A 72,089-nucleotide genomic window follows, 5' to 3' on the forward strand; every position below is an offset into this window, starting at 1 on the left:
ACCATACACAAAAATAAACTCAAAATGGATTAGAGACCTAAATGTAAGACCGGACGCTATCAAACTCTTAGAGGAAAACATAGGAAGAACACTCTTTGACATAAATCACAGCAAGATCTTTTTTGATCCACCTCCTAGAGTAATGGAAATAAAAACAAAAATAAACACATGGGACCTAATGAAACTTCAAAGGTTTTGCACGGCAAAGGAAACCATAAACAAGACGAAAAGACAACCCTCAGAATGGGAGAAAATATTTGTAAATGAATCAACGGACAAAGGATTAATCTCCAAAATATATAAACAGCTCATGCAGCTCAATATTAAAAAAACAAACAACCCAATCCAAAAATGGGCAGAAGACCTAAATAGACATTTCTCCAAAGAAGACATACAGATGGCCAAGAAGCACATGGAAAGCTACTCAACATCACTAATTATTAGAGAAATACAAATCAAAACTACAATGAGGTATCACCTCACCCCAGTTAGAATGGGCATCATCAGAAAATCTACAAACAACAAATGCTGGAGAGGGTGTGGAGAAAAGGGAACTCTCTTGCACTGTTGGTGGGAATGTAAATTAATACAGCCACTATGGAGAACAGTATGGAGGTTCCTTAAAGAACTAAAAATAGAATTACCATATGACCCAGCAATCCCACTACTGGGCACATACTCAGAGAAAACCATAATTCAAAAAGACACATGCACCCCAATGTTCATAGCAGCACTGTTTACAATAGCCAGGTCATGGAAGCAACCTAAATGCCCATCGACAGATGAATGGATAAAGAAGCTATGGTACATATATACAATGGAATATTACTCAGCCATAAAAAGGAACGAAATTGGGTCATTTGTTGAGACGTGGATGGATCTAGAGACTGTCATACAGAGTGAAGTAAGTCAGAAAGAGAAAAACAAATATCGTATATTAATGCATGTATGTGGAACCTAGAAAAATGGTACAGATGAACTGGTTTTCAGGGCAGAAATTGAGACACAGATGTAGAAAACAAACGTATCGACTCCAAGGGGGGAAAGCAGCGGGGGGGTGGAGAGGTGATGAATTGGGCGATTGGGATTGACATGTATACACTGATGTGTATTAAACTGATTAAAAAACAAACAAACAAACAACAAGTGTTGGAAAGGATGTAGAGAAACTGGAAGACTTGTGCACTGTTGGTGGGAATGTATAATGGTAGAGTCATTGTAGAAAAGAACATGGCAGTTCCTCAAAAAATTAAAAATAGAATTACTATATAATCCAGCAATTCCACTACTGGCTAAATACTCAAAAGAATTTAAAACTGGGTCTCGAAGGGATATTTGTACACCCATTTTCATGGCAGCACTATTCACATTAGCTTAAACATGGAAGCAACTCAAGTGTCCGTCACTGATGAATGGATAAGCAAAATATAGTATATACAGCCTTAAAAAAAAGGAAATTCTGCAGTATGCTACAAGATGGATGAACCTTGAGGACATTATGCTAAGTGAAATAAGCCAGTCACAAAAAAGGCAAATACTATATGATTCCACTTATTTGAGGTACTCAGAGTAGCCCAAATCTTAAAGACATAAATTGCAATGGTGGTTGCCAGGGGCTGAGGGGAGGGCAGGCTGGGGAGTTGTTTATATAAGAAAAAGGGTTTAAGTTTCACAGGATGAAAAGAGTTTTGGGGATGGATGATGGCAATGGTTGTACAACAGTGTGACTGTATTTTAATACCACTGAACTGTACACTTAAAAATGGTTAAGATGGTAAATTTTATGATGTGTATTTTACCACAAGAAAAAAAAATACATCCACGCAAAATCTTAAAAAAAAAAACACTTCAGCAATTTCCCCACTCAAGACATGCATAATGGAAGCATCGTTGTCAATGTGGAATGTTTCATTGATGTCAACTTAATTTATACTTTTAGCTGATAAACTTTTAGCAAAAGGTGGTCTTCTCATTAGTGATATGAAATCCTTCAAAGTATTCATCTGTGGATTTAGCTTCAAACACCACTGTAAACCAAAGTCCAAGCACAGACTTTTAATTTTGAAATAATCTTAGATTTTCAGAAAAGTTGCAAAGATACTACAGAGTTCCCATATACTCTGCGCCCATCTTCCACTAATGTTAAGTAACCATGGCACATTTGCCAAAACTAAGACATTAACAATGGTATCATACTATTCCTTAACGCCCACACTTCATCAGATTTCGCCAGTTTTTCCCATTAATGACCTTTTTTCTGTTCTAGGATCCAATCCAGGTTACCGCGTTGCATTTAGTCATCATGTCTCCTTGGTCTCCTTGAGTCTGTGGCAGTTTCTCAGTCTTTCCTTGAAACTGTTGTGGTGTGCTGGTCAGGTATTTTGTAAAATGTCCCTCGATTTGAGTTTGTCTGATTTTTCTCATGATTAGTGTGTGGTTTTGCATCATATCAATGACAAGCACTTTTGATATTGATTTGATATTGATTTATCACCGTAATTCCAAGCCTTAGCACCTGTATTAATGGCATCCTGAAGACTGAACTTTTCCAGGAAGTCTTTGATTCTGAGGCCCTCGTTAACTGCTGCAAGCAAGCACCTAGGGCAATTTTTGTCTTATTTCTTAAGTGATTTTACTTGTTCTTCCCGGAGGGTAAAATTTCACATTGGCATCACAAGAAGTTCAGGATGGGCATGTGGAGCACTTCTCTAGGAAGAGTAAAACCTCACAGTCCTTCCTGAGCAGCCTGCCTGCAGTGAACGCCCACTGCCATGGTAAAATCCTTCTTGACCCGTTACAGTACAGTAAGTCCTCTACTTACGAAGTCTCCGTTCAGAGAGCACCATTCGTAATACCAATTTGTGAGTCCAGCAAAGTTAGCCTAGGTACCCAACTAACACAATTGGCTATATACTACTGTACTGTAATAGGTTTATAACATTTTTCACACAAATAATACATAAAAAACAAACAGAAAAAATAAAACCTTTTTAATCTTACAGTATGGTACCTTGAAAAGTACAGTAGTAAAGTACAACAGCTGGTATACAGGGGCTGACATATCAAGTGAACAGGCAAGAAGAGTTACTGACTGGAGGAGGGAGAGGAGGTGGGAGATGGTAGAGCTGAAGGATCGTCAGCAATAGGAGACGGAGGGCAAGTTGCACTTTCACTCACGCCTGACGTTATGGCACAGGTTCTGGTTCCTTGCTGGATTCAATTCTATCTACCCTCTTCAAAAAACGATACAGTGATGTCTGGGTAGTAGCTCTTTTTTTCTCATCACAAATGACACAGTAGCACTGGATTGCATACTGAATGGCTCCTGCAACCTTTGTGTACCATTCTACGTTTGGGTCCTGTGCCTCAGAACCTAACAGTACCTTCCTCAAGGAAAATCCCCTTGCCATTTCCTGTGCTGTGAATCTCCTCGGTTCTTCAGTTACTTCTTCTTCCTCTTGTCTGTCTTCGTCCTTCCTCTGGGCCTCCAATTGCATCAGGTCTTCATTAGTAAGCTCCTCGTTTTGCACAGCAGGGCGTTCAGTGAAGTTGTCCTCTTGCAGATCTAGCTCCAGCTTCTTGCTGAGGGTCACTCAGTCGCTTAAGACCTCTTTGGACTCCTCATCCACCTTCTCAAATCTACAAAAATAGTGAACAAACTTCAGGCAAAGTTTCTTCCAAACCTCATTCATGGTGACAGCTGTAAACTCACGCCAAGCAAAGTCAATGTTTTTTATGGCCTTGTAGATGTTATAGTCCTTCCAAAATTGTCACAAGGTTGTTCCTGATTCATCACTTGCCTTTACTGCCTGATGAAAAGTGTGATGTGAATAATATTTCTTGAAAGTCTCTATAACTCCTTGGTCCATAGGTTGGATGAGCGACGTAGTATTCGGTGGTAGATGCATTACTTTGACATTGGGATGAAAGTCATCCATGAATGGGGGGTGTCCCAGAGCATTGTCGAGCAGCAAAAGAATTTTGAATAGGACGTCCTTCTTCAAGCAATATTTCTCTACCTCCGGGATAAAGTGGTGGAAAAACCAGTCCGGGAAAATGGCCTGTGTAACCCAGGCTTTGGGGTTACTCTTCCACACAACAGGAAGTGAGCCCTTGGCTATGTTTTTAAGGGCTCTTGGGTCCTCTGAATGATAAACTAAAAGAGGCTTCAGCTTCATGTCGCCGGAAGCATTGCCACCAAACAACAGAGTTAGCCTATCCTTTGCTGAGTTATAGCCTGGCATCAACATTTCCTCCTTCCTGATGTAACTTCGGTCTGGCATCCTCTTCCAGTACAGTCCTGTCTCATCCACATTAAAAACCTGCTTGGGTAAATACATGCCTTCATCAAGAATTTCTTGATGCCACATCAAGAAGTGTTGCAGGAGATTCCCGGGCAGCTACCATATCTGCACTCACTGCCTCGCCACTTACTTTTACATTGTGAAGGTTGGTTCTAGCCTTGAACAGATGAAACCAGCCATGGTTGGCATTAAAAGATGCGCCCTTTGATACTTCACTGTGTTTCTTCTTCAAGTCTTCATAAAGGCTTTTAGCTTTCTCTTGAATCAGCATTAAGCTGAGCGGGACTCGACCATGGATGTTGATCCTGCGTCCACACACTGAGTAGTTTCTCCATCTCCTCCATCACTTTTCCATGCTTCGATATTATTGTCGACATCATTGGCACAGCAGACTTCACATGTTCCATGATCTTGTCCGTGTTCTTTAGAATCGTGCCAATGGTTGAACGATTCATGTTATAAGAATGAGCGACATCTACCATCTTTTCGTCTCGCTCCACTCTCTCAATTATTTTCACTTTTGTTTCCATCGTTATCACTTGGCACTTCTTAGCAGTACCAGCTACATCACCGCTGATTTTATGCTTGCTTCCGGACATCCTGGGCTTGAAATAAAGATACTGTACTACTATACTCTATACAGTAAAGTACACAAAAGCACAGCCACGTGTAGAGGATGCACACACGTGACAATGTACGCCAGACACATGAACTAACAACGTGGTTTGAAAGTTCGAAACTTGAAGGTTCACATGTAGGGTACTTACTGTATTTCTCTGGTTACCTATGTTTTGTTTGCATAGTGCAGCCCAGGTAAGGCATGTACACCTTTTGCACATCTTGGAGGCTGCTCTTTCCAGTCACTGCCAGTTTTGTCTAACGTGGGCAGCAGCTGTGGCACACCCAAGACCTGTGCATCTCACTCTTCAGAGTTGTTGATGTCTTTCCAGGAATGTATCTCCAGGAAAGAGCTGTTTCATCAGCATTGTCAATTTGCTCAAGAACAAGGTTTTTACCAGATATGATTTTATCAAATTTACCCACATCATTTTCTGATGTTTTCTGATCATTAGAAGCTTTTTCCACTTGATTTTCAGCTTATTTTACACAATGATGCTTCTTTAATATCTGTAGCCAATTCTAATAAATGTTCACACATACCTTCAGGTTCCATTCTTCATGGCACAGTCTAGCTATATTCTAGATATATGTTCCCTTCTTGTGGAATCCACTCAACCAAAACATGGTCAAGATCTTACATTTTTGTCCTATGCAGCGTTTTCTTGTTTTTATTAATTTTTGTTAATTATCACTATATACCTTAAACAACTTCTGTTTCTTTAAGTCATATTTAACAATTATTCTACTCCATAATCTTCAGTAAAATGCCTCACAGACACCAGGATCAAGCTTCTGTAATAACTTCACTGTCTGTGCTGTTGTTAATGAGAGACGCTTCTTTTCTTCTGTTTATCTTCTCACTGTTACAACAGGGGTATCTTTGACTCTGTTTGACGTTTTCATGGTTACAAAGAACAAAAAAAAGCAACAAAACACCAGCACTCAGCAGATATTTTGGGAGGAATGTTATGACACAACTGAGTCTTAGGTCAGTTCAAGCCAGGTTTTGCTGCAAAATAAGTTTTGTGCCAAACTTATGGAACAACTTTTGGTTTTAAGAGCTTTCAGACTTCAGAATTGCCAATAAGGAAGATGGGCCTAATTTTTTGAAAGAAATTTTTTATGTAGTGAAAGAAATAACAGTTTCCTCATACATTCATTAAAACATGTTTCCTGAGCACCTAGGACAGTGACTCCCAGTTTTTTTGTTTTTAACCAGAGACCCCGTTAGCCTTGGAGCTCTATCTATACAACTGCCAAACACAGGTTCTGATCAGTATGGATAACCAGCTTAACCAAACTGAAATGTCATTTATAGAAACAAATATTTTGACTTGTATAATAATTCAGGCTATGCATAAAATTTATTAGCTTAATATATATTGTAGTTTAAATATATGTTGAAAATAGCATAGATTCGAAGTCCAAGGGTCTCAGGCTGCTAACTGCCACATATGTCCCAGGTTCTGCACACAAAAGTAAACGTACAGTTCTTAGAAGTACAAAGTGAGTAACATGGAGCCCCCCATATGAAGCTGAGCCGTAGGTGTCCATGGCTCAGGACTTACAATTTAGAATGAGCTCTGAGAAGTTTCACACATTTTGTACTCAAGGCGAAAAAGCAAGCAGAAGTAGAAGTGGGACTTCAGAGGAATGAGTGACTAGGACTCCGCCTAGGGAGGTTAGGGAAGAAATAGGAAGACCTAACAGAGTTAAGTGTTGCCTGTCCTTGACTTTGTAGAATGAGTGGATTTTAGTGGATGAGTGGGAGAGATTTCTAGACATCGCCCACCCTGATATCTGTGCCCTCCCTCTTCATCAGTAGTAGATCTTCTTATTTGGCTGAAAGAAAGGCTAAACTTCCCATTCTCCCTTGCAGCTAGAAGAGGCCACTGACTGAATTTTAGCCAGTGGCACATAAGCAGAAATGGTGTATACAGCTTAGGGAGTGAGACATGAACGTGTGGTGAGTTTGAAGGTCATTAAGTAGCTGGGGAAGTAGCAAGATGGCATAGAAAAGAGAAGAAATAAAGCCTTGTACAAGTTCTTAGAGGCTGATGCAATACTTTTCCCTCTGTTGTTTCTCAATAGCAGTTCAACACGGAATCAACACAGCAAATAACACAGAGACCAGCCAGATCCTTGTCCCATGGGATCAGTGCCACCCAACAGCAAGAAACTTCCTTGGTAGAGACATTGTCTACCGGTCCATCCATCTGAGGGGGAAAGGCCAGTGCCCTGCCTTTAACACCTCATCAATGACCTGGCTCCTTTTACATCCCAGCCGTCATGTCATCTTGTCAGCCACTTAAGTGTATTTAGTATTTACATTTAAAGGAATTACTACAGAGTAGGCCCAATTTTAGCTTACTTTACTTATTCAAAACAAAAGAAAACAAACAGCCACAAAAGATAGACTTAGAAGACAAACCACTAAAAAGGGTGGTATCAGTGTACAAGTTCTTATAATAAAAATACTACAATCAGGACTTCCCTGGTGGTCCAGTCGTTTGGACTCAGCGCTTCCACTGCAGGGGGCATGGGTTCATCCCTGGTTGGGGAACTAAGATCCTGTGAGATGCGAAGCGCAGCCAAAAAAAAATTTTTTTAAAACAAACAAAAAACTACAATAACCTAAGGATTGCAGTCCTCTGGTTTCTACCTGTTCCCAAGGATCCTCATGTGACAGCTATGGAGGCACTTACTAACATCTTCAAATTAGCCTTACATCCTTGTGGTAGTTTCACATACTTACTGGAATTTCAACTACAACACAGGTGTTGCTGTGCGATACAATCAGAACCCACGTTTCCCAGTGTCTGACTAGGATATTTCCTCCCAATATAACAATTGGAAAATAGAAGTGAAAGTAAGTTCTGCCAAAATTGACAGTAAAACTTTGGGTCTGAAATGGGTTATTTTTATGTAATAACCAGGTATTTGAATTACCCATAAGTGTATGGCAATGGCACCCCCCAAAACTGGTTGTAAAACTACAACACTACAGAGATTTTAGAAGATGTCAATAAATGTACAGACTCTATTAAAAAAAAGGGGGGGGGCAAAAATTTTAGTTGGAACCTAAAACTAATGTCATCTCACTTTGTCAAGTCCTCCCCTAAATGTTATGGCCTCATGCATTAATGTTTTACCAATCCAATTTTATGACAGGGTATACAAGGAAGAATTCTTAAGTTTATTCACGTTGCTTTAAGAATATAAAATATGTCAATTTCTCCATGTTTGCTTTTATTTTATTTTATTTATTTATTTTATTTTTTTTGGCTGTGTTGGGTTTTTGTTGCTGTGCGCAGGCTTTCTCTAGTTGCAGCGAGCGGGGTCTACTCTTCGTTGCAGTGTGCGGGCTTCTCATTGAGGTGGCTTCTCCTTGTTGAAGCTTCTCTTTGTTGTGGAGCAGGGGCTCTAGGCGCAGGCTCTGTAGTTGTGGCTCATGGGCTCTAGAGCACAGGCTCAGTAGTTGTGGCACACAGGCTTAGTTGCTCCGCGGCATGTGGGATCTTCCCGGACCAGGGCTTGAACCTGTGTCCCTTGCACTGGCAGGCGGATTATTAACCACTGCGCCACCAGGGAAGTCTCATCACGTTTGCTTTTTAAGAGCAGGAGTATTAACGGAAGTTTTGTTATGCTAATAGTCCCTCAGGTACTTCTGCAGAACTCTGGGGCTGCAAATTCATTCTCCAGCACGTGTTGCCAAATGCAACATATTTTTGGATCAGCAAAACTGTTTTTTGTAAGTTGTTCCTTAGTTCCAAGACTTTCTAACTTGCTCTGGATTTCTGGATAGATATTTGTAATTTTTTTTTTCCCAGAAAAACTACTGCCTACTTGTAAAACTCAGGAACTTCTAAGTGCAACGTACTAACCAGTTTGACTCCCTTCCTGAGCAGTGCCACTGACACAGTCTGGGCTCATCAGGGAGACAAAGCCAGGTGCTCTTCATGTTTCCTTCGGCCCAGGCTTGGTTTGAAGGAGGGGACCTTGGCTGGAACCTCCCAGGGTTTCAGAGGTAATAGTGATAGGGTGGGTCCTGGGAGGCTGATTGAGAAAAAAGCTGTCCAGGGAAGCCACCACTTCAGACTCTGTTGCTGTTACTTTAGAGGCTTCGTTTATCACAGACAAAGCCTGGTCAGATCTTTAACTACTAATCCATTTTTCAGCTTTACAAACTTCTCTAAGGTGAGCTTGTTAGAAATGCAGAATCTCTGGCCTCACCCTAGACCTACTGGATCAGAATCTGCATTCTTAATAAGGTCTCCCAAGTGATTCGCTTGCACATTAAAGTTTGATAGCACTGGGTGAGGGGTCTTGAGGAGAGTAGAGAAGGGGAATTGTATAGAGTTGACGAGGGGCACACAACAGGACGGCCCAACAGTGGCACTTGAGCTTGTACTCCTGAGTGTCTCATGGCCCCGATCCCCACAGTTGGGTGATTTCCTCCAGTAGCTCTTAGGCAGCTCAGGCATAGAAACAAAGTCCTGCATTCGGATTGACAGGAGGTTGGAGATTAGCAGAGCAGGCATGTCTGAAAGAGAAAAGATTCAGAGTTGAGCATGTGATCATGAGAATGGCCCAAATGGTGCAGAATGGCGTCAAGGCTGGATAGGAAGGAGGGTTGTCATGAAGAAAGAGGATGACAGCCTGTATATTTCTAATAACTCGAAGCAGGTAAAGTGGAGGGGAAAGCTGCATGGCAGAGTAGTGGTCTGAGATTGCTACGTAGGAGCTGTGGAACTGTTGATAGGTCTAGAGAACACTGCCCAGTGGAACTTTATGGATGATGGAAATGTTCTATATCTGAGCTGTCTAATACAGTGTCCCCTGGCCACATGTGGCTGTTGAGCAGTTGAAATGTGACTAGTGTGACTGAGGAACTGAATTTTAAATTTTGTTTGATTTTAATTAAAATAGCCACATGTGGCTAGGGGCTACCATACTAGACAGGCCAGGTCTAGATTTGCAGTATTATGGGATCCTAAATTGTAAATTCAGGCAGAAGTTTTTGTTTGAAGTTTGAATTTGTATGCTAAAGAAGGATACGTTAGTATTTTATTTTATTTTATCTTTTTTTTTTTTTTTTTTGGCCCCGTGGCATGTGGGATCTTACTTCCCCAACCAGGGATCAAACCCACGCCCCCTGCAGTGGAAGGGCAGTCTTAACCACTGGACCGCCAGGGAAGGCCCCGATACCATAGTATTTTAAACCTAAAATTAACCCAAAGACACAGGACTCAAGTCATACTACTTCTCAATTGCATATAATCCATGATCTAATGAGCCAGATGACTGAGGCAGTACCACTAAAGGAAGAAACGAGATCAAGAAAGAAGGATGTGACAGAAAACAGCACAGGGAGCAGTCACACTCTTTTCTGGCTGGCCCCCTGAGACCAAGAAGGAACTTTACGGTGGGGGGGCCGGTGCCTCCCTATGTCCAGAGCAGCAACGTGAACAAGCAGCCTTCAAGAGCCGGACCCCGTGGCTTCCTCCACTCAGCCAACTCGTGTCTGGGATTTCCTCTCCCAAGGAGAGGGTTAGGGCTCTCGACTTCCGGGGAAGGAGGAGGACTGGATTCTAGCCCATGGAATTCCTGACAGCACAGTCTGCTGACTTCCCTCTACTGACACCAGGGATTCTCAACCTCAGCTGCGTAAAAATCACACAAGGAGCTGGAAGAACCCAGATTCCCAGGCATCCTCCAAGATTCCGATTCAGTAGGTCTGGAATAGAACAAAAAAACTGAAAAAAAATTTATTTAGTTTTACTTAAGTAGTGTTAAATACAAAAGGATGTACACAGTGAAAAGTATATCTCTCTCCAACCCTAGCTCCTAGACCCCAGTTCTCTCTCTAGGAAGTTTCATGTCTAGCCTTTGGGAGGTATTAAATAAGTATGTGCGTATATATCTTTTAAGAATTGTGAGGGGACTTCCCTGGTGGCGCAGTGGTTAAGAATCCGCCTGCCAATGCAGGGGACTCGGGTTCGAGCCCTGGTCCGGGAAGATCCCACATGCCGTGGGGCAACTAAGCCCGTGCGCCACAACTACTGAGCCTGCGCTCTAGAGCCCGCGAGCCACAACTACTGAAGCCCGCGTGCCACAACTACTGAGCCTGCGTGCCACAACTACTGAAGCCTGTGTGCCTAGAGCCCATGCTCCGCAACAAGAGAAGCCACCACAACGAGAAGCCTGCGCACCGCAACGAAGAGTAGCCCCCGCTCGCCACAACTAGAGAAAGCCCGCGCGCAGCAACGAAGACCCAACACAGCCAAAAAAAAAAAAAAAAGAATTGTGAGATATTCATCCATTCATGTATAATGATGTATAACACATAACTACAGTCTTATACCTAGACGAAGATATAGGACAGGGCCAGGGTTTTGGGAGCCCATCTTATACTGGGCCCTGTCAAACACACCTCCTCTGCCCTGCCTGCTAACCACCATCCTAATCTGGGTAGTAATCATTCACTTGCTCTTCATATTTGTGCAACTATGAATGCTCTCCCAAATGATGTATTGTTAGCTCAGCCTAACTCTTGAATTTTATATTGTTGAAATCATATTGCAAACATTCTTCTGTGATTTTCTTTTTTCACACATTTTAAGAATCATCCATACTGATGTGTATGGCTACAGGTTGTTTACTTTCACTGTTATATAGTAGTCTATTGCACGAGTGCACCACAATTTATCCAGTCTGCCATTGGTGGACATTTGGGTTGTTTCAAGCTTCTGGCTGTTGGAAAAAAAATGCTGAAATTAAAGTTCTGGTACATGAGTCCTGATGCACAGAAGCACACATTTCTGTATGGTCTACACCTGGAATGGAATTGCCAGGATACAGGGCATGCATATCAACAGTAGACCATCTACACTTGGTATTGTCAGTGTTGAATTTTTGCCAATCAAAAGAATATATAATGGTATTTCATTATGCTTTTAGTTTGCATTCCCATCATAATTAATTAGCGTCTTTTCAAATATTAGTTGGCCATTTGAATTTCCTCTATTTTGAAGTGCCTGTTCAAGGCTTTAACCATTTTTCTATTACATTTTTTTAAACTAAGTTTTATACCTAGTACACTCCAAGAAGAAATTACTTTTATTTATTTATTTATTTTGGCTGCTCCGGGTCTTAGTTGCAGCACACGGCATCTTTGCTGCGGCATGCGGGCTCTTAGTTGTGGCATACAGGATCCAGTTCCCCCACCAGGGATCAAACATGGGCCCCCTGCATTGGGAGCGTGGAGTCTTACCCACTGGACCACCAGGGAAGTCTTCTATTACATTTTTGAACTTTTTTTTTTTTAACTGTTTTGTCAGATTTCTTTACGTATTCTTTATGTATTTCTTTGTTGATTATGTATTGTGAAAATCTTCTCCCACTTTGTGGCTTTTCTCTTCACTCATTGGAGCATTTCTTATTTTGAAGTAATTTTAGACTTACAGAAAAGTTGCAAAAATAATACGCTTCATCTAACTTCCCCTAATGTTAAAAACATATAATCACAGTACAATTATCATGATCAGGACATAAACGCTAATATCATATTAAATAAGATTACAACTTTATTTGAATTTCACTTAATGTCCTTTTTCTATTCCAGGACCCCACATTGCATTTAGTTGTTGGGTCTACTTAATCCTCTGACAATCTGTGACAGTTCCTCATTCTTTCCTTATTTTTCATGTCCTTGACACTTGAGATGAGTACTGGTCAGGCGTTTTGTAGAATGTCTCTCAATTTGGGTTTGTCTGATGTTTTCTCATGGATCAAGATTAGGTCTTTTTGACAAGACTGCCACAGAAGTGATGTGTCCTTCTCAGTGTATCACATTAAGGGGGTACCTGATGTTAATATGTCCTATTACTGGTGATGTTAACCTTGATCACTTGGCTAAGTGTTGTCTACTGGGTATCTCCACTATTGAGTTACTATTTTTACCTTTGTACAATGATTGATAAATATAATGGGGGAGATACTTTGAGACTATGATGCCACATTTCAAATCTTCAAATCTCTGCCCACAATAATTTGCCTGTGACAGTTATTACTGTGGTGTTTGCCTAAAGATGATTTTGTATTTTGCTTACTCTATTTATGAACTGGAATTCTTCCATATAGAAGAGCTCACTCTTCTCCCCCATTTATTTATTTTTATCAATATAGAGTCATGGATACTTATTTCATTCTATGAGTAATAATTAAATATTTAAAAATTTTTGTTCAAATTATTCCAGCTTTTCACCATTAGGAGCTGCCTCAGTTGGCTCCTCCATCTTCTTTACATACCCTCATCCTTTTTCAAGGATTTATTTTCTGGCTCCCCAAGATCATCTTTAATATTCCTTGTGCAGCCCTGGAATGAATCACTTCTTCAAGGAGCTCTGATTTCTCTTATTGGAGAAAGAGTATAGGAACCAAGGTCTGGGTGCTAGGTGTTAACATAGCTACTCTCAGGGGCCCTCTCAAGGAAGTGTTTGTGTGTGTGTGTGTGTGTGTGTGTGTGTGTACATTAGCACACATACACATCTGTATTTATTTCTATATTTATCTGTACATCTATTAAAAATTAGTTCACCCTGACACCTTCCATTCCATTTTAACACCATTAAAGCCCATTCTAGTCGTCCCCACTTCCTTAGTTGTAACTTCTTTCTCCAACAGTTTAATGCATTTTCTATGCTTCATAATAAGTTACCACAAATTTAGTGGCTAAGAACAACACCCATTTATTATTTCAGTTTCTGTAGGTCAGAAGTCTGGCACAGCGTACTAGGTTCTCTGCTGCCTTCTCATCTGGAGGTTTGACTGAGGAGGGATCTGTCTCCATGCTCCCTTGGGTTGTTGGCAGATTCATTTCTTTGTGGCTGTAGAATTCCTAGCAGCTTGCTTTTTCAAACCCAGCAATGGAAAGAGAGCTTCAAGTCCATGACCTCTAGACTTTCTTTCAAAGGGCTTGCCTGATTGGTCAGTCCCATCCAGGAGGCTATTTTCATCTTAAAATCAGCTGATTAGGGACTGTAATTACATCTGCAAAGTCCCTTCACCTTTGCCATATTCTACTGGTTAGAAGCAACCACTGCACTGGTTCAGCCTTCACTGAAGGAAAAGGGATTACAGAAGCTGTGACTCACTAAGGGTCACTTTAGGGTATGTCTGCCTCATGGGGTGTGTTCAGTCCTAATATACACAATGACATTATACAAAATGACAGAATTATTAACTCATACCTCTGTGAACAACAGATTACTACTAGCTTATTTGTGCACAGTTCTTTTCATCTTAGGCTTATAGTACCCAGTCAAAATACTAATTTCCAGTTAATTCTTTTCGTCCCAATTCCCTTCAGTGTGGTTGTGTTATCATTTGTAATAGGTCCAGTTGTAATTGGTTCCTATTTGGGGTTCCTCCTTCACCCACACACACCCTGGTTGATTTTCATTTTTTATTTTGGGAGGTGTTGGAAGCATTACTATGGTTCTAAAAGCCAAAGCTATACAAAAAGGATACTCAGAAATATTCCTCCTTCCTCACCCCCATGAACCTGTTCCAATTCTTCTCTTCAGTTTTTTTACCTGCCCTCTGAAGATTTCGTTTCTGGTTTATTCTTCCTATGTTTTGTACAAATGAGCAGATACATGCGTGTTTTCTTACATCTTCTTCTTTGTTGCATGGAGGGTATCTTACTCTAGATACTCATTTGCACTTTGCTTTTTTACACTTAAGAGCCTCAGAAATCACTCCAAATCAGTTCACAGATCTTATTTATTTATTTATTTATTTATCTATTTATGGTCTTCGTTTCTGTGCGAGGGCTTTCTCTAGTTGCGGCAAGTGGGGGCCACTCTTCATCACGGTGCGCAGGCCTCTCATTATCGCGGCCTCTCTTGTTGCGGAGCACAGGCTCCAGACGCGCAGGCTCAGTAATTGTGGCTCATGGGCCTAGTTGCTCCGCGGCATGTGGGATCTTCCCAGACCAGGGCTCGAACCCGTGTCCCCTGCATTAGCAGGCAGATTCTCAACTACTGCGCCACCAGGGAAGCCCCCTTTTTTTTTTTATTATTACTGATGTGCGTTGACCTCCATTGTGCAATGAACCACAGTATTTTCAACTATTCTCCTGTGTGTAAACATTTGGTGGTTCCTAATATTTTACATTTTACAGACAGTGAATATTCTTCTGGTCAGTACAGGTTCAAACAAAGGAGCAGATAATCTTAGGCCATATGTCAAACTGTGAAACCCCGACAAACCCATCCCCACAAGCCACCGTTGCTTCTGACTCACCTACGTTAGACTCCATGCAGTCATTGCCCTTGAGATGTGATGGCACTAATAGATTCCTGTGACATTCCAGCCACCTTGTAAGTGGACCTTTTTAAACACTCTTCTCAGAAACAACCATTCACCTGCCACTCCAGGTTAGGCTCTTTCATTTCAAGCTGCTCCATCCCACGACAACTTTCATGACCTTATTTTCATCTTTGGAGTGACCCCCTCTTCTTCACCCCTGCCCCCAATCTTTTCATCTCAGCTTAGAGTCTCAAGAGATGATAAAAATGTCTTGAAATAATAAGCTATAGTTCTAGAATGCTTATCTTCCCCAAGGATCCATTAATATAGGAGTTACTCTTTGTGCTTCCTATTCAAGTATTCTGAATGTTTACTGGCCTATTTAAACTACAGTGCCACAGGAATTCCCTGGCTGTCCAGTGGTTAGGACTCGGTGCTTTCACTGTCCTGGCCCAGGCTCAATCCCTAGTCGAGGAACTAAGATCCCACAAGCCGAGTGGTGTGTCAAAAACAATCAAAACACAAAAACCAAAAAACACTACAGTGCCACAATAGGGGGTATCAGGGATACCCGATGGACCTCAGGGATGTCCATATTGTCCTGAAATGTTTATGTAAGATTGTGTCTGCATTTATCTGGAAGAGGAGCTATTAAGAATTCACCAAGCTTGCTTTAAAAAGGCTAAGAACCAGTGTATTAAATTCTATATTTGTTTTTTAATACAGATTGGCTGGAGGGAAAAGGTTCTGGCTGCGGGTCATCCTCAAATTCATGTTCACATAAATGATTATTCATTTTAGATGAAAAATGTTAATATGCTAATTTATGCAAGTTTAAAAAAAATATTTAAAGTGCTGTACAGCAGGAACACAACATTGTAAATCAAATATACTCTAATAAAAATTAGTTTAAAAAAAGTATTTAAAGTGCATATTAAATATATCTTTTGTATTATGAACTTTCATCAAATCTTTAACTGTGGTCATTTTTAAGTCTTTTGTCATTTACAGACAGTTCTGGGTGTACTCTGATGCTTTTGCAAATATGTTCCTATAAAACGGTTTCATCTTCAAGAAATTCATGGAAAAGACTCTGACAAGTACAGTTTTCTGGTAACTGACTGTACTGCTGAACTGAATGAATAAGCATTTTCAGAACTCTAATGAAAAACTGATGAACTCATAAAAGTGCTAACAAAAGATCAAGATGAAAAAAAAAATTAATTACATGGGACTGAGTGAACTGATGAGGATGAGTATAATTTTTGTGACTTTCTGTCTGAATTAAAAAAAAAAAAATCCCACAAGGACTCAGAGGCAAAGAATATACAAATCAATTTTCACTGCAAAGTAAAGGAGCTGTTACAGTGGAGGATTACTGGACTGAATGTCAATATTATGACATAGTATGAGTGTGTTTCATGTTTGGTAATTGCAATCATTGTTGTTTTTCTTGTGGTCATCCATCTACAATGCTTGGCGTCAGTCTATTTATCTCTTGTAAAAATAAAATACAGTGTGTGTGTGTGAAAAAAAAAAAAATAAATAAATAAATATATCTTTTGGACAAGTAAAACTAAAAAGCAAGTATTTTAAGTAAGTTGTACGTAGTTTTAAGACTAATGACCATAAAGACAAAAATAAGAGAATCTGACAAATGTGAAGTTAAAGGACATTTTATTTACTGACAGATTAAAAACCATAACTCCAGGTAGTGCAAAATACACCACTGAACCCAATTACAAAGAACTGGTGTTAATACACAATGTTTAAGCAATGCTACACTTATTTTTGGCAAAGTGCTGTATTGTTTAGTCTGTGTATAAAACTGACCATCTATGAACTAATCAGTATAAAAACCTTCTATAAAAACAGAAAAAAATATTTTAGACAGTGGCTCAAGAAAACAAGCTGCCATTTGTGCATAGATTGATGTACAGTATATAACCTAATCAAATGTCCCTTTTGAGTTTTCAAGTTGTCGAACAAAAATTGTGTCCAGAAACACATCAAGAAGGCGCATAGTACAACCTACAATACTCTTCAGTCTCTAGAACTGATGCCCTGCCCTTGAAAAGCAAATGTGTTCACAATTTTACTTGAGAAAAAAACAAACAAACAAAAACAAAAAACCAAAGCCACTTAAAAAACACACACACAATTACTGATTAAGGTTCCAAACCTCTGGAGGAAAACACAACCAAAAAGCAAGCAAAACCACTCATACACAGCAAGCCTGGAAACACACACATCCAACCTCCCCAAGTACTGGTTTGGTTTTTAGAAGCCCTCCTAGAAAACAAATACTAAAACTTCATGCAAATACTGAGCAAAATTGGGCATTTAACAATGACACAATTTAAAAAAATGTTTTAAGGAAAATTCTCTATGACACACAAAAGAATATCCACTTAAGCTGCCTTCCTTGGAATAGTAACTTCTCCTCCCACATAAAGGATACTGTTGCGAATAGGAAAAGATATTCTTATCTGTATGCTTTCCAGGACCTCTTTCTCCACCCCCAAACCACTGTAATTGGTGTCACATTTCAAGTGAAATTGGTACATGGCAAGGCTGACACCACTATATTATATGTTTTCTAAATAAAGCATTTTATATAAAACTTTAAGCATTAAGTAGATAAGGATGCCATTTATAATAATCAACAGGGCCGATGGCAGTGAACCTATCCATGATAGTAGCCCAACGTTTTAAAGAATTTAACCAGTATGTATGGGACTTATAAAATAAAAAGATAATTTTAAGGTAACATTACAAACATATGCTAGTATCTCCAGTACAAGGAGCAGTCTCTTAACTGATTCTAAAAACAAAAACTAATACTTGGAAACTCTTAAACTTTCTCCACTAAGCTATTTAAATTTAAATGTCTATCTTCTAGTTGGAGTCCTTCATTTTTTTTGTTTGTTTGTTTCCAACTCAAAGAAAATGAGAATAAGAAAGATACCCTTCTTTGCTCTCTTTTCTTAAAGAGTATATAAGGCAATATATTTCCTTGAGGAGGAAGAGAAATAGCAAAGATACTCAGATTCAAGGAAGACATAGAGATTACAAACCAGTGTACTACACAGATTTGAGAAGTAAAAACATTAGGCAATGCTGAATGGCCCTCTCAAGTTTTAAGTAAACTGTCATCTCACTAGAATCAAAGTACTGATACAACATGGAAGGTATGTAAACAGGAACAGTTTGCATGGGAACTGAAAACATGCACAGGAAATGAATGTTAAAAAAGCTCCCTGGAACAGTAAGTAAAAAATCCAATCACTTTGCACCTTCTGCAAAAAATTCCCCACCCACCCAAACATATATTATAAATTGCCACAGAAGATAAATAACGGGTGGTTAATCTTCAACTTACGGTGCAGTACATAATCAAACTAAGTGAAGAAGAAAAAGTAATAAACATAGGATATACATTATAAAATGTTTTATTAACAAAAAACACAAACTTTGAGAAACATGGTGCATTATAAAAACTAAGAAACTCATTCATGAAACACTGCTGTGTGCACCACATATTCCAGACTTTTTCCAAGTAACATTCTATATTATCAGTTTAGAAACAGAGTGCTAAATTCAAAGGGGTCTTATTTCTCACTGCTTGAATTTTTAAGGAATATGCACTAAAGCACATTGTAAACCACTAATATTTACAATAGCAAAAATAATAAACTTATAATAAGCTGCATGTCAGCCATGTTTCAAAGAATACTTAACAGGTCAACATCACTCTCTGTTATTATTGGTCTTATGTCTCGCACATAGTAGATCCCTAACAAACATCTAATGACCAAGAACTTCAACTGCATTATATAACCACTTTCTTTAATGCTTACATGTGCCAATTTTAGACAGAAACCTTAGATACTGATACAGAAACGACAGTATGATATCACGGATGGTGTGTGGTAACCCTTACACTGAAAAAACATCGCAAAGACTGAAATCATTTGTTTTCCAGGTACAAAGCATAAAAAACTTGGCCCAAATAAGGCAAACAAAAAGTCAATAACTGATAGAGATGTAAATGTATTTAAGGTATTAGGAAATCTGAAAAAATAATAGTAAAAAAAGACCATTGCAGTTTTATATACAAATCTGTTCATGCTGCCCAACAAATTCTCATGGCTGAACTTCTTTAACTCGTGAGGTACTAACAACTTGCATTTAATATATGAAAAAAGAGACCCCCATGTATTCAGAGGCTTACATCTATGCTCAAGTTAGCAACATACAGCCCTTTAACAGTCATGGTAGAAAACATACACACCTTCATGAAAACTCTACCTTATCTCCCAACTCTGGTAAACACAAATAGTAACAAAATAACTTCTAGCTCAGTTTGACAAAAGTTTACAGACTTGGCCTCTTATTAGAAAACAAATAAATAAAGGGGTAGCTGAAATGGAAGGGGACTAAGGAGAGAAGGGGGATCTAGACTCTTGTTCTAAAGAGACATTCCTGGCCCTTCGGCACAGCCAGTGGACGAACAACGTACCACCACCATCTAACTAAGCTATCTGAACCTCTTCTGACTCCACATACCCCAGACTAGTCAGAAAAGAGCCCAGCTCTTCGCTTAAAAAAAGTCTCCCATGGTTCCCTGCATCCAACTGCTACAGGGTTACTGAAGTATATACTAATACTTCATATAACTATATGCTGCTTTTTCCCTTGACAACACTGTATAGCCGTGTACTTATTTAATTAGGGTTGCAGAGGAGATGGAAAAATAAGCTATTTGATTATGAAGGTGATAGTACTGCTCTGTCTATGCAGAATGTGCTTTGGATTGTAAATACGTTTAACTTAATTTCAGAGGAAGCTGGTCAGAGTGCAGATGGCTCAGCAAAACCCATTACAGCTGCTAAAAAATAGAGTGGCTAGAGGTAAGGAAATCGATTTCCTCTGTGCTGAGTTAACTGGACTCTGTGTGAACAGAGCCCTGCCCTGGCCTCATCAGCATCGCCTCTGAGGAGCAGCTGTGGCAGAGGAGTTGCCACAGCCCCACTCCCACCACCAGACTCGGCAGAGAGGCCCCTGGAATTTCACGCAAGGATCAGTTCTCGGCAGCCCCACTTCAAATCAGTATACAGTCCTCCCAACAACTGTGAGGGTGGTACGTACCACTGCTCCCCCACTGGTGGAGGAAACAGAGGCCAAAGCGGTTAAAGATTTTGCCCGAAGCCCGAGTTAAAACAAAAATATGAAAACTCAAGGAAGCCAACCTGTCACCCTTCATTTAGATGCTATGAAGAGATGTCACCAGGGATCCCCGTCACCCTTGCTTGCCACTCGGCAGGACAGTCTCCGTGGCAGAGGATCTATCACTGCATCAGAAATATAAAGCCTCTCTCTTCCCTTGGGCACATATAAATAGGAAGTCACTCAAGTGCCACGACAAGTACTTCTGAATTTACAGGTGATGTGAGGTGGCGAGTAGGCAGAGCTGGCAGGAAAGAATCCAAACAACTTCAACAGTAGACCAATGGGTTAGTTATGGACACACATTTTTCCAAATATAATTTCACAGGTCGAATTTAATCCCTCTGCATGTGAGACGAGTGCTGTTGTCCCACGATGCCTGTAATGTCTGTACCATGTCACACAGTCACGTCGGAGTTACTGAATGTACTGTTCACGAACACTTAATGTACCTGAATTCCGAAATGAACTGTACGGCTAATCTGGGAAATAAAAAACCCACACACACAGAAATATATCAAGTTTTCTTCCAAAAGAAAGTTCAGCCATAATTCCATTATATCTGTGGCAACCACATCACTTGTTAATGCTCATGTTAGTGTATAAAAATGTATTCGCCATATACAGAAAAGAATATCAAGTACTGGTCAATAAAGTGTATGGCTGACCCTGAGAATAAATTTCTGCTTACTCAAAAGATTGATTAATACCAAATAAAATGAAATTGAAAGATGCCTATTCTCGTACTTGGGAAGAAATGTCTTTAAATTGCTAACTTGTGTACACCTCAATAGATTTAAAGACATCCCCAAACACTAAACACTGTAATTGTATTGATATGTTTCCAAAAATATTCTGAAAAAATTTACAACAAAGTAAATGTTAAGAGCAAGGCATTACGGGATACACAGCATGTAAATCTGGTCTTCAAGATAGTGTCTAAACATACCGATAAAACTGTGATTGGTCATCAGTTGTCTGTAAAGAGACAGCATATTCATCATCCATACACACACATGCACACACATATGCACAAACCAAGAGAAACCAACCAAACACACTTGAAATTCTTAGTAATTGTACTGACGTGGGCAGGGCTGATGGACAGCCCAGCCATTGTGCTTGATTTGCCGAGAGTGGCAATCCCTGGTAAGATTTTGGCGACGAAGGCTATTTCTGTTCAGAGACTGTCTTTCACTGTGTTCTTTTATCCACTGGGAAGGGCGAAAGCTCTTGGGTTGCTCCAGAAAAGCTGTATGAGCAGCGAGAGCTGCAACATAGCAATGAATGTGCTGCCCCATTTCATTCTGAGCTTCCACTCTGAAACAGAAAAAAATGGGGATGTATTAAGTAACAGAGTACGTTATTAATGAGACTGAAAAAGCTACCTGGCGATTCAATTTGTGACACTAATTTGTTTATGGTTGAATGAGAGCTTAGTGTCTCATGGCTGACAGACAAGTTTATATTTTGTGACCACACTGACTGACAATGGTAGAAAGGAGAAGCCAACTTTCAATCGAAATATGCCATAGAATCCACAGGTGGTTAATTAAGTGGGCTGTATTTTTTTTAAATGCTTTACACTTTGAGTGAATTTCAGTTATACACCAAACCCATTTATATAAGCTTCCTAGGAGGGGAACTAACATGTGTTTTAATTCTCACTATAACCTTAAAAGGAAACTATTTTAATTCCCAGATTTTACTGATCAGAAAACTCAGGCTCAGAGAGGTTAAGGTCACAATTATTAACTGACTCAACCAAGATTCTAACATAGGTCACACTCCGAAGACCATGGTTATGAGGCAGGGTTGATACTGATGCACTGCGCCAACAGCACCTTCACAGATGTTTTCTGTCTATAAGTAAAATGTTCTAGGAAACAAGCTTTAAATCTGTATTTACTAGAAACATGCATAAGGAAATTCTACTCATTTAAAATTCTCAGTAAGAAGCTACCTGCTTATTACAGAAAACAATTCTAAGTTTTAAATTTATATCACAACAGGGCACATTTTGTAATGGCATTTGCATAGCAATGTTATAAAAACCCTTAGGGAGAACACAATCTTAAAATATGGCTACAAACCATGTAATTATTATATGTTTTCTATATTAAAAGCTAATCAATAGATCTAAACTATATTAACACGTAATGAAGAACTTCAAGATTTTTAAGGGTTATTTTACACAGGAAAGGCAGTTATATATTCTGCCTATAACCACTAGAGGAAAACACAATGATCTTTTTTAATATATTGTTTTTATTAAATGGCAGAATTAAAGCAGGTCACATTAAGAAACTAACAGAGAGCAGTTAAAATAAAGACAGTGGTTTTTAAAAGGTGGGTGCCTTGAGTCCTTCGCCTCCCTGCTCAGACTGATACACATATCACACAGTCTCAAAGGGAATATACTTACTCTGTGCCAGTGAGTCTTAAAAGCAGCTTTTCCTGGGCCTACAAATGTTAAATGGTGAACTATTAAATCACTAGTAAGGTTTAAAATGCTATTTAATTTTACTATTAGTATGTGGTCAACTTTTCTTTATTATAACTGGTTTACTATGGGTCATTAAAGGCACATGTATTACTTAATTCAAGATTATGATAGCACATAAACCTTCACAAACAATATATATAAAGGCTAAAATGCAATAAAGTACATACTCTGAAGCCCATCTTTAATTATGAAGCACCTTACTTTTATGTGCTTTATGGTAATCTCTTCAAGGATAGACAGGATGGAAACAATCTAACTTTTAAAAGATATATGATTTATTTCTTGCTCAGAAAATACAAATATTTACTACAGAGCCATCCTCCTAATTTTGGTGACATCTTATTTCTATCTTGATTTAGTGGGCCTTTCTTATAAGAATTTCAAATCCAAATATAAAGATGTTAAAAAAATTTTAATTATTATAAAACTATAATAATTGGCAGTACTTTCTTATGTTCAAAAAGAATTCATATAAAATTGTGTTCGCTTGATCCTTTATGTTTAACTACCCTATGTGTTATATCAAAACATATAACAAGATACAGTAACAAACAAGATATAAAAAAATGAACATTCTCACTGCATCAAAACTGCAAACACATAACCAAATGCAGTGCAAGGTCCTGAACTGGATGCTGGTTTGGACAAACTAGATGAAATATTCTGGACTCTAGCGAGCAAATCTGAGAATGGTTTGTGTAGTTGATGAAGGAAAATTTTACTGGAAAAAAAAAGGTAGAGATCATTGCCTAAGGAAGCAGATTGTAAAATAGTACATACAGCTTGATACCATTTAGGTTAAAATGGTGTATGTACCTGTGCATGGGCACATTCAGAAAAAACAATCTGGAAGGATATGACCTAGAGTCTTAACAGTATTCATCTCTTGGTAGTGAGAACGTCATTTAAAATTTTTTTGCATTTTCTAATTTTCTGTAGTGCATATGTACTGCTTCTATAATAAGTTGTCTACAAAGCTGCTGAATACATATACATATACACACACACAATTAAAAAAAATACTGAAACGTAAATATACAAATGCTACTAATTTAAAGGGGCTATTAATCACGCTAAATTCTCAAGTGGAATTCCTCAGAGATGAGATCAAAATCAGGGTGGAAAGAATTTCTAAGAACTGAAGAAATTAATTTGCATCAACTGTAAAGCAATTAAATCAATACCACCTCCAAAAAATTATATTTTAAACTTTTGTTGGAATGCCTGAAACATTAACCTCTTGATAAATTTATAGTGTGGAATAAAGTGCCAGTTAAAGTAACATTTCCCATCAAAGATCTTACCCAGTATAAAGCCTGGGTAACTATATAAGCAAATTGTTTTTCAATTTGGTACAAGTGTATGTTTATCCTCATTCAAGATCATCTACAATATTGAGACTTGAGAGTGCAGCAAACTCTGGTAAAGTTAACAAATTAATGAGCTGCCTGGGCTTTGTTTATATTTGGCAAACAGGAAATAGAAGATATATACAATGGTCTAGTTAGTAGAGTTGGAGCCTGGACAATCCAAAAAGAGGCCTTTTGGATGACAGCACAAACCACAATTCACCTGTTCCCTTGACAGGTACTAAGGGAACTAAGTCAGTACCAGCATCCTGCAAATACTTTATTCCCATAGGAAACCTTCCACTCACACGCATCACAGACTAGCTGGACTTTGAGCTAATTAACATGGCCATGGGTTTTATTTCAGTGGGTGGGAGCGATCTTGAGTATAGTCTCTGAATAAAGGCCACAGACTGTGAGTTTGTTTTGGAACATATCACTGACCAGGCACCCTCCCTGAACCCTTCCAGGCCCTCAACCTATCTGCCATTCGAGCAGAGCCTTTCAGACCACTTGGGACACCCATATAACAGCAAAACATTGTTTGGGTAGGAAATCTTTCCTCTGTAAGGCAGAAAACAACTTTCTGAGCAAAATGTTTTGGTAAATCTGCCATTTTACTTCATGCTTAAGATTCCTCAGGTTTTAAGGTTAAGCGCCATTTGATGTGACCTAGTTAGGACTACTTGGAAGATCATAAGAGATTTATTTTAAGATATACTATTCTTGTCAAATTTGATGCCCCAAATAATCCAGTCTATAAAGTGCCGGAGTTATATTCTAACATACTTAGCAGAAATGCCAGTCTTTTCTTTCCATTCAGTAGCATGATTTTATAAATGAGACAGCTCTCCATTATGTAACTGGGGCCATGCTATAACTCACTTTTCTGAAAATGTAAAATGAATAACTTTTTTCATACCATCAACCGCCTTGTGCACTAGGCATATACTTTCATGAATCTCTGTAAGATTACTCTGCATCTTCCAAAAACTCAGCTTTGAACTGTAGTAGAAATAAATAAAATGCATACTAAACAGACTGTCTGTGGAGAGAGCAACGTACCTGGGACTGCTTGGGTTATGAAATTCCTCAGTCCCACAGTGGGCCTCACTGAGGCTGGGGCAGGGGTTATGCACAGCATAGACAGACATGCTGGGGTGTTCGATAAGAAGGTTTTCCATAGGACTGGTTTCCACCTTGATAGTGGTTAATCCACCTGCAGTAAAACATGGGGGAGGGGTGATAAACCAGCTCTCCTCCATGGGACAGGACTCAAACTGGAGGAAGCAGGAATCGCTTGGATCAGTTAAGCACTCAAGAGACGCGGGTAAACAGGAAAAGACTGAAGGGTGCTCGGAAGGTGACTCTTCACTGATGTCTTCTTCTTCCTCGTCTTCGGCTGCTGAGAAACCAGTGCAAGTGTCTAGATTGTAGTCCACACACGTCGTTGAAGTCCCATGGGATTGGAGCATCACATTGGTATCACATCAGAGCACAGAAAGAGAAGAGATGATGCTGTTAGCTGATGCTCACATGCCTCCCTTTACTTAGGTCAGAAACAAAACCACTCATATTCACTCATAATGATTATAATTTCTCAGCACCTAGCATGTGTGTGCATGTGTGTGTGTTGGGGGGGGGTGTGTATCACTGTATGGGACGGATTATGTTGGTTTTGCAGGAACAGTTTTTAAGACTGTTTCTATTCTGCTGAGTAAACACATAATTCGCCAAATGGGTTACTGCTTGTCTAGTATGAGGATTTTCTATTAAAGTGCCTCTGATTTGATCGGGGTGTAAGAGCTGCAAACTGCAAAGTCTGACATCAAACAATTTCCCTGACTGATCATCTGGCACAGAATACTTCCTGCAATTTTTTTAGACAAATTCTTGTTTATTTACTTTTAAGGCTTAAAAACCTTCAGAGTTACTGGTTTACTTATGCAAAACCTAGATGCAAGAGTTTCCACTTTTGCTGTGATGATTAACGGCTAAGAATACCCTTACCTATGAAGTCAACAAGAATCCATTCATCATCTTCTTTCTCACTAAATTCTGGTTCTTGGTTGGAAGAAGTATTGCCTTCACCCACAAACATTTTATTCAGTCTCTGAAACATTGTTAAGGCAAGATCGAGACTTTGGCTGTATGTCTTTATAGCTGAGATTTCAAAAACCTGTCTTCTGTCAGCCTGATGGCACTGACAAGGGATTAAAGTGCACAAGTTGCTTATTCAACTTAGGCGAGAAGCAAGAAGAGTCATTATCCCTAAAATAAAACAGAAAAAGAAGGTTATTTCAAATCAGCACATTTATGTAATATGTGTATGTGGTTTTAAAATACACACACATATCCCCACCCTTAGAAAAAAGCACATGCCTTAGCCTACAGCTATGGCTCTTCCCTTCTTTCAAACACAAGGTATGCAATATCTCTTTTTTACAAACATTATGAATTGAGTACTCAAACGCAACCTGTAAATATCTCAAAATGTGCAATAGAAGGGGTTGGTTCTTTTTCACATCTGTGCTTTCATAATAAGGGATAAATTTGAACAACGTATGTCAACTGAAATACTACTTTTCTGTAGGTAGAGCAAAAACTAGGTATTCATGGTTAACTGGCCAGAAGCTGCCAAACGAAGCCAGCAATAGAGGCCAGTGAGTGACCACTATCACGCCAGGCCCTCACCTTTCCCTGGCACCTTTTCTCCGCTCTGTTCTTGTATATGATCGTAAGCACACCTAATTACATTTAAAATCTGTAAGTACTCTGACCTTCAAAACAATTCCTACAGCTGGCATGGAGAAAGTCACACTGTACAAAACTCAGGTGAACAGCTACCAGAACTGGAAACGACCACTGTGCCTGGGTTCAAATGCTGGCTCTGTGGCTTGTGCCCTAAGAGTAAGGAAGTCACACTATTTCAGGAGGCAATGGTTCTACTTCATGGAATTCTCGTGAGTTCTAAATGAGGAACTCCAGCCTCATCTGATCTTATTCCAGAGTTCCAGATTTATATATCCATTTCTGCCTGCCTACCTGATGGGCATATCAAACCCCAAAAATAGCAAAGAGATCTTTTAATTTTCCCCTACAAACATACTCAGGCACACTTGCCCTTCACCCTCTACTCAGGAAAGAGAGGCAGCAGCATCCAGCAGTTATTCAGGCCAAAAGCCTAGCCCTTACCCTTGACTCCTTTTGATCCTTACCCCCGCACCCCACCCCTCATCCAAACTCTCAGCAAGTCCTGTTGACTCTAGCTGCACACTTGGCTCGAATCCACCTACTTCTCTCCACCACTCTCACCCTGGTTGAAGCCAACTGGTGTCTCTCCAGACTTTGCCAATCACCACCTCCTAGACAGTCTCCCAGATCCTACTCTTGTCAAATGAGATAGTGCAGGCAACCTACTTAGCAAGGCACTTGGTACAAAATTCTCAGTCAATGTCCACTATTAGTCACAAATATTTGCTGAGCACCTATTATGGGTCAGGTCGAGTGTGCTCAGTGCAGCGGAGGCAGCAGTGGACAAGGCCCTCCCACGGCAAGTGCAACAACCCGGTGTGATGAGTGCCACGTGAGGAGAAGTACCGGTGCTCCTCAAATCGACACAGGAAGAGGTCAGGGAAGGACACCTGAAATCAATGACCTCAATCGTGAATGGCTGAGAAGCTCAAGAACGGAGGAAGGAGGAGAAAGAACACTGTGAAAATGTGCAGATGAGTGAGAACGTGGCGCCTGCTGTGTGGCTCAAGATCCAGGTGGACGGTCGTGAGAGCGGGCTCGGGGGCTAAGCGGGGACCAGATCCTGCAGGACCCTGTAAGCCAGAAGTGAAGGGGAGGGAAAAGTCAAGGATGCCCCAGGTTTTTGGCCTGACCAACTGGGGGGATGGTGGGATAGTTCAGTGGAAGAGGAACACTGCGGAGGTACAGGCTGTGCACTCTGGACACATGGAATTGTGGAAATCTGCAAGTCCCACACCGGGGATGTCTGGAAGGCAGCTGAGTATAGGACTCTGCAGTCCAAGAGCATGGTGTCTGCTGGGGGCACAGATTTGGGAGTTATCAACACAAAGGGGATGCCAGGAACCATAAGAGTGGGTGAGACCATCCAGGGAGAGTCAGTCTTGAATCCCTAACTTCAGACTCTTGACATTTCACTTTCAAGACAATCATCTTTAGCTGTAAATGTAGTTCGAATCTGTAGCTGATGAGGCTCCTGGTTCAGTTCTTTATGTGCACGCTGCAGGCTACTGCCCGTGTGCAGTACTACAAATGTGTGCTCAAATAAACGGCATTGGAATACTTCTGTGGTCACAGTCTGTCATCCTCAGCCATTCATTATGAAAAGCGGGTAAACAGGAAGTATCACTTGCATAACCAGTCTTCCTGAAACCCTTCTGGAAAGCAACATGGCCAGAAGTCTGGAGCTCTAGTACGAGAACACAAAGTCAGCTTTATGTTCCATGTAAGAGAATTTAGAAGTGGGCTGTGTAATTGGCCTGACATAACCCAAAAGATGACCTAACCCATGTGCAAATAGCTGATGAGCTGATGTGTAAATAAAGGTTTTGAGCATATAAGCTAGGAGGGAAAAAAGGTATTTTCAAAATCTTTTCCCCATTTCTCTTAAACTATGGAGGCAGGTATTGGCCCCAACCACAATTCTGTGTCTGCTGACCCGGTTGGGAGAATAATGCCAATTCTCCAGGGTACAGGGCTGGACTCAGCCCCTGCACCAGTGAGAGCTGCTGGGTGGGGAGGGAGCACCCCACAGGAAAACCTTGCTCGTCTTGAATGAGCCCTTATCCCCCAAATGTGACGCCACATGAGGTAAGTCAGTGGGGCCCAGGCCAGTTAAGTGGCAGTTACAAGGCAGAAAACTTGCTGGGGCCACTGTGGTTGTGCAGCTGCAGGTTCCCAACTGCAAACTGCACCCTCTGGCTGCAGCTCCAAAACCGTAACATGGAAGCCAGGTTTTGTCTGGCACACACGCAGCTCTGCCACAGGAAAGGTGTCCCCGGAGGAGCTTTCCATGGGCCGGCACAAGTCAATCTTCTTTCGGTTTCCTGGAGTGAGGTTGGTCTAACTTTGCAAAGCTCCTTTGGCCCTGCTTTCTATAGCTGTCACAAAGGACGAGGAGCTGCTGGAGAGACCCCAATACACTAAAATTGTTCAGGGAGGCAGCTGCCAGGAACATGAGGTGAATGAACATTTGAAACGTGACTAGTGTGACCGAGAAACTAAATTTTTAATCTTATTTAACTTGGGATATATTAGGTTAAATAAAATATATAAATAAAACTAATTTCACCTATTTCTTTGCCCCTTTTTAATGTGGCTACTTAAAAATTTAAACATGCATATATATTTTTATTGGACAATACTGTTTTAGAAAAGTCTTTCCAATGTCTTGATGGCCTATCCTCTCAATGACCCAGCGACTGTCCCTACCAAGGCACTGCTACTCTTGACCTTGGCTCCCACCCAGGAATGGAGGCTCTCCATGGGGCTGGTTCTATGTGGAGCTAAAAGGCAAAGCAGAACTTCAGACTTCACTCCTCACCACATATCACTGACTTTTTCATACTCACAACTCTAGGACAATGATAAAACTAAAGTGAAAAATTCCATAGGAAGCAAGTGTCCTAAGAGGACAAATTTACAAATACAGCTCTGCAATTTAGGAAAGAGGTAGAGGAATGAAGGCTAGGTTAGGTGGCGCTGCTGTTCTCTGGGGCACCTGCAAACCTGGCAGTCTCACCCCAGTGGAGAAAAGAGACAAAGTGTCTGGTCCCCAGCATTTCGAGAAGGCAGCTTTGTCCCTCTTCTGCTTGGCTCATACCTCCATTCCCTCCCTTCTAAAAAATGTCTTTTTCATTATAAAATGAACCAAACCACATTATAGAAAGTTTGGAAAATAAATAAGGAAACTAGTTATTATTCTATTCCATGCTTTGTTGCAATCATTGTTAATATATTGTGCATTTTCTTCTACACAGTTTCTTTTTGTCACAATTGTAGGCTAATGCATGTGCAATTTTGTATCCCGCTTTATTACCTAACATTTTATCATCAATGTTTTTTTTTTTTATCATCAATGTTTTCATATTTCATGAATAGAAATGCTCTGTAGGCAGAGAAAGATGGCTGAGTTTAATACTTATGGGGTACAGCATTCTAGTTTGAGAACTCAGAAAAGGAGTTACTAGTCTGGAAGAGCTTGTTTGTGTGATTTATTTTCTCATTTTTGAGACAGGCAACCAACCTAGAGGCCACATGGCTCTGGAGTTGGCCTGCTTTGTTTGAAATCTTGACTCTGCTCCCTGGAACTTGTGTGTACTTAGGATATATAGTAACTTCTGGTGCCTCAGTTTTCTCAGGGGAGTGCCAATGTGAGGATTAAGTATGTATCACTTAAAAGCAGGCACACAGCAGGCACCTAGTAAATATTAACCACAAGTTCACTTCAAACCAGTTGTATGACTGTGAGCAAGTCACTTAGCATCTTTGGGTCTGAGTGTCTTTATCGACAAAATGTTTATATAATAATTAGAGCTACAATTTACTGAATGCTTATTATATGTGACAGCCTTGAGGTACTTATTTGTCCCATTTGACTAATAAGGAAACTGAGGCTCAGAAATTAAGTAACTTGCTCAAAAGTGACAGAGCTGGTCAGGGCTGGGGCCAGCGTTAGAGTGTAAGTGTGTCTGGTCCCAAGGGCCTTGCTCCCCCCTGCCCTCCATCCCCCACCCCAGCACAGGATCTCTCGGGCTCCTTCCAGCCTCAACTCTGGCTCTACGAACTTCAGAGAACAGCACTTTTCTGTTGGTTTTGGCTGCCAGTAGGCGGCTCCAAAACAACATTTTAAATTAAAAAAAAAAAAAAAAGATTTAACTTCTAACTATGTGTACAATTGTGGCTTCTTGACAGTTTTGAAATATCAAGTGGCTAAATTTACACATCATCATCAAAAAGCAGCCTCAAAATGATCGTTCTCTCACTAGTTTAGAAAAATAAACATGCTGATTCGAGTGATTTTAAATAAATTTTAAACTGCATTAAAACCCAGCCAAGAAAGTTGTCTTTGCTTGTTCCACTCTACCCAGCCTATTCAACTGGCTACAAGGGGGTTATTCTCCCCGGGATCCACCAGGTTGGCTCTGAAGGCTGAATGACAGTGGACAAAGACAGCAGTAAGTGGTAATTCATAGCCTGTTCACCTTAAATTTTGAAAGTGGGAGCATTCCCAAGAGAACTATGAGCCATCGATGGAGCATTCACAAAAAAGAACAAAAGACAGGATGGAAAAACAAACGAGACCTTAGTCATAGAAATTCGTAAGGTCCTGGTTCCAGGCAGGAGCCTTTGAAAATTATGCTGCCAATTCAGGATTACAGTGGCTGTGACTTAAAAGCAAAAGCTTCCTAATGCTTTTCACATCTGCAATGAAATATATATTTCAATTACCAAGCAAGTGATTTCAAGATCTTGGGGCACCTCATTATTACCTCTGTTCAATGATCCCATGGGTCACTTTCCACTCCCCTTTCCCAAAACTACTTTGTATTCAGAAAAGGTTCTTTTCCGAATGATGGAAGGGGGGGAGGGGAGCTCTTCCTAAATCTACTCTAAATTGGAATTAACATAGAAGATAATGAGCAGGTGTAATTAGGAAATACAATAAAAACAAGGAATCCCTAAGTAAAATTCATCTGCAACTTTTTAAAGAGAAAAACCAATTCCTTTTAACTATCTGTGTGGTCTTGAGTAAGTTACTCAATCTCTCTGGGTCCTCAGGTTTACCTATGCGTAATACAGCCTACTTCATAAGGTTATTGTGGGAATCAATTGAGATAACGCATGTAAAGTCCTCACATAGTATATGGCACATGAGAAGCACCCAATGAGCGCGACTGATCAAAACGATGAGGGTTTTAATTGTGATGGGCAGGGAAACTGCTCTTTCCACACGTGCAACCTCAAATAGTGATGCGGAAGATCAAGCAGGGTCAAGGAACATGCAACGGACAGGCGGACACTCGGCGGGCGTCGGTCGCCGGGTAACTGAGCCGCTGCGCTGCCGAGCGCGACCCTGCGCTGGGAGGGCTGCTGGAGGAGCACCGGCGGCGCCGCGGGCCTGGGGCGGATGCGTCCCGGGGCGGCGGCCGCGCTCGCTCCTCCGGAGCCGGGGGCTCCGACGCCGAGTCCCGAGCGGGCAGCTCCAGTCCAACGGCGGAGGGCAGGAGGAGGAGTGGAGGGGAGTGAGGAGGAGGAGGAGAGAGAGGAGGAGGTCCCGCCGCGGCCAAGAAAACAGGCCACGCTCGGGGGAGGAGGCAGAAACCGAACACCCAACCGCCGCCCCTCGCCGGGGCTTGGCCGGCCCGTGTCCGGGCGCCGCCTCCGCCCGCACCCCGGGACCAACGAGGGTCCGCCGAGGGGGTGGGCGGCCGGCCCGCGGCGGCGAGCGGAGGCAGCGGAGGCCGGGAGCGCACTGACCGCGGCTCGCGGGCCGGCCCGAGGGCAGGGCGCACGGGTCGGGCAACGCTGCGGGGCGGCCGGGCGCGAGCGGCCCTGGAAGCCGGCCCCGCCCGCACTTACGTGGGCCCGACCGGCAGCCGGACGGGCGGCGAAGGCAGCGGGCGCCCGGCTCGGCGGGGACCGGCGGGAACCGGTGCGCTGGCGGCGCGGGGCGGCTGAGGTAGCTGCGGCTCCCGGACGGCGGGCGCGGGGCTCGGGGCGCGGGGCCGGTCCAGCCCTCCTGTGGCCGCGCCACTGGCCGCCGCCGCCGCCGGCCCGTCTCGTTCCTTTTGTTGTTGTGCAGCTTCGGAACAGCTGATCGGCCGCTGCGCCCGCCCGTCGGGCCCGCCCGCCGGGCAGAGCCGCCCCGCCCCGGGGCCGCGCCAGGCCCGGCCCACCAATCGGCGGCGCGGGGGCACCGGGGCCGCCCTGCGAGAGGTTGTCACTAACGCACGTGACCTGGCGCCGAGCCGGGCGACGCTCTCGAGTTAGAAACAAGCCCGGGCAACAAAGCCCGGGCGCCGAGGGGATAGAAGAGGGGCGAGCGGAAGGGGGTGGGGTGGGGGTGGGGTGGGGGTGGGGGTGGGGGGATGGTACCCGGGCGCCTGGGAGAGAGGAGAGGAGGGGCTGGGGGCGAACAAAAATGGGAACCCGCTGGAGTGTGAGGACGAACTGGAACTGGAAGGGGAGAGGAAGAGCCCCGGCCCCAGCTATCCCTTTGGCCAAGTGAGGGGCCGAGCGTTTGGGGCATAAAGGGACACAAAGTGTTTTCTGCTCTGAGAGGAAAATTAAGGGCATTGAGGACGGTGATGGAGGCCAAAGACTGTGACGCAGGCCCACTTAACTTCTTGGTCTTCTTAGGAGAGAAAGTCTGGGCTCCAGATACAGGGATGCCGCCCACCCAGCCTCCTTTTTAAGACCAGGAGTCAGGCCCCACCTCGCTGTGGTAACACACTGGGAGCTGACTGAACTCGCCTACAAGCTCAGGATTCAGCCCACAGGCCGGCGAGGCAGAAGAGACCATCAGACCAGACCTGAAGGCACAGACGTCAGGAGCCTGGAGGCCCTTTGCTCCGGAAGACGAGGAGCATCCTGGAGGAAGAAGAGTTAGGAGAGCGGCTGCATCCAGGCTCTCCTGTGACCTAGGGAGCCCATGACCTCTATTCTGCTGTTTATGCAGTACAAACTGTGGGCATTCACACGACGCCTACCTGCTCACCGGGTTATTTATAGTGAGAGGAAAGTAAGACAGTGGGCTTGAAAATACTTTCCAAACCAAAGCTCTGTACACGTATCGATGGATTCACTGTCTGGCAAAGGCAAGGGAGTCATTTTGATGTGTCTCCACTCTTAGATGGATCTTGTTTGGACTGAGATGCGGTTCTCTAACCTAGGGTGAAATTTATAGCGACCCTCAACAGGTGTATCATACATTAAATATCTGAAAGTATCTGACTCTCACATTCTGGCCCTCACAAGTATCCTGTGGTCAGTCTGCTTCCAACAATACTGGTTTTAAAGGGTGTAAATCAAAGTGCGGGGGATTGTCTGACACCCAGAAGTAATAACCAAAATTCGGGGGCCATTTGACTTTTTCTCAGAAAGTAGACCAAACCTTTAACTTGGATTTTAGGTTTTGGCTAATCCTAATATTTTCTCTCAAATGTCACTACTACATTAGGAGCCCCGTAATCTCTTGTTTCTTCTTAGCAATTCGTGAAGAGACCATCTTCCCATTCAGAACCCAGGCATGATGATAATTTTAAGGGTCTAATTTTTAAAAGGTCACATTGAGACCTACCTTTTTCCAACTTGATAAGATTTATCACCATTAAAGACAATGTGAAAGCATACAGTGCCTTGTTATGATAGAGAAAACAATGTGAGGTAGATGATTCCAAAGATGGTCACAACAATATCACCATCATGAAGTGAAGTCTATTTTTTCTTCCCTTTGAATCTGGGCTGGCCCTGTAACTGCTTTGACCTATAGAATGTGGCAGAAATAATGTTTGAGGTCTCCCAAGACCAGACATTAAGCAAGCCTGACAGCTTCTGCTTTGCAGTCTGGGGAAAGCCAGCCACCACATAAGAAGAGCCCACCATGTTGTGAGGAAGTCCAAGCTATGTGGAGGGACCACATGGAAAGAGAGAGATGCCTGACTAGCCCCTAGATGTTCAGCCTGTCTCAGCTGAGGTACCAGACTTGTGAGTGAAAAAGCCCTCCAGTAAGGTCCAAGCCCAGCAGACACCACATGGAACAGAGATGAGCCATCCTCACTGAGCCCTGCCAAAATTGCAGAATTGTGAGCAGATAAATGATTGTTGTTTTAAGGCACTAAATGTTGGGGGCGGGGGGTGGTTTAAAAGCAGCAATAGGACACCAAAACACAAAGCTAAACAAGAGAAAGGCCCATAGCATACAGATCAACCTTCTGTAAACTTCACAAAGCAGAGTTTTGGGGATAATTTTTTTTAATCTTATCTCAGGAGTCATTTGCTTTCTGTTTACTATCTTGCTGATTTATAATCTTCCCACCTGGTGCTTGTTTATCCCAGTGTTATACCAAGGGTGGGAGGAGGGGGCGTGGGAGAAGTCCGCTTCTATGAGGGAGGAGTATTTTGTCACTGTACATTGTTTGGAACTGTTGGAGCATGAAAATAATAAAAAGCAAACTGAATTTTAGTCAGTTTTTTTATTGTTTTTAAATTCTATACACACACACACACACACACACACACACACACACACACACAGAAATTCACTGCTTGTTGCCTGCATGTAGCGTGGGTGGCTCCCATTGCCTTCCTCCTTGGTGTGCCACTGGTTTACATACATACATGCAGTGAGACTCAGGAGTAATGTCATCTCCACAGCACAGAGCTGTCTGAACCCAACCAAACTGTCAAATCACACAGCTGCAAACCAGCCTCTTGTCTGTTGGCTGACAAAGACTCAGCCAGGGCAGACCCAGTGAATCCAACCATCCTTTAATTCACAGGGTAATTCTCAGTGGGTTGCTATAGTACCCACTTCTAGGCTGACCCCCTGCTGTGGGCGTGACCCTTTCCCCATCTGTCAGAGTCCTCCTGTCTGTTTTCCATGGAGCTCAATACACTGCCTTATCTACCCCAACAAAAGAGATTCAACCTCAAGTTTTGCTCTGAAGGGCCACAGGGCAGGACCACATTTCTGCCAACATCCAGAAACAGTACAGCTAATACCTCTGCCTCCTGTTAACAAAGGGAGTCTATGGCCATTACCCTGCCAGTTGCATCAAGGCTGCTAAAGAATGTTGTTTCCTACCAAGCTGCAGATGGAGAACCCCATAGGCTGGCTGCTCAGGGCAACCTTGGAACAACAAAGCAACAAGTCGTTCAGTCTGTACTGAGAAGACTCCAAACATGTAGTATGCCCAGGTAACTTTCAGTCCGTCCATCAACACATATGGTCTAATGGGCTTCTACCATCCGTCCAGCATGTTGTCAAGTATCTGGGAAAGACAGAAGTTTTTTTTTGTTTTGTTTTGGTTTTTTTTTGGTGAATTTTGAGAAAACAATCATTTGGAATTCCAGTGAAATCTATTGTCATAAGAGAAAGAAAGAAAGGGTCTGTCTTGGTCTCCAGAAAGCCTGGAACAGAAGGAAGCGAGAGGTTTGGTGAACTCCACTTTCTGAAATAAGAACAGGCAACAGAAATCTAACTGGGCTGCCAGTTACCATCTCAGGAAGAAGTCAGAAATGATACTAGGGCCATTGTGTGCTAGCTTTTCAAGACTCTGGAACCTTTGTAACTCTGGCAGATTCGTTTTTTTAAACCCTGTATCCACATGATGATTAGAAACAAAATCCTTAAAATGAAAAGGGTCTGTGTTCTGGCTGAGGCTCCAGAAAGGAGAAGGGAGGCCGGACCACCTCACTCAGCAGCCAGTGTTTGGGGAGAAGAGCCCCCAAGAGCTGTGGTGGCATGTGCTGGATTGTGAGTGATTGATGACAGTTCCCCAGACCTAGTGTGCTTTCTCCAGTTTCTGTAAAGTCCTGACTTTAAAGGCTTTTTATTTTCTAGGTGAATGCACAGAAAAGTGTCCAGTTATTTAAAATTATATTAAAACTCATCCTTACAGCAGAGCAGAAAGTGAGTCATCCCTTCATGGATGTGGCCTAGATCTATGATCTAGAATGGCCCTCCATATGCCAGCACACACCCCAGGGAGCCATGAAGCTGAAGAGACCCGCCGCGTGGGGCAGTCATGACCAGTCCCAGGGCAGTGGCAGCCGTTATCTGAAGTGTGTGAGCAGAGGTCTTTTGTAGCTTCTGCTGCTAAAGCTACCTCTTCACTCACACGGCTACTTCTGGGTCATTGCCCAACAGCCTGCATGTGCCAGAGGTAGCCCCAGGTGGGGTCTGTAAGCATGAATCACTCTGTTATGGGGACAGCTTGAGCAGAACGTGTCTTGCTGCCTTTCTCAAAAAGGTGACGCAGACAATGTGATTGCTACTTATGTAAGCTGCATACTGCCTGCATAGTCTGCCTATTTAAGGAAAACTTGTTTATTGGCTTATTCTTTTTGCTGGAATTAACTACCTTAAAGATCCATTACATTTTGCAAGATTAATTCGTGTTCTTAAATGTCCACGTTTTTCATGGTTTTGTCCATGAAAACCTTGCTCATCAGAGGCAGCAGGGTTTTTGATTTCTATTCTTTTGGGGTCTCTTTTCCTGTTTACTTCTCTGGCAGGAGTAGTCGTATCTCTCCCTTTGTAGCTCAGACAGAAGCTGGATGTGAATAGTATAGCCCCATAAAGACTGAACATCACCCACCCATTCATTCAGGCCTGCTGTGTTTACAACATCCATTCATTCATTCAGTAATTATTTAATGAGCACCTACTCTATGCCAAGCACTGGAGATACTGCAGTGAACAAAACAAAGTCTCAGCCCTCAGGAAGCTTCCCTCTAATGGAGGAGATACAATCAGCTGATAAGTATGGTATGTAATGAGTGCTGTGAAGAAAAACAAAGCTGGATACAGGGTTAGAGAGAGGCTGGTGGGGAGGTAGGATGGTCATACGGGCTTCTCTGAGGACAGAAGGACATGAGGGAAGAGGCAGCCCAGGCAGCCAGAAGAGCCAGTGCAAAGGTTGCTAGAGCGTCCTTGTGCTCAAGGAATAGCGTTGTTCTTGTACTAAACAGTGTCACTGAGAATTTGGCACGATCTGGTATCTGACGGTTACCTGAGTTGAAGAGGACTGGCCCAGAACTTTAAATTCCTTTGTAGTCTTTTGGGTTTTGGCCACACTTCCACAAAGGCATATAGGTCCCTGAGAAGTAACTTTTCGTGTTTATCATTATATCATGGAACTAAATTTCAGAGCCCTAAGAACAAGTGTCACAGAATGGCTCTCAGGTAGTCAATTGTGTGGCATCTTGGGAAGGCAAAACCACTTTGGGGCATGTGCTGTCTGGTAAAGAAGGAAGGAACAGGAAGTTGCAGATTTCCTGTGCTGTAGTGGGGATAGTTATTTATCTTCTGAGTGCCTCAGTTTCCTCCATCGTAAAAGAGGGGAAATAATACCTACTTAAGAGACAGTGAAAGCAGGAAAGTGCCTGGGACACGTAAAAGTTTTCGATAATGTTTGTTCTCATCAGCACATTGACCTTTTTCTAAGGATTTTACTTTAAGGATTTTATTTCTAATCACCTTGTAGAAATAAGATTTTTTAAAAAGAAAAAACCTAAGCTTAAAAGCATTAATAGCTTTGGAGAACTTGAGTGCCCCCAAACAACAAAGTTAAGAGCCAAATACCCTCATCTTCTTTAATAAGTCTATAAGCAAGAACCACAGAGGTGGTCTGAACCCATGTTTGAATTTGTCCCTATGAAGCCTGCATTTTGTATTATCTGAATGTTTAAAACCGGAGTTTGGAAAATAAACCCTTCCCTAGTACACACTGATACACCAGAGTTACTTTACCTCCTCAGACACAAGTGCAATTGAAACTAATTAATCCTGGAAAGTAAACTCCTGGAAGCCATATTGTCCATAATAAAGAACAGCATTTAAAGAGAGAAGCAACTGAATTTAATGGTTAAGAGCACAGTTCTGGAATCAGACCTTAGTGCAAACTATATGATGTTGGGTTTGACCTCTCTTAGCCTCAGTTTCCTCTCCTATAAAATGGGGATGATAAGAATGTCTCATTAGGTGGTTCTGAAGATTAAATAAGATCATGCATGTAAAGCATTTAATATAATGCTGGGTACTATAGTATGAGCTTATTAAAATGTTATTAGTGTAACCTAATAACATGTTATTAAATGTCATTAGTGTAACATTGAGTTCTACAGCCTTCAGGAGAGTGATATTGAGACAATGGGTCAAGAAAATCCTCTCCAGAAGGTGAATTTTGAGTCAAGCCCTGAGTGATGTAAAGGACAAAATAGGCTCCGTGAAGCTCTAACCAGTGACTCGTAGGAGAGGCAGAAGGAACAGTAAGTGTAAAGGCCACCCCAGCTGTACGTAGAGGACCAGCAGTGTGGCTGGAGGGTGGTGAGGGAGGGAGCAGTGGAAGGAGATGAGGTCCGAAGAGTAATGAGGGAAAGTGCAAGCAGGGATGAGAAATTTGGAGTTCATTCTAAATGTGATGGGAAATTAGAGGCTGGAGTTTCAGACATGTTGAGTCTGAAATGCTCTTGGGATATTCAGGAGAAATGTTTCAGGCAATTGAATATTTGCGCCTGGAGCTCGAGGGACAGCTGGGGGCTGCTGGTGCAAATGTGTGACATGTCAGCTTTTTACTGATATTTAAAGCCATAGAGCTGGATGGAATGACCTAGGGAAAGACTATGGACAGCGAAGAGGGCTGAGGCCGGCCTGGGCCTCTGACATTTAGAAGATAGAAGGATGAGGAATATTCAGCCAAGAAGACTGAGAATATTCAGCCAAGAAGACTGAGCCAGTGAGGTGAATGAAAACTTAGAGTGACGTATCCTGGAATCCAAGTGCTGAAAATGGTATCGGAAGGAAAGTGCGACCAGCTGCAGAGAAGCTGAGTCTGATGAGGACGGTGAAGCGGCCTCTGGAGCCAGCAAGTTGGTGGCCAGTGGTAACCTTGGGTGAGCAGGCTGGTGGATCGGTGGCTACGGAACCCTGACTGGAAGAGAAGGTTAACAAGAGAAAGGAAAATCACGAGAGAGAGCTAGGAGAGGAGGAAGCAGAGGCAGAAAGTCTAAGTGTGTTAGTTTGCTAGGGCTCATAACGAAGTGCCACAGACTGGGTGGCTTAAACACCAGTCGTTTATTTCCTCACAGTTCTTGAGGCTGGAAGTCCAAGATCAAGATGTCCACAGCAGAACTGGTTTCTCCGGAGGCCCCTCTCCCTGACTTGCAGATGGCTGCCTTCCTCCTGTGTCCTCACATGGTATCTCTCTGTGTTGCCTGTGTCGTCTGTGTCCTAATATTCTTTTCTGGTGAGGACACCAGTCATATTGGATTGGGGCCCACTCAAACTGCCTCAGTTAAACCTAATCACCTCTTGAAAGGCCCTTTTCCAAATGTAATCACATTCTGAAGTGCTGCGGGTTATAGCTTCGACACATGAATTTCAGAGCAGGGGGACACTTAACACTAAGCAATTCTTTCTTAGGGATTTTGCTGTGAAGGAGAGCGAAGGACTGCACTAGAAGTGACAGGAGAGACAGGGAAATTTTGTCTTTATTTTGGATTTTTACTCTGGGAGAAGTTCCAGCCGCTGGTACTGCTAGTGAGAAAGGCACAGCAGAGAAGCTGAGACCATGGTGTGGGAGAGAGAAAGGAGGTCATTACAGATCAGAGTCCTCCAATGCTTTGAGAGGGGATGGGATCAAGAGGTGTTAAAGTGTCAGGTCACTAACTTGACCCTGAGACTCACTGTCTCACCAACTCCGTTTCAATACCAGCAATAACTGTAATAATTCCCCAGGAAAGAAGCAGAGGAAACACGATCACATATGGAATTACAGCTGTCCTGGCTACCTACTAGCACTGCACTCAGGGCTCTGCTGGGGTGAGGGAAGACTTGGGTCCACGGAAAGGGAAGGAGGAGAAATAGGTGAGGCTTTATCTGACTGATTGATGAACTGAAACACCCCCAGGAAGTCCAGTTCCAAAAGTGGTTGAATATTTGGAATCTGTGACCCAGCGTTGGCCTATTTATTTGAACTGAGCTGGGCTTCAGGTCACCACCAGTTTCAGCTGGTTACATCATCAGCTTTTCACATGCAGATTGCTACCCTCTTTCACCAGGCCAAGGAGCACGTGGCTTTGTGATTTTGCTTCTATAAGCTCTCTTATCACAGCACGTGTGTGTTGGAGCCCAGATGTTAAATCAATCAGTAAATAAACCTTGGCTTCACATTTTGTACAAAGTTAACTGACACATGGACACACAGTCTCTGAGTTGCTCACTGCCTCTGTGTCACAGGGTCTCTGACTGCAAACATTTCATTTTTTTTTAAACTGCTTTATTGAGATATAATTCAGCTGTCATAAAATCCACTCATTTAAATTGTACATACACTGATTTTTAGTGTTTTCACAGAGTTGTCAGCACTTCCTTCTTGACACTGTGGTTTTCACCTGAGCAGACAGGTCACGCTCCCAGTGTTGGTACAGCTCTGCTATTTTAGTCATGGCCAGTTCCTAACCTGAGAATGTTATCTGAAGGCAAATGTAGATCTGACTATGACTTCCCTGGGGCCTAGTGAGTAGCTGATGAAGTGGCCAAGTTCACCAGTGAAAACCACTCAGTGTCTGTTACATGGGCGACTGCTGTGGAATAAATAGACTGAGTGAGCAGGTTTTACTACAGTGACGGATGGACACTCTACTTGGAACTCAGACAATGGGGTCTTAGTATGTTTAATCCAAATGGCAGAACACCAAATCCCTTGTATTTGTTCCACATCTTCTTTCCAACCCTTTCCCCTAAATGCTCCATTTCGTTATCCTCCAAAGTATTTGTTTTGAAACCACGTATGTCCTCCTTCCTCTCATGGAAACCACCTGTAGCAGCAACCACTGGGGCTGCTGCAAACATTTGTTTTTGATAACAGTGTATTTTGAACGTCTGTGGTTTCAATTTCTATTTTTGTCCCTTACTGTCGTAACTTTTCAATCTCTTCATACCTTTTATGGGTAGTTTTGCTTTTCCCAGGCATTTGCAGTCTGCTGAATGTGTCAGCTACATAAACTGTGAACTAAGAAATTTATAATTTCAAAATTAGTATAATTGTCCAATGACTTACAGCTCTCAAGACGTTTTCATCTACAATATTTAAACTGGTCCTTACAACAACTCAGTGATCAGAAAACTAACATTTCCTGGCTGGCCAGTAACAAAATTTATAGTAAAAAATGGGTGATCTGAATTCTATTCTAGGATTTTTCCCTATGAGAACACTGGCCATCATATATGACTACAGTTCTCCAACTTCAGCTGAATCAGAATTGTTTAGGGGGCTTGATACAACACAGACTGTGAGCTCCACCCACAACATTTCTGCTTCAGTAGGTCTGGGCTGAGGCCCAAGAATGTTCTCATTCACACCCAGGTTCCTCCACTTTCTCCCTCACCTTCCCCTTCTCAGCTTCCCTTGCAGCTGCGGGTGGTCATGTGACATATTATGGCCGGTGAGATGTGAGCAGAAGTCTGGGAAAACCTGTGCTTTTCTGATGAAAAGGGACATAGTTGGCTCTTCACCCTTCCCACTTCTTCTTGCTTAGAACTTATATGTAATGCTTGGAGGTACAACAGCATCTCTGACCAACACATTGAAACTAGCGGGATAGGAAGATAGGAAGAGGCTGGGTCTCTGACAGCCCTAGGTTGCTTACCTCCAGACTTCTTTTCGAGTGAGAAAAGTAAATCTCTATTTAAACCAGTGTAGTTGGGTTCTCTGTTACTTGCAGCCAAATACATGCCTACCTGATACAGAGAAAAAAGAAGGATAGAAAGGTGCATGAGAAGTGGCACTTAACAAGCATTCGTGAGACCCTATTCTGTAGCTGACATTGTGCCAGGTGAATGAGACATGGTTCCTGCTCCTAGGGTGTTCATAGTCAAGGTGAAAAGGCCACCATGTAGATACACAAATAATAATTCATGTGACAAGGACAAAGGTAGAAGCAAAATGTTGTGGAAACCCAGAGAAGGAAACGTTACCTAGGGAGGTCAGGGAAGGTTCCCAGGAGGTGACATTTTAGCAAAGTCCTGAATAAAGTTGCCAGATAGAGAAGAGGAAAAAAGAAGCTTTCTTCACTGTGTCCCTTCTCACTCCTACCCTTGTGGGGCCAGAGGCTGGCCTGGCTGGGGGCATGTTGGAACAAGCAGCCAGCAGAGTCAACAGCTATGCAGGAAACTCTAAGTCCAAAGAACCAGGAGGGAAGTTGTGAGGATTGGCAAGAACTCCTTGTAGCGGTCCAGGGAGCCAGAAATCTGGGGCTGAAAGACAAGAGCAAGAGATCAGAGGGCACATGGGGAGGGGCAGGGCAGGAGCCCAAGAAGATGGGTGGAGACTTGCTTCTCAAGCAGGTAAGGAACTCAGGGCGCTATATACCCCATTTCATGATTTCTTGTCATTCAGCTTTATTTTCACTCTCAGCCCCCATTCTGTTAGGCTTGCAGGAAATTCAGTCTTAGTCCTTCCTGGGGCTTCCGGCTGCACCCAAGGCCGTGCTAATATCCTGGTGTGTTACTCAGCCTGCAGGGCCCTGCAGTCCCCTGTGCTGCTTTCTCTGACACAGGAACCCTGGCTGGAGGATCCCATCACCCTGATGTATCATGCCTATTTCCACCAACTGCCTGATATATCTTCTGGTGCTTCTAGAAAGCAGGGCTCAAGTCCCTGCTTCTGGTGGGCCCCCGAGGCCTCTCCTTCCTCTCCCCAGACCCAGGCATCTCTTCTTGGTTTGGGAGTCTCTCTGGTCCTGTTTCCACCAGAGATACACTCCCTCACCTCAAGCCCTAGTCAGCTCAACGAGCTTAGGGCTGGGGAAATACAAGCCAGGAAGGGAAGTGTCTCCAATCCAACTCTGCTGTCCACCTCCTCTGAGACTAGGAACAGATCCTTTTAGAATGGGTGAAGACAAAGGGGAAATGCAGGGAGAAAAGTTTAAACGACTGGGCCACATATTGATGATGATGGTATGGTCTAAGGGACCGGGGGCAGCACACACACAACCCAAGAGGTGTGAAGGCAGAGTCAGGGAAGGCCTGATATGTTTGGAGAATGGTGAGTACCTGGGGAGGGAGGAGCAAGGGGTTGAAGGGGACACCTTGGATGATCATTTGTAGAATTTGGATTTTATTCTGTAGGCAACAGAATTCAGGAAAGGTTGATATGATATGTTTAGACAAGACCCTGTTTTTTTTTTTAAAGGGGCAACTCTGATAGAAGGTAAGTTGTGAAGAGCCTGTGGTTGACCATAGGAATAAACCAGACAAGGGCTAGTAAGAGTTTAAAGCAGGGGGTAATAATGGAGATAGATAGAAAAGCACAGTCACAGTTCTGGGATAAAAGCAACAGAATTTGGTCATTGATTGGCTATGAGGGAATAATGGGGAATGACAGAGAGAGAAGCTGAAGGAGAGTCCAAGATTGCTAGCTTGAGAGATGGGGTAGTTGGTAAAGCCATTTACCTGAAGGTGAGAGAACAGAAGGCAGAGGAGAGGGTGGAGGGGGTGATGGGGAGGAGAGAACTAAACGTATTTAGCACTGGTTATATGCCAGGCACTGTTTCACATATATTTTTCTCATAAAAACCCTATGAAGCGCAAGAGGGAAGGGATATGGGGATATATGTATACATATAGCTGATTCACTTTGTTATACAGTAGAAACTAACACAACATTGTAAAGCAATTATACTCCAATAAAGATGTTGGGAAAAAAAAAAGATAAATTACAAAAAAGAGAAAATAAAAATAAATCTCTAAAAAAAAAAATACCCTATGAAGTAGTATTATTATGTTCATTTCACAGATAAGGCTCAGAGAGGCTGTTGCTCATCCCAGGTTTCTTGGAGGGTAACAGAGTCAGGGTTGGAAACGATATCTACCTGACTCCACAGTCCATGCTGTCCCCTAACGTGCTTTTAAGTGCCACCCAGTGGGGATATCTAGGAGTCACTTTGGGAGCTTGGGAGACAGGCAGGAGGTGCAGGCATCAGTCTGGGCGTCTTTATTATGTAGATGGTTCCTGAAGTTGCGGGAGAGCCGGGAGAAGTGTGTGGTATGAAAAGAGAAGACAAGGACAGACTCTGGGTTTAAGGGTTACATCAGTTACACGACAGGTAACAGAAAAAACAAGGAATAAGCTTAGGACTTGTAATTCTCTCATCACAGAAGTTCTGAGGTGAAGTTCTCAGGGTTAGTTGGCTTCATTAGAGACCCAGGCTCTTTTCCTCACCATATTTAGTGTATGTATTTCCTCCTCAAATTTACTTCAATCACGAAATGGTCACTTTAGGTCCCACCATCCCATTTCAGGCAGAGGGAAAACAGAAGAGGCCAAGAGAAAAGTGTATCTGCCTGCCAAGTGAAACTGCTTTGAAGGAAGTCTTTCTAGAAGACCCACTCCATAGCTTACATTGGCCAGAATTTAGTCACATGACCGATCTTCAAGGGCAGCTGGGAGATGTAGTTCTTTAGCTAGGCCCCTTACTGCTCCAACTAAATCGTGGTTCTTTTGGTAGAGAAGAAGGGAGAATGGAAACTGGGTTGACAACTGTAATCTCTGCCATAACGGGTAGGCAGAGGAAAGAAAAAGGTAAAGAAGAACATATGGGGGCAGGGGAGAAAATGATGCCATAAAAAAATGTAATAGTTAGTATGCTTTTAGTTTCAAGTTATTGAAAACTCAGCCCAGGCTAACTTAAACTTTGCTCAGATAACCAAAAAAATTTGCAGGTAGGGCAGGTGTGTTAGTTGGGGCTCTTGCAACTTTGCTATTTTCCTGGCTCTGCCCCCTCTGTGTTGGCCTTGCCTTCAGGTTGGCTTCACAAATGGTAGTAAAATGGCTGAAGTAGTTCTGGGACTCAAATAGGCAAGCCACATTGTCCAGAGCAAGACAGACCATCTCCTTAGCACAAGTCCTGAAATTCATTCATTCATTCATTCATTTACTCACTCAGAAACATTGCTGGGTAATATTATGTGCACTTTTCTAGATATTGGGGATAATGTGAATAAAACAAACAGAGATTCTTCCCCCATTGGACCTTGTCTTACTCATCTATTGCTGCATAACATATTACTCCAAAACTGTGCAGCTTAAGGCAACTAACATTTATTATTTCCCAGTTTCTGTGGGTCAGGAATATGGACATGGCCTGACTTGGGGATTCTTCTGAGGCTGTAATTAAGATATCAGCTCGGGCTGCCATCATCCCAAGGCCTTCTGGGGAGGACCTGTGTCCCGCTCACTCAGGTGGCTGTTAGCTTCAGGTCCTCACTGGCTGTTGGCCAGAGACATCAATTCATGGCCATGTGGGCCTTACCGTTTGGCTGGAGGTTACGGGGAGGTATGATAGAAATTAGTCTTTCTGTAACCTAATCTTGGAAGTAGCATTCGATCACCTTTTCCAGGTTGCATTTGTTTTGAAGTAAGCTGCCAGGTCAAGCTCACACTCAAAGGGAGGAGGGCATTACATAAGGGCATGTATAACAGGAGGTGGGTGTCACGGGGAACCACTTTGCGGCGCTCTACCCCAGAGCTATATTCTAGTCAGTGGAAACAGACAACAGACATATCATATGTAAGTGACAATAAGTGCTATGAAGAAAAATAAAGCAGAGTGAGGGAAGGTGTCTCTCATGAGAGGACATTTGAGTAGCATCTGAAGCAGATGAGGCAGTAAGCCATGGGTATGTGTGGAGGAGCATTTTAGGTGGCGCGAAGAGCAGATGCAAACTCCCTGAGGCAGGAGCTTGCTTGGTGTCTTTAAGGAAACACTCAACCAAAATGGCTGGAGCAGAGTAAGCAAGGGAGGAGATAGGGAGGTGGGGTGGGAATCAGATTATGTGCAGACTTATAGGACACAGTAAAGTCTCTATTGGAAGGTTCTGAGCCGTGGTGTGACATGACCTTCCTTACTTTTATTTTTTATTTTATTTTTTAATTTTTAAAAAAAAATTATTTATTTATTTATTTTTGGCTGTGTTGGGTCTTCGTTTCTGTGCTAGGGCTTTCTGAAGTTGCGGCAAGCGGGGGCCACTCTTCATCGTGGTGCGTGGGCCTCTCACTATCGCGGCCTCTCTTGTTGGGAGCACAGGCTCCAGATGCGCAGGCTCAGTAATTGTGGCTCACGGGCCTAGTTGCTCCGCGGCATGTGGGATCTTCCCAGACCAGGGCTCGAACCCGTGTCCCCTGCATTGGCAGGCAGAGTCTCAATCACCGTGCCACCAGGGAAGCCCCTATCTTACTTTTAAAAGGCTGTGGTGTGGGAAACAGATGATACAAGGGCCAAGAGTGAAAGCAGGAAGACCAGTTGGGATTCTACAGCAGTAGCCCAGGTGAGAGATGATGGAGTCTTGGATTGGGTGGAAGTGAAGTGATTGGATTCCAGACATATTTAATAAAACTTGCTGATAGACTGGATTTAGGGTATGACAGAGAGGAGTCAAAGACGACTCAGGCTTCTAGTGAGAGCACCTGAGAGGCTGAGGTTGCCATTTGTTGGGATGCGGAGGACAAATCTGGGAGAGCAAATCAAGGATTTGACTCTGGTCTTGTGGCCGCATTAAGTTTGAGATGCCTGTTAGATATCCAAGTGGAGATGTTGCAGAGGAAGCTGGAGTCTGGAGTTCAGGGGCAAGGTTCAGGTTGGCAACAGAAATTTGGGAGTCATCAACGTCAAGTTGACATTTAAAGCCAAAGGACTAGATGAGCTTACTCACCTGGGGAATATGTCTTAATGGACAAGAGAAGACATCTCTCAGAACTTTTGGAAATGGGAGGATGAGGAAGATCTGGTGAAGGGGACTGAGAAGGAGAAGCTAACAAGAAACAGTGGATGGTGCTGGCGAGGCAGGCAACGGGCTCTACCTTTGAGGCCGTGGGGAGAGGTGTTCTCCACCTCCCAGATGCCTCCAGGGGGTCCAGTGGGGCTATGGGACTTGAAAGGTGATAGAAGGTCATTGGTGACATTAGAAAGGGTAGTTTGCAAAGCGTCCTGGAGTCAAGAGCTGGATGATGGTGAATTTTGGAGAGAATGAAGTTTAGAAAGAGACCTAGTGGGTATGGGCCTCTCTTTTAAGAATTTCAATGTTAGAAACAATAAAAGCATGAGGCAAAACACTTATTAAGTTATAAAAAAACTGGTAAATGTCTGTATCAATAAACAAACACTATAACATTAAAACCCTTACTGCAGAAAGAGGGAAACTGTTCTAAGTAAATATAGCAAGAGTTAGAATCTTCATAATGGAAAAAAACTCATGCAAATTGATAAGAAAAATACGAAGACCCGAATAGATAAATGGGCAAAGGACATGAACAGGCAATTCACAAAGGAGGAAATACAACTAGTAAACAAAGATAAAGAAAAATGTTTGGTGCCATTAGCCAGGAAAGAAATACAGATTAAAGCCGCAAGATGACGCGTTTTAAACTATCGAATTAGTAAAAAGCTGTTCATACCCTTTAACCCAGTAATTCCAGTTCAGGGACTCCTAAGAAACTAAGCCAAAATGCAGATGAAAGAGCTGGCCATAGATTTATTTATAATAGTTAATAAGAGGAAATAATCCAAATGCTGAACACCAAAAGAATGGCTTAGAAAATTTTGGTACATTCGGAATATTAATCAACCACGTATACATACCGAAAATGAGAAGAATTTACGGTAACAGTGTCTTAGTCCATTTGGGCTGTTATAACAAAATACTGGAGACTAAGTAGTTTATAAACAATGGAAATTTAATTCTTACATTTCTGGAGGCTGGAAGCCTGAGATCAGGGTGCCAGCATGGTTGGGTGAGGGCCCGCTATGGTCGCAGACTTCTCATAGTATCCTCACATGGTGGAGGGGGCAAGAGAGCTCTTCAGGGCCTCTTTTATAAGAGCACTAAGCCCTTTCATGAGGGCTTTACCCTCAGGGCCTAATCACCTCCCAAAGGACCCACCTCCAAAGTGATGACTCGCCATCACTTTGGGCATAGGTTTTCAACATATGGATTTTGGGGAGAGGGGACACAAACATTCAGACTGTAGCACACATGAAAACGCCTATATCATGTTAATTGAAAAAAAAGTAGGATTGTAAATGGTGTCTTATATTCTCACCTAAGGGAAAAATATTTATAGACAAAAGGAAACCCATCACAATGTTCCCTGCAGGTCACAGAGGAAGACTGGCTACCTTCTTTCCTGCAGCACACCTTTGCTGAGTTCCGTGCCAAATCCTGGGATTACGAAGATAATCCCAAAAATTCTGCCCTTGAAGAATTTGCATCTAACTAAAATTTGAAAAACTGTTTTAAAAGTCTCAAAAGATATAAAAATAATTGAGTGAATTCCCTGACGGTCCAGTGGTTAGGACTCTGTGCTTTTGCTGACAAGGGCCTGGCTTTGATCCCTGGCCTGGTCAGGGAACTAAGATCTCACAAGATGCGTGACTTAGCCAAAAAAAAAAAAAAAAAAAAGTCACAGCAAAACTGAGCCCAGGGCAGTGGGTGGCGCAGTGGTTGAGAATCTGCCTGCCAATGCAGGGGACACGGGTTCGAGCCCTAGTCTGGGAAGATCCCACATGCCGCGGAGCAACTGGGCCTGTGAGCCACAATTACTGAGCCTGCGCGTCTGGAGCCTGTGCTCCGCAACAAGAGAGGCCGCGATAGTGAGAGGCCCGCGCACCGCGATGAAGAGTGGCCCCCGCTTGCTACAACTAGAGAAAGGCCTCGCACAGAAACGAAGACCCAACACAGCCATAAATAAAAATAAATAAATAAATTTAAATAGCACTTGGCAGACAAAGAGAGGGAAGAAAAATACAGTTATAAAAAAAAACCCAAAAAACTGAGCCCAGCCACAAATTGAACCTCAGCCACACAGCTAGGCCTTTGATGGCTCTGTCCAGACCTGCAGTCCCAGGGTCAAAGGTGACAGGGCATTGGGTGGTCAGTTGATGGAGACGCCGGTGCTGGAGTTGATGTGGCCTTGACCCCAAAGGAATGAAAGTCAAGGAATAGCTAATGGAATCAGAAAATGAAGCTGGTGTTTCTTAACAGGACTTGTGATCTAACTTCTTGCTGTAAGAGGTTTGGTGCCCAGGAGCACCTGAAACCAAAGGTGAGTCATTATTCTTCTTCCCTCTGGGGTTGCTTCTCCATCCCACCTATTTGGCAAAGACTGGCTTGGAGGTTCCTGCTGTGCTGTCAGGGTCATTCCTGCTGGGAATGCTTCTGTTTTCAAGTTTCTCATGGATGGAGAAGACAGAGAACCATACCTTCTATTTCTAGAGTCCTTTACATATATTTCAAAGAAATTCTAACTCACCAGCAAATTGAAGAATGGTGTCATTGGCTGTGAAACCAACCATGTTATTTATTTTCTGGCAGGGCCACCTCAACCTTGAGTCCTTCACCTATCAAATTGCAACTATTTGACAAATGCTAAATAAGAAAAATAATGCCTCTGATAGCATCAGGGAGAAAACTCCCCTGGAAAGCTGTTTTCTGAAAAGGTGAAAGAGGTTATTTTCAAATGGTTAGGTGTTTTAGTCAATGGCATAGCAAGACTGATTTAGAGAGCAAAGGCATGATCTTTAAAAGAGATCCTAAAGGTCAACCTAAAGGAAAATGAGTTTTTGATTGTAAAAATAAGTTAAATTTAAAACATTCAGTTCTCAAAAGGAACTCTCAGTAATTACCATATAATTAGGACTGCAATGTCTAAAGACAAACTGCCTGGGTTCAAATCCTGGCTCTTCCACTTACTAGCTGTGTGACCTTGAGCAAGTTACTTAATTTCTCTGTGTCTCAGTTTTTTCCTGTAAAATGGGGACAATGATAGGACCTACCCCGTAAGGTTGTAATGAGAATCAAATGAGTTAGTATTTTGTAAACAGCTCTCAGCAGTACCTGGTATGTGACCCCCGCTGTATAAGTGCTTGTTAAATAAAACCATTAATAAACTAAAAGTAAATGCTATTTTTTCTTGCTATCACTTGTTAAAAAAAGGAGTCACCACAAGTAAAAGCAAGCACATGAAATATTTCGATAGTGACAATGTATTGAAGTATTCATCTAGGTTTCTTCTTCCTCTAGTTGTCCTGCTCTCCCCCTTTCAAGCAGGTAGCCATGCTCTCTTGTGTCTGTGTCTTGAGGGATTCTTTTGGAGCAGGAAACCCATGGGAGCAGCAGGTGCCTGAAACCAGGGGCTCTTCTAGTCTTTAAGGAAAGCCTAAGCCCATTGAAGTGATGGGTGATGCTGAGTGTCCCAGGAGAGGTGGAGGTGGGTGAGGCCTATGAGTATAAGAAGAGAGGAGAGACGGGGAGCGTTCCTGAGAAAGGCTTAGGGGCTGGGAGCCTGTGCAGGGCCCCAAGTGGTGGCAGCTCCTCAGAGGGATGGCTGTGCTGTGTGCTACGGAAGGTGGCACCCATCTTCCCATGCCTTGTGGCCCAGAAACAAGGAGCTCCAGATGGACTAAGACGATGTCAGCCTTGACTATGAGAATGCAATGGATAGAGCAGCACTGACCAATAGAAGCATAATTTGAGCCACATTTGGAATTCCAAAATTTCTAGCTACTAGAATCTAGTAGCCACATAAAAAACCATAAAAGGACACAGGTGAAATTAATTTTAATAATATATTTTATGTCTAACATATTATCCTGTCAACAAGTAATCAATATAAAAACTTACTGAGGTATTTTACTTTTTTTCTGTATCAGGTCTATGAAAGCTGGTATGTAGTTCACACTTACAGCGTATCTCCATTCGGACTGGCGCCATTTCCAAGTGCTCAATAGCCACATGTGGCCGGTCGCTACCATATTGGACAGGCCAGGCTAGAGGCTCTTCTCTTGTTTTCCTGGTTGTACATAGCCTTCCTGGATTCTAGTGTGACTTTGACTGGGAAAGGGGACCCCGAATTTTTTACCCAACAAATATTTATGGAATGCCTACCATGTGCTAGGCCCGTCATTCTCAAAATGTATGTCAAGGCATCCTAGCAAGCTGCAGTGAACTCACAGAGGCTTCAAGGAGTGTTCTACATTTTTGAGGGAAGCATGTGTTGAACACCAGGCACTGCTAACTCAAGGAGGATCGATTTCAATATTAGGCCAAGCTACATTCCTCTTTAGATGCTGTTCATCTTTGCGAAGCTGGGTTTCCAGCAGCTGCTGTGATAAAAGCTCAAGTACTATAGGAAAATCAATGTGGAGCGGAAAGGAGGGTAGCAACGTCCAATCTAATTCCAACGTGGCAGGAGTTTGCAGTGCCTGGTTGGTACACATGTCCTATTGGTAAGTAATGGTGCTTATAAAAAGGAATGAAATAATGCCATTTGCAGCAACATGGATGGACCTAGAGAATACTATACTTAGTGAATTAAGTCAGAGAAATATTAATAGTGTATGATATCACTTATATGTGGAATCTAAAAAAAATGATACAAATGAACTTATTTACAAAACAGAAACAGACTCACAGACTTAGAGAACAAATTTATGGTTACCAGGGGGGAAGTGTGGGCAGGAGGGATAGATTGGGAGTTTGGGATTGACATGTATACCTTGCAGTATTTAAAATAGATAGCCAACAGGGACCTACTGTATAGCACAGGGAACTCTGCTCAGTATTCTGTAATAACCTAAATGGGAAAAGAACTTGAAAAAGAATAGATACATGTATATGTATAACTGAATCACTTTGCTGTACACTGGAAAATAACACAACATTGTAAGTCAACTATTTTCCAATAAAAATTTAAAAAAGAATGAATTAGAAATATTTTTCTTTTAGTTTGTGTGATGGTTTCTTTCAAACAACTGCTAAGTTTTTAGAATATAATACTTATAGTTTGGACCTAACTACTTAATAAAACAGAACTTTTAGGTATTTCTTTTGGCCTAGGAAGCCCATGAAAAATCTGCTGAAACACCAGGGGTGCTGAGAAGGTCAGGAAACACTGTACCAGGCGCTCATGTCGACTCCCGGGATGCCTGGTGCACAAAACCAAAGATCCTGCTCTGTGGAGATTACGTGGTGGGTGTGCTGGTGGGACAAACAGTAAAAAACTCGATGACAAGCAAAGCTTGAGTTGGGATTTCCTCTCAACCCAGCGGGACAGGATTTGGAAATCAGATTTAGATTGATTTAAAGGGGATGTAGAAGGTGATATTTCTTATACACTAGACTTTGTAGACGTTGATTTATTTCTTATACACCTGGGCTGGGCTGTGTGCAGTTATTTTTTTAATATTTATTTATTTTTTGGCCACATCCTGTCTTAGTTGCGGTGCATGGGCTTCTCTCTGGTTGTGGCGTGCAGGTTCCAGAGCTCGTGGGCTCTGTAGTTGTGGCACTCAGGCTCTCTAGTTGTGGTACGTGGACTTATTTGCCCCGCAGCATGTGGGATCTTAGTTTCCCGACCAGGGATCGAACCAGCATCTCCTGCATTGCAAGACAGATTCTTAACCACTGGACCACCAGGGAAGTCCCGTGTGGGCAGTTATTTTAATAGAAGATTTATTTTAAGGGTGTTCATGGAAGTGAGGAAAGCAAATATCTTCATGGGAACTCTGGAAAGCCCTTCCATCAGTCCTCAGGGTTAGAACAGGAACACTGGCGGCTCTGTACCCTGTGGAGACTGGTCATTGGTCAGGAACTGGAAGGTCACTTGGGACAATGCTCAGCTCTCTTGACTGGGTCACCTTCTCGCCCCTTTGCACCAGGAGTTGTTGGTGTCCACCTGGAGCCAAATGCATTTCTTTTCTGCATGTCTGTTGGGTTCTGTTCCCAAGACCAACTGTTCTCTCCCATGCATGCCTCCTAGCTTCTGTTTTCCTTCTTTGTGTGTTTCTTCACTTCTGCTTCTACTATAGCCTGGTAACTCTTTCCACATATCTCTGGTTTAACTTTCAGAGAGAAAGAATCTAAAAGGTTCATTTAGTAACTTGTCCCTACTGGGCAAGGCTCTCATTGGTGCCGACCTCATCAGCCATTGGTTGCCCAGGGATCAGTAGTTCTTGTGCCTTCCCTGGCCCAGTCCTCTGTGGTCACAGTTGTAAGCAACGTGTGAGGAACCATCCAAGGATTCTTCTCAATAGAACTGTGGATAGAACATTGCAGACATGCTGAGCCTTACATTCTCAGAACAGTCAGAAAGATCTTACCCTCTTCTGGTTTTATTTTGTTTTTTAAGGATTACTCAAATTATTCACCAAAATTAAAAATACAATATATCATTTACAAATGCTCAAGAAAAAAATAGAGAAATACTTGGAAATAAACCTAACAAAACACGTGTAGGACTTATATCTTGAAAACTACACAATGCTGATGAAAGAACTCAAAGATCTAAATAAATGGAGACACGTCATGGTCATAGATTGGATGACTCAACCTAGTAAAGATGTCAGTTCTTCCCAAGTTGACATACAGGTTTAATGCAACTCCTATCAAAATACCAGCAAGATGTTTTATAGATATAAATGAGATTATTCAAACATTTATATGTAAAGGCAAAAGGAGCTAGAATAACTACAACGATTTTGAAAAAGAAGAGTCATGTAGGAGGACTCTATCTAACCAAATTCAAGGCTTATATATAGGTACAGTAATCAAAATTGTATGGTACAGGTGGAGGGATAGACACAGAGATCAGTGAAACAGAACAGAGAACGCAGAAACAGATCCAGACAAATTGGTCTAGCTGATTTTTTTGATGAAGATGAGAAAGCAATTCAATTGATGAAAGATAACCTTTTCAACAAAGGATGCTGGAACAATTGGACATCATGAGAAAAAAACAAAAAGCAAAAAACAAAACACCTGGGTCTATGCCTCATACCTTGTACAGAAATTAACTCAAAATAGATTATGGGCTTAAATGTAAAATGACAAAACTTTTAGAAAAGAACATAGGAGAAAAATCTCAGAATCTAGGATTAGGCAAAAAGTTCTTAGACTTAACACCAAAAGTAAGATCCATAAAGGGAAAAATGGATAAATCAGACTTCATCAAAATTACAAACTTGCTCTGAGAAAGACCTTGTTAAAACAATGAAAAGAGAAGCTACAAAATCAGAGCAAGTATTTGCAAACCACATATCGTATAAAGGACTAGTATCTAGAACATATAAAGAACTCTCAAAACTCAACAGTAAAATAAAAAATCTAATTAAAAAATGGGAAAAACACATGAAGATATACCAAAGAGGATATACAAATGGCAAATAAACACATGAAAAGATGTTCAACCTCATTAGTTATTAGGGAAATGCAAATTAAAACCACAGTGAGATATTACTTACTACACACCTTTCAGAATAGCTAAAATAAAAAATAGTGACAATACCAAATTCTGGTGAGAATGCAGAGAAACTGGGTCACTCATACATTGCTGGTGAGAATGTAAAATGGTACAACCACTCTGGAAAACAGTTTGGCTATTTCTTTTAAAATTAAACATACAACTGGGACTTCCCTGGTGGCACAGTGGTTAAGAATTCGCCTGCCAATGCAGGGGACACGGGTTTGATCCCTGGTCTGGGAAGATCCCACATGCCACGGAGCAACTAAGCCCGTGCACCACAACTACTGAGCCCGCGTGCTACAACTACTGAAGCCTGCGTGCCTAAAGCCCATGCTCTGCAACAAGAGAAGCCACCACAATGAGAAGCCCACGCACCGAAGAGTAGTCCCCGCTCGCGCAACTAGAGAAAAGCCCGCGCACAGCAACGAAGACCCAATGCAGCCAAAAATTAAAAAAAAAAAACAAAAAACATACAACTACCATATGGCGCAGCAATTGCACTCCTGGGCATTTATCCCAGAGAAATGGAGACTTATGTTCACACAAAAACTTGGACACAATCCTTTATAGCAGCTTTTTTCTTAATAGCCCAGAACTGGAGACTATGAAGACGTCTTTCAGTGAGTGAACTGTTAAACAAACTGTGGTACATTCATACCATGGATACTACTCAGCAGTAAAAGGGAACAAACTATTGAAACAGGCAATGACCTGGATGAATCTCCAGAGAATTATGCTGAGTAAAAAAAGCCAACCCTGGAAGATTACATATGGTATCACTCCATTTATATAACATTCCTTTTTAAAAATTGAAGTATAGTTGATTTACAATATTGTGTTAGTTTCAGGTGTACAGCAAAGTGATTCAATTATATATATATATATATATTTCAGATTCTTTTCCATTATAGGTTATTACAAGATATTGAATATAATTCCCTGTGCTATACAGTAAATCCTTGTTGCTTATCTATTTTCTGCATAGTAGTTTGTATCTAATAATCCCATACTCCTAATTTGTCCCTCCCTCCCCACTTTGGTAACCGTAAATTTGTTTCTGTTTTGTATATTGACTCATTTGCATTATTTTTTAGATTCCAAATATAAGTGATATCATATACTATTAATATTTCTCTGTCAGACTTACTTCACTAAGTATAATATTCTCTAGGTCCATCCATGTTGCTGCAAATGGCAATATTTCATTCTTTTCTATGGCTGAGTGATATTCCATTGTGTATATATATATATATATATATACATATATATATATACATATATATATACTACATATACTACATGTTCTTAAGCCAGTTGTCTGTTGATGGGCACTGGGGTTGATTCCATGTCTCGGCTATTGTAAATAGTGCTGCTATGAACATTGTGGTGCATGCATCTTTTCAAATTAGAGTTTTCATCTTTTTTGGATATATGCCCAGAAGTGGGATCGCTGTATCATATGGTAAATCTTAGTTTTTTAAGGAACCTCCATACTGTTTTCCATAATGGTTACACCAATTTACATTCCCACCGACAGTGTAGGAGAGTTCCCTTTTCTCCACACCCTCTCCAGCATTTATTATTTGTAAATTTTTGATGATACTTATATAACATTCCTGAAGTGACGAGAATGAAATTATAGATATGGAGAACAGATAAGTGGTTGCCAGGGGTTAAGGAGGGGATGGAGGTGCGTATGGATTTAAAAGGACAACAAGAGGGACCCTTACTTATGGTGATGGAAATGTTCTGTATTTTGACTGTCTCAATGTCACTATCCCAGTTCTGATATTTTACTATAGTTTTGTAAGATGTTACCACTGGGGGAAACTGGTAAAGGGTACCTGAGATCTCTCTGTATTATTCCTTAAAACTGCCTGTGATCTCAAAATTTAAAAGTTTAAGTAAAAAAAAAATATTGCAAGGAATGTCTGCTATACTTTCAGGTAGAAGTCTCATGCAGATTAATAGGTTATCAGTGAGGTCCCAGCCCAGGATCCCCCAGATGCAAGTTTACTGGTGGATGGAACTATCTTTTTCAGAAGGTCTTGGTAGATTGAAAGTGCTAATGGCCTTCCAAAACTAAATTTACTCCTTTTATCATTGGCAAAATTAAATCCAAAAATATCTGGAGAAAGTTGAATAAATCCAGATGATTTTACAGCCCTAAAAGTGGGTATCAACAGGGTAGTGTAAATATGCAAAGTATATGTATGTAGCAAGAGCACATGTTTATAAAATAGTTTGGAGAATATATCACCTGTGAGTTTCAGCTCTCAGTTCCTAGAGAGAGGGAGAGAGAGCAGCTTCCGGTTAGTAACTGAGACTTGGTCGTAGTGGCTGGTTCCTTTAGGAGGGCAGATTGAGTGACCATCTGTTGAGCACCTCCCCTGCACTAGGGGCTTTACATTATCCAGTTTAATCTTTAGCCCTATACTAGGGGGTGGGTAGTATTACCCTCAGAGCAGACACTGAGTCTCTGAGTGCCTCAGTGAAGACATTTGCCTCAAGAATTGACCTGAGATTCAAACCCAAGGCATTATAGGCTAAAAAGGAGTAAGTGCCAGCCAGGAAGTCAAATCTAGGTCTGTCTCCAAAATGCCAGCTCCTTGCCACTACCCTTCCTGGCCTACCAAGATCACCACTTGTGGTGTTTGCCAGCCCCAGCTGTGTCATCCAAATGCTGAATTGCCCCTAGGAGAGGGCAAGTCTTTCTCTGTCCTCCCATAGCTTCTGGGGTCAGGCAGAGACAGGGAGGTGGGTGGGATGGAGGGCCCCTTTCATTCACACTCTGCAGGTGGCTTTCTTGAGTCTACTTCTCCTTTGAAAGCTGTCCGAATTGATCGTTTCAGCCAGATTTTACCTTCCTAGGCGGGAGTTGGGGAAGGAAAAGAGAGAAGAAGAAGGCACGGTGAGATGTCTACTGAACTATTCCTTCTTCCAAGGTCTCCCTCTCCAGGTGTACCCTCATAGAAAGTTCCAGGTGTGCCTCCCAGGGCCTGAGTTCAAATCCTGCCAAGGCTCAGGCAGAGTTGAGCCAGGGCAGTCAGAAAGAGCACATTCACAGAACTCCCGTGACCTGCAACTGCTGGTCTCCTGGAAAGTTTCTTTGTTGATCTTTTCTGTAGACTTTTGTATGGTGCTCTTTGACTACATTTACAGGTTATAGGGCTGGGAATAGAGAAAGCGAGGGAGAGAGGGCAGGTGGGAGGAAAGAAGCTGAATGAATTCTGGGAAGTGACACATCTGAAGAGACTGCCTTCAAGGTCATGTCCAGTCTGATATTCAGGCCATTATCAATTTTTTTCTGTCAACAATGATTTATATTTTATTTTCATCATCTTTAGCTGATTCTTTCTTATGATCATGTATTGTGTTATAGCCTCTTGTTTTCATTTCATGGAAACGATTCCCGACTGAAGAGCTGAAATCAATCTTGGCTGCACGCTGGAATCACCTGGGAACATTAAAAATACTGATGCTTGGGTCCTATCCCAAGAAATTCTGACTTAACTGGGACTAGCAAAATCTGGGGAGCAGTTAAGTCTGGGCTGGGGAGCAGAGGGCATCTGACTTGTGAAAGCTCCCCGGTGATTCCAGCATGGGGCTAGGACTGAGAACCATTGTCTATGAGGATCTGAAATCCCTAATTTTCAAGTTCTCATTGATCTGGTAAATGTTTTCTCAGGTGCAAATTCCTCCTTGTGTTGAGATTTTTTGGATGGTGTTGGCCTTTTTCAGAGGCTGGGTGAGCTCACCTTCTGCCACCTGGGCTACACCTCTACCTACACCCCGGGCTTTTCCTGTGGCCTGGCTGCACTTATTCCCATGTGGATGTTATGAGATGGGGTGTCTCGGCTTACCACGTGGTTTCCATCTCCAGCCATTATGGAGAGTGCCCTTTCTCACTTTCAAGAGTGGCTATGTTATCTTTCAGTTTTCTCCCTTCTCTTCCCTCCCTCCCTTCCTTCCTTACCTCTTTCTTTCCTTCCTTTTCATATCTTTAAAGATCTCTTCTCAGGGTCTTATGAGGAAGTGGAGATTTCAGCATGAGTTTAGTTCACATTCTTAAAATCTGGTGATTTTACTTTTTAACCATATACACTTCTGTGTTATTTGAATTATTTCCCCACATATGTATTACTTTTGTAATATCTTTTAAAATATTTTTATGGGGCTTCCCTGGTGGCGCAGTGGTTAAGAATCCTCCTGCCAATGCAGGGGACACGGGTTCAAGCCCTGCTCCGGGGAGATCCCTCATGCCGTGGAGCAACTAAGCCCATGTGCCACAACTGCTGAGCCTGTGCTCTACAGCCTGTGCGCCACAACTACTGAAGCCCGCGTGCCAAGAGCCCGTGCTCCACAACAAGAGAAGCCAGCAGCTAGGCCCGTGAGCCACAACTACTGAGCCTGCGCGTCTGGAGCCTGTGCTCTGCAACAAGAGAGGCCGCAGCAGTGAGAGGCCCGCGCACCGCGATGAAGAGTGGCCCCCGCTCGCCGCAACTAGAGAAAGCCCTCGCACAGAAACGAAGACCCAACACAGCCAAAAATAAATAAATAAATAAATTAATTAAAAAAAAAAAAAGAGAAGCCACCGCAATGAGAAGCCTGCACACCACAGTGAAGAGTAGCCCCCCGCTCGCCGCAGCTAGAGAAAGCCTGCATGCAACAACGAAAACCCAATGCAGCCAAAAATAAATAAATAAAATAAATAAATTTAAAAAAAATTTTATGAAAAGTTACTATATTCATAAAGTCTAAAGGTAATCTGGAAAAATGTTTATGATAAAATGGTAAGGAAAAAAGTAGAAATATATGCAGGAGGATGACAACAGTGTAAAATAAGACAGTGACAAAAAGCAAACTTTATTCGTGGAAGAGAGAGTGGGATGAAATACATAAAAATAGTGGTTTTATTTACATGGTGAGACTGTATAATTACTTTTTTGTTCTTCATATATTTATATAGTATATATATATATATATATATATATTTTTAAAGAGCATACTGTTTTCATAATGGGTGGGAAAATTGAACCACTCATGTTAAAGGAGTTTAGTCAACTGCAGAAGATGCCCACGTTAAAAAATTGTTTGTGGGAGACACCCAGGCTCAAAGAAGCTGACTAGGGTGTGTCCAGAAGAAGAAGAAGGAAGAAGAAGGAAGAAGAAGGAAGAAGAAGATGCACCTGGAATGTGGTTATTGTTAGAAGAAAACGAACACTGTCAACAGTACTGTAATATATCGGGCATGAAGCCCTGGTTTACATATGTGTTTACCTCGATTCCCCATTTTTCCAGCAAGAGTGACTTTTATTTGTTTGGGCATCCAACCCCTCAACAACCCGTGAAGTGTCTGGGCTCCACCTTTGCCTCAAGAGCCACAGCACATGATCTCGGCCTACAGCAGTCAGCACATCACATTCCTTTTGCCTCATGATTGGCCAAAAGTGAGCAAGTAATTAAGACAGTTAAATTGAAGCCACTACAAAGAGGCTCTTTTTGTTTTTCATGTTGTACTTGAACTTGCACCTTGTTGCCTGATGTGGCTGTAGCCGTCTTGCTTTCACGTGGAGCCTGAGAATTCAGCAACATATGGAGAGGAGCAGATGATCTGAGCCCCAATCTGGCCTTGCTGAGGCCAGGTCTTCTGCCATTAGATTTTTCATTTATGTGAGCCAACACACTTCCTAAGTCAGGCTGAGTTGGGCTATTAGACACTTATAACCAAAATAGTTCTACAAACTGTGCTTATGGACATTCACTTTTTAAAAACTAATTTATTATTTTGTTTTATTTTTTTGGCTGCGTTGGGTCTTCGTTGCTGTGCGTGGGCTTTTCTCTAGTGGCGGTGAGCGGGGGCTACTCTTCCTTGCGGTGCGCAGGCTTCTCATTGCAGTGGCTTCTCTTGTTGCGGAGCACGGGCTCTAGAGCGCAGGCTCAGTAGTTGTGGCACACGGACTTAGTTGCTCCGTGGCATGTGGGATCTTCCCGGACCAGGGCTCGAACCCGTGTCCCCTGCATTGGCAGGTAGACTCTTAACCACTGTGCCACCAGGGAAGTCCCCGGAGATTCACTTTAAAAGGAGGACTAGAGAATAAGAATGTGTTGCCTTTTATCCACTGCTTTCTTAACAGAGCTGATGCTCTGATTCCTGACCTCCACTCCTATTCGTTGGGCAGATGTATTAATATCTCTCCCATGGAGAAACAGTCATACATTCGGTTAGTCTAGCTTGATGAAAATGTATCACCATGGCACCCAACTCCTATTTCTGATTCCAGATTTACTAAACTGTCCTCTGACCTGTCCTTTAGCCCCTTGACTGGGTTGATGACTAGGTAGGCACCCTCCCATTGTCCATGAACACATTGGCATGACGTGTGAAACCATTTACCTGGTTTCCCAAACTTGCCTGAGTTGAAGAATCACCAGGAAACCCTATTAAAGTGCAGATTCAGGGCTCACCACGGAGCTACCAAAATAGGATCGATCTCTAGGGGAAGGACTTGGGAATCTTTTTTTTTTTTTTTAATTTTTAAATTTTATTTTATTTATTTTTTTATACAGCAGGTCCTTATTAGTCATCCATTTTATACACATCAGTGTATACATGTCAATCCCAATTGGGAATCTATTTTTAATATTCCTCCCAAATGAATTTGGTGAGTAAGCAGATAATTGCTTTTCAACCTGTTGCCTCCATTATAATAAGGGTTCAATACAGGTTGGCTAAGATTGTAATAAAAATAGTTTTTATTATAACAGCAACCTCAATCTTGAAGGTTTCACAAAGGAGGCAGAATTTAAACTAAGCCATGGAGAACAGACAACTTTTCAAAGAGGAAACAAGGGAGGAAGCTCCACTGTGTATATCTTGTACAAAAGAATGTGATAAAATGCAACCTCTGCAGTTCCCTGTTTATGAACTGAAAAGGCATTTTACTGAGATCACTTGAGCAGTTAAGTTATCTCCCTAAAACAATTTTGCTTAATTTCGCTCCTGGTTAACTACTGTTGCCAAATTTTGGTGTCAGCTGAGTCAAAGTTATTATTAGTTTTTAAAATGAATGTTCTCTGGCTTATTTGAGCAAACGTGGAACCCGCCTGACAAAGACCCAAATAGCCAAGGAAGTATTGAATATCTAATGAAAAGAAAATAAGTGCATATCAAAAATGAACTTTACCATCACTGATGAGCTAAATTCCCACACTACATTGGCACTCTTTTGTCCAAAGTAAATGGAAGACTGAAGCTTCATTGAGTCTGGGGAAGCAAAGAAGCAAACCCTACCAAAGGGCCTGCAGATTTTGTGTCTAGATGGAGTGGAAATTTATTTCCCATGTGTAACATCCCATTTGAATGTTTACTGTGCTTTCTCCTAAATTCATAGCGTTGGCTTCAAAGTTTCTGAACATGGAGAACCATTCATTTTTTATTTTATTTATAGAAATTCTAAACATAGACAAAAATAGAATAGTGTAATGAATTCCCATGTACCTTTCACCCAGCTTCAACAATTATTAACATTTTACTAATTTTGAGAAGCAGTTTAAAAATCCGTAAAGATCAGTGCTTAGAAGTTAAAGAATTTGGAAGGGTTAAAACAGTCGTTCAAATAATTGGGGAGAGGAAAAATAATGATTTTTAGGTAAATTTCTTACATGATTTGGGTAAGAAATCTTTTTTATAGCTAAAATACAGTGTAAAACAGAATAAAGATAACGTTAACCTTTAGGACAGCTCTTTTGTAGAATATCACTTTATTCAAATCCCCCCAAGTGAAGAGAAACATTTTCTATTACACTTCCTTCTGCAGCCCAAAGGGCAAAACGGTTCAATTCAATTCACCAGACCTGAGGCTTTGCAGACCCTGTGATAGACCCCGTGAGGAGTTTCCTAGCTATAGGAGACTGAAGGAAGAGTTGGGAAGTTTGACAAGTTATTGGGAGGCTCTATTGAGTCAGTGGTGTTTGAGTGGCATCTTCAAGAGTAGACTCTACGTCTAAACGCAGATGTGGAAGGAGACAGAATCCCAGGCTAAGTGAACTGTGTGTACAAAGATGGGAGGCAGGAAGGTTCAGGATGAGTTTGAGGGTGTGGTTATATTATAGTGTTTGTGATGGAAGGCAATTTAAGAGCTGGAAGAATCTTAAAGTTGACATCATGGGGCAGAGGTTAAAGGCACAAGTTCTGTCTGCAAACAGACCTATTTGGTTACCTTCTGCCTTGCTTGACAGTGCTGGTTGCCAACCCAAGAGTCATTCCCAATGTGTTTTCCTTCCTAGTAGAACTGCCTCCCTTTCTAAAGGCTGAAAATGCCAGATATTCATTACCAGACTCTCTTGCAACTAGGGCATGGTCATGTGATCCAACTCTGGCCAAAGGAACCCAAAGGGAAATCTGCAGGGGGACTTCTGGAAAGAGTTTGCCTCTTAATAAGAAAAGACTCTAAAGCAAAAACTTCTTTTTGCCTTTGAACACAGTTGTATGACAGTGTGAGCTTTGGAGCTGTGGCAGCCATCCTGTGACGAGGAGGGCACAAGCTGTGGATGAAAGCCAAGGTACTGAAGATGGCAGAGGAAGAAGATGAAAAGTGATTTAGTCCTTGAAGACATCATTATGTCACTCTGTCTATGCCACCCTATGTTTGGAACTTTATGTTGTATGAAATTAACACATTTTCCTTATTGCTTAAGCCATTTTGATTTGCTTAATCCCTGGGTTAACATCAGCCCAGAAATCAGGAAAGAAAATACAGCTGTCCTTCGTATCTGTGTGGGATTGGTTCAGGACCCTGCCACTCCCCCACCCCACCAATCACAGATACCAAAATCTGAGGATGCTCAGATTGTGTATAACCTACACACATCTTCCTGTGCACTTTAAATCATCTCTAGATTCCTTATATTACCTAATACAATGTAAATGCTGGTGCATGGCAAGTTCAATTTTTGCATTTTGAAATTTTTTTTCAAATAGTTTTGCTCCACGGTTGGTTGAATCTGTGGATTCAGAACCATGGATATGGAAGGCTGACTGTAAATAACTCCCCAACTTAGATTATTTCTCCTTTGCAGCCTTAATTTTTTAAATTAAATATTTAGAACATACAAGTATGTATACAGAGTAATAACAATTCTTTTATATTCTTGAAAAATGTCTAGCCAAATCGTGCATAAGAAGTAAAATGGCTTATGGGAAAAATAGAGTTAGGAACAGGCCACTCAAAATCTTAAGAAGTTTGTAAGCCTAGCCCTGATAAAAATGATAACCATTCAGATAAATATCCTGGCACGGTTCACTCTCCGTTAGCATTTGCAGCCAACCACATGGCCAGGCCTTCCTTTGCAGCCTTATAGCCTGTTTCCTCCTTAGAGATGAGGGTTCTTAAAGCCATTTGCTTCCAAAGGGACTATTTTCCCCAAAACGAAAAATACAATCTAGAGGTAGCTTTCTTAAGTTACTTTATTTTAACCTAAGGAAAAGAGTCTTCATATTTTCTCATCTGTACTCTGAACTTCCCTAGATAGATTAATATAGTGAAAAATGTAGAGGATCTTGAAGCTACTAAATCAGCCATTAAGGAAGGCACGTCTGTGGGATTTTCAGCTTCCCCCTATCATCCTCAAATATGATGAAGGCTTTCTCTTTGTGAGAAAGCTTGCCTCGATGACTTCAAAATATCAACATACTGGAATAATCGCACATAAACCAACTTGGTTTCTGTGTTATGTTGATACCCTTCCCTATGCATCTATCACATGTGAGCCAGTAGTGTTAAAAGAACCCTAATGTGGTTAAAATGGTAAATTTTATGTCATGTTTATTTTACCACAATTAAAAAAAAAAAAAAGACTAACCTGGCACATGAAACAAACAAATTGGGGACTGAAAAGAGCTCTTGTTTATGTGGGTTATGTCTATTAATGTTTACTAGTCATTAAAACCAAGAAATTGAAAAAAACAGACACTGTTGTGAACAGATGGTGCTACTAACACTGGTGTACCCACCACTCGGTTTCAGAGATAAAACTCCTAATATAGTTGAATTCCCTTGTGTGTCTCTCCCTGAATGCATTGCTTCTGTCACCCAGAAGTAACAACTATTCAGGATTTGATGTTCATCATTCTTTATGTTTTTTTTTAATTTATGTATATCTCGGTGGACATATAGTTAAAAAATTTTAAGCCAATGCAGTAACTTTTATTGGTTATTCTTGGTTTGTTCACCCTTACAGGTGCCCTTGGTCGTTCATCCCTCCCAAATCAGAGGTGCAGTTCTTACCAGTACTTAATTAGCATGCCTTGATGTCTTGCTTCTAGTTCCTTTCAGAAATTACTGTGGAACACCGTGAGATAATGGAAAATATACAATGGTCTCTGCTCCTGGCTCCTGACACAGAGCTCCTGAAACATTTATAGTTTCCTGGGTGAAAGGAGTATCTTTTGCTCTAATGAGGCGACTCTGGATGGGCTCCTGGATGGCTCCTGGTTGAGGGCTTGTCACCAGAAAGACCAAGCCATGATTAGAAGCCTGGAATTTTCTGCCCGGCCCACCCTCCACCTCCATTCTCTTGAGAAGGAAGAAGGGTTGAAAATGGAGTTAATGATCCATCATGCCTACATGATGAAACCTCCATAAAATTCCAATAGTACAGGGTTCAGAGAGGGTGACATACTCCAACTCCACAGGGACAGAAACTCCTGTGCTCAGGGCCCTCCCAGACCTTTTCCTAAGTGTCTCTTCATTTGGCTGTTCATCTGTGTCTTTAATAAACTGGTTAACATAAGTGTTTCTGAGTTCTGTGAGTCGGTCCAGCAAATTAATCGAACCCAAGGAGAGGGTCATTGAAACTTCCAGTCTACAGCCAGTTGGTCAGAAGCACAGAAAGCACCTGGGCTTTCAATTGGCTTTCAACTGGAGTGTGGTATAGGTATGTGTGTGTATGTGTGTGTGTGTGTTTGTGTGGGGTGGGGAAGGGGGGGCAGTCTTGTGAGACTGTGCCCTTAACCTGTGGGATCTGTTGCTCTCTCTGGGTAGATAGTGTCAGAGTTGAGTTAAATTGTAGGGCACCCAGCTTGCGTCGGAGACTTTCTCATTGTTGTGGAGAAAACCACACACACATTTGGTGACCAGAAGTGTCAGAAGTGAAGTGTTTTGTGTGAGTAGTAAAAGAAATACACAGGAGACAGACTGAACTGAGATTTTCCCTTAAAACAGGAGGAAAAGACTGGGTTTTTCATTTTAGACACGCAAACCTCCCCATAACCCCCCACCCATATATACCGTTCTCTCCTCTCCCTTGGAGTTTCCCTCCTGAAGGAGGTCCATTGTCCAGAGGTGCTTATCTGTGGGATGCAGGGTGTCCCTAGCCATGCCAGGACAGAGCATTACATTAGGAGACGCACTAGAATCAGAATAGGTGTAGAATTAGATCTTAATACACACATTTTCATAAGAGGAGCAGTGGCCACTGTTGACTGGAACAGTCCTGGCTGGTGGATCTGCCTAGTTTTAGGCTGGTTAGCTAACTGGGGTCCTCAAAGAGGAAGCCCCAATCTCTCCGATGAAGAGAGGAAAGCTGGAAGCAAAAGAGGAAGTGAGAGATGAACTGCAAAGAACTCAATGAGGTTGAAACCTCAAACTGGTATTCTGCATAATAAGGTCTGACAATGTTTTCTTGTTTAACTTATCAGTCTCCTTCTCTTAGCCTGGCTTACTAGGTTGGTATTTAATTCTGAATCTTCTGTGTTAATTTATTCACCTTTATTATCCTTAGTATATGGTATAGACTGACTGTTTGTGTCCCCCCAAATTCATATGTTAAATTCTAATCCCCAATGTGATGACATTTGGAAGTGGGGCCTTTGGGAGGTGATTAGGTCATGAAGGTGGAGCCCTCATGAATGGAATCAATGCCCTTATAAAAGAGACCCCAGAGAGTTCCCTTGCCCTCTTCTGCCATCTGCGGGCACAATGAGAAGATGGCCATCTATGAAACAGACGGCGGGTCCTCATCAGGCACTGAATCTGCCAGCGCCTTGATCTTGGATTTCCTAGGCTCCAGAACTGTGAGAAATAAATTTCTGTTATTTATAAGCCACAGAAAATAAATTTCTGTTATTTATACCATAAGTCTATGGTATTCTGTTACAGCAGCCTGAACTTATCTTCATAGTGCTGTGATTTTTTAATGCATCCAGATTGTTTTCTTAGCATTTCCAGGTTAGAGCCTGTGGATTGTTTCATTTATATATAGTTTGGTTTCCATAACATACAACACTGGTTAACTGTTTACAGAAGACTCATCACCAGGCTAAACATTGCTGCATGTTACAGTAAAGCTGTCTGGAGAGAACACAAAAATGATTTTGGCATACCATTAGAGAAACCATTTGTAAACTCAAATGACCACATAAAGTTTATCAAGAACTCTAGGTTGGTTTTGTTTTATACCATATGGGATGAAGAAAGAGAAATGTCAGTAGAGCTCATTGTGTGCCCTTGCCAGCTGCTGAAAAATAGGAGTTGGCTGCTCTTGGAATTTGGTTTAAAGATGGATTTGCTTTGTTTAAAGTCATTTTCTTTTAAAATTGAAAAAAAATCTCTATACAGAAAAAAATTATTATATTATAGTAGCCTCCATTAGGATATCCCCCTGCTAAGGGCCGTATGTAAGTGTGTTAAACTATTAGAGAGGCAAAAGTAATCTGGATGAATTTCATAATATTTGCATATGGCCTGTGGATTCTGGAGCCTGTTTGTTAGCAACTGAAGCTGAGTGGTGATGGTTGTCAACTTCTGATGTACTCCTTTTTAATGAGGACCTTACTCTTCCTCTCTCAGCTCCCACAAGCCTGTACTAATGACCTATGACTTGTACACAGACAACAGAGAAGAGAGACATAGAATCAGAGGAAGGGACAGGGGCATCAGCTGGGGTTAGGTTCTACAAAGAACTTTTTTTTATTGACTTCTTTTTCACTCTCAAAATTCTTTTTTTCCCTGTAAAGTGGGAAAAACCTTTAAATAGCAATAGCAAATAATGAGGAGACTTCCTAGATTTCCTAGGAGGCAGTCCTAGAAGCTATGTTTCATTTCTTAGTTTCATTCACTGTTTTAGAATTTCTTAGGTAAGTGTATTTTGAAAATAGAAATGAACATGTATTTTTTAGTTATGGGACCCAGTGGATTTAATAAAATGAGCACTGGATCAGGAGCCAGGAGACCTGGCTTTGAATGGTCTCAACTCAGTCATTTTTTTGCCTTAGTTTCTTCAAATATAAAATGAAATACAGCATCTAAAGATGAATGGATAAATAAAATGTGAAATATCCACATAATAGAATATTATTCAGCCATAAAAAGGAATGAGGTACTGACACATTCTACAACATGGATGAGCCATAAAAACATTGTTAGGTGAAAGAAGCCAGACACAAAAGATTATGTATTATGTGATTCCATTTATGTGAAATGTACAGAATAGCAAAATCTGTAAGGACAGAAAGCAGATTAGTATATTAGCTAATGGGTATGGGGTTTCTTTCTGGGGTGATGAAAATGTTTGAAAATGGATTGTGGTGATGTTTGCTTTCACAACTCTGAATATACTAAAAACCACTGAATTGTACACTTTAAATGGTAAGTTGTATGGTATGTGAATATTTCAATAAAGCTGTTATTTAAAAAAGCAAAAAAAAAAGAAACAATAATTTCTACCCAAATCAGATATGTTGTGAGGCTCAAATGAGTTGTTTTATAAATAAGAAAAGTATGTCAAACTATACAATGATAATTAATTTTAGACTTCATTATTTCCTTAAGTTAGCAGCTGATATACTAAAAGAATCCTCCAGTGATAACTGGCATTTATAGAGACCAGAGAGGCAGAGCTGCTTACAGCTCTGTGCATGAAGGTCAAATAAAAGGGAGCAGTTTACAGTTCATGAGAGTGATGAGGGGAGGGAACAATCGCTGGACTGTATGCTCCTTGAGGTCAGGCATTGTTTCTTGTTCTCTGTTGTAATTCCAGTGTCTAATACAATGCCTGGTTCAATAAGTGTGAATAAACAAATAAATTAATAATGAAGAATAAATGATGAAACTAATGAACCAAGGGTCACTGAATGAAAATGATGAGACACCTTCACTCAGCCAATAAACCATTTTACCAGCCAGCACATTCAGCTTCTTGCTTTGATAACTGACAATGACTGGGGATTTGGGTATCATATTTATTCCATTGCCAAAGGAGTGTTAATTCTCTTTCAAGTGTTACAAATCACAATAGTTCTTGTTTCTCTTCAAGACTTCAGAGAGGGAAAGTTTTACTCTATAAAGATTGTATCAGTGTCATGGCTAAGATTCACTTTATCTTAGCCATGGGTTGGTCCAAGGAGAGGGTTGGTCTCCAGAACAAAAGCATCATAAGGTCTGGTCTATTATGCTGGGAGCACTGAGGGCTTATGGGACAAGTTGGGAGGCCTGCTTTGCTGCAAGATGAGGGCAAGGCATTTGCAAGGTGGTTTGGAGTTAGGACAACAATTTTGGGTGGTCCTGGCATTGTGAGTCACTGTGATGGGGACAAGAGTCACCAGCCTTGGGGAGAAGCAACTATTCTATTTTTCCATTTTTACCAGTTGGGAAAGGACTTGTGAGTTCGGCCCAAGTTGGCCTCTTGGCAAACCAGTGTCCCTTGCAGCTGAAATCAAGGGGGAAGGTAATCCAAGGAGAGAACTCTCCATTTCCTGCTATGTTTTCTCGAGACTCCCCTCTCTCTTTCTAATTAGAACTCCCAAAGTTCTAATTAGAACCTCTCTGAAGGACCACTCAGGTCTTACACAAAAATAACAACCATGAACATGTAACTGAAGGACTTCAGGATCTGGACTGCTCAGAGCAAGAGCTACTACTTTCAAGGCCTGGACATTTCCATTTAGAAAATAAATCTAGCTTAAGAGAATTTCCTTATAACAGGGCAAAAAAGATACAGTTAGTTAAGAAAAGATCTAGAACACACAGTGTAACTTAACTGGGTGCCAGAGCCTTGTCACAGATAGATGAACTCCAGATTTTTCCCTTTATACTCAGACAGATCCAGGAGACTTGGCAGCAGTGATAGCAGAAGCCTTATCCAGGAAGGGACCTTCCTTCATCTTTTATTTCCCTTCCTATACCTCTAGTCACTTTCTTGGACAATATGTCCAGGAACTAAACAGCATAAACCCTGAACTTCAAAAGCCTCAACAAAAAATTACTTGCCTAAGGAAACTGTATATACCTCATAAAGTAGATCATCTTCCCATCCCCTCCTCCACTTATTTATTCCAAAATAGATATCTGAGAATCCAGGAAGCCAACAAAGGAACAAATAAACACAAACTGCCTGGAAAACCATTCCACTTAATAAAAAATCTCTCCCCATCTCTAGCCCCTTATATTTATATAAACACCTTAAAATATGTTTGGCTATGACTTTTGATTATCCTGCCTTAGATGTCATTCATTTTAGCTCATAAATCTGAAGATGGGGGGGCCCATATTTATTCAGGGTACAGTCTGAGTGATGTTATAGCATGGACTTTGGAGTTAGGCAGAGCTATGCTGGAATCAGGCTCCATGTTTACCAGCTGTGTAAGTTGGTAACTGGGCAAGTAAGTGACTTAGTCTTTCTAATCTTCATCTGTAAAATTGGGATAATAATACTTGCCTCAGATCTAAGGACACTGTGTATAAAAATGAGAAAATAATCTGGAACAATCCCACCTCTGTTCCTGTCTACACCCTTCTCTCCAGATAACCAATTCTGTTTGTTTCTTATCCCTCTAGAGTTTTTTTATGCAAACATATGCAAATTTAAAATATATGTATAAGTGTATTCTTTTTTTGCCTCCTTGCTTACATAAAAGGAGCACACAACTGCTCTGTACCTTGTTTTTTTTTTTCACTTAATCTATCTTGGAAATCTTTCCATATCACTACAAGGAGATGTTCCTCATTCTGTTTTGTTTTGCTTTCTAAACTGCAGCATGGAGATTCCATTGCGTGACTATAGCACAGTTTATTTAACCATCCTTTATTGGAAGATGTTTGGATTATTTCCAGACTTTTCCCATAACAAATAAAGCTACAGTGAATATCTTTGTACACAATGTCATTTTGCATGTGTGTGAGTATATCTGGAGGGTTTATGCATTTGTAACTTTTTAAAAGAACTTTACTCAGGTACAATTATTATTATTATTTTTGCCACATTGCCCTCCCAGGGACTGTGCCAATGTGCACTAAGCTCCTAGAAATGAGTACTTGCAGAAAGTAAGGGTGGAAGGTCCGGAGAGGATTTTGACTTTCTTTCTTTAAAAATTTCTACATGTTAAAGTTTTTTCACATATGATATATCCTCATGGTAAAATATTTTAAAAAGTAGAAATATACAGTAAGAATGTAAAGTTCTCCTTGGCCAACACTCTTTTCTTCCCTGCAACCAATGGCCATTTCTCAGTCCCCATCCTCCTTGAGATTTCCAAAGATCGCTTCCCAAGATTCTCTCCTCCTTTGGCTTCTGTGACACAAACATTCTTCTGGTTTTCTCATATTTCTCTGATCTTTCACCACCTTGTCTGGCTTCTCTTTCTTCTCTTGTTTTGAAAAACAGTCTAAAAATAGGGAATATTTATTGAATGTTGATGATGCACAAGAACAAC

At 41.8% G+C, this 72,089-nt stretch overlaps 1 protein-coding gene across 2 annotated transcripts; it reads right to left on the reverse strand.

Annotated features, from left to right (window-relative positions):
* Nucleotides 1-18,428: 18,428 nt before the first annotated feature.
* TP53INP1 (tumor protein p53 inducible nuclear protein 1) lies at nucleotides 18,429-33,192 on the reverse strand. Of its 2 annotated transcripts, XM_061171367.1 has the most exons (5): nucleotides 32,937-33,192; nucleotides 26,334-26,594; nucleotides 25,389-25,749; nucleotides 22,894-22,931; nucleotides 21,751-21,788 (listed from the first exon to the last, which is right to left on the reverse strand). In XM_061171367.1, the coding sequence occupies exons 2-4, from the start codon at nucleotides 26,443-26,445 to the stop codon at nucleotides 22,910-22,912; spliced, it is 495 nt and encodes a 164-aa protein (XP_061027350.1). In that variant the 5' UTR covers nucleotides 26,446-26,594; nucleotides 32,937-33,192; the 3' UTR covers nucleotides 21,751-21,788; nucleotides 22,894-22,909. The 2 variants fall into 2 exon arrangements, with proteins under 2 accessions (XP_061027349.1, XP_061027350.1); XM_061171366.1 differs by lacking the exon at nucleotides 22,894-22,931 and having other exon boundaries at nucleotides 18,429-21,788; nucleotides 32,937-33,191.
* Between the last annotated feature and the right edge of the window lie 38,897 nt (nucleotides 33,193-72,089).

The sequence above is a fragment of the Eubalaena glacialis genome, chromosome 17 (assembly GCF_028564815.1).
Source record: "Eubalaena glacialis isolate mEubGla1 chromosome 17, mEubGla1.1.hap2.+ XY, whole genome shotgun sequence".
In the NCBI taxonomy this organism is placed as follows: Eukaryota; Metazoa; Chordata; class Mammalia; order Artiodactyla; family Balaenidae; genus Eubalaena; species Eubalaena glacialis.

What these genes read in the sequence shown, in the direction of transcription:
- TP53INP1 (XM_061171366.1), bottom strand. Translation starts at nt 26,445, where the DNA reads ATGTTTCAGAGACTGAATAAAATGTTTGTGGGTGAAGGCAATACTTCT. An exon ending in GATTCTTGTTGACTTCATAG is followed by an intron (nt 25,750 to 26,333) that starts GTAAGGGTATTC and finishes ACTACAATCTAG; the next exon opens with ACACTTGCACTGGTTTCTCA. An exon ending in CATAACCCAAGCAGTCCCAG is followed by an intron (nt 21,789 to 25,388) that starts GTACGTTGCTCT and finishes TTTCTGTTTCAG; the next exon opens with AGTGGAAGCTCAGAATGAAA.